General features: G+C 44.0%; 4 protein-coding genes across 4 annotated transcripts in view; 2 read left to right on the top strand and 2 right to left on the bottom strand.

Moving 5' to 3' along the window:
- RPL9 (ribosomal protein L9) overlaps positions 1-2,143 on the top strand; it is a 2,217-nt gene extending 74 nt beyond the window's left edge. The window contains exons 1-6 of the mRNA XM_078590029.1: positions 1-118; positions 210-337; positions 424-469; positions 1,122-1,219; positions 1,306-1,353; positions 1,811-2,143. The exon at positions 1-118 is cut by the window's left edge and continues 74 nt beyond it. Of these exons, the coding sequence (XP_078446155.1) occupies positions 1-118; positions 210-337; positions 424-469; positions 1,122-1,219; positions 1,306-1,353; positions 1,811-1,931 (559 nt within the window). The 3' untranslated portion in view covers positions 1,932-2,143. The remainder of the gene's footprint in view (positions 119-209; positions 338-423; positions 470-1,121; positions 1,220-1,305; positions 1,354-1,810) is intronic.
- A 13,002-nt stretch (positions 2,144-15,145) lies between these two features.
- Positions 15,146-17,163, bottom strand: LOC144715128 (pentatricopeptide repeat-containing protein At5g39350-like). Its single transcript, XM_078590024.1, has one exon. It carries the CDS (start codon positions 17,082-17,084, stop codon positions 15,165-15,167), a length of 1,920 nt encoding a protein of 639 aa, XP_078446150.1. The 5' UTR covers positions 17,085-17,163; the 3' UTR covers positions 15,146-15,164.
- Positions 17,164-29,554: 12,391 nt separating this feature from the next.
- LOC144714899 (voltage-dependent chloride channel 1, chloroplastic-like) lies at positions 29,555-41,216 on the top strand. Its single transcript, XM_078589702.1, has 4 exons — positions 29,555-30,368; positions 30,810-30,977; positions 40,202-40,408; positions 40,888-41,216. Exons 1-4 carry the CDS (start codon positions 29,691-29,693, stop codon positions 41,080-41,082), a joined length of 1,248 nt encoding a protein of 415 aa, XP_078445828.1. The 5' UTR covers positions 29,555-29,690; the 3' UTR covers positions 41,083-41,216.
- A 5,689-nt stretch (positions 41,217-46,905) lies between these two features.
- LOC144715023 (lactate/malate dehydrogenase family protein) lies at positions 46,906-57,762 on the bottom strand. The gene is made up of 14 exons (XM_078589865.1): positions 57,554-57,762; positions 57,362-57,458; positions 56,949-57,035; positions 56,683-56,767; positions 55,886-56,067; positions 55,628-55,698; positions 55,459-55,549; positions 49,792-49,866; positions 48,903-49,004; positions 48,611-48,733; positions 48,334-48,402; positions 48,191-48,259; positions 48,056-48,109; positions 46,906-47,142 (listed from the first exon to the last, which is right to left on the bottom strand). The coding sequence occupies exons 1-14, from the start codon at positions 57,703-57,705 to the stop codon at positions 47,089-47,091; spliced, it is 1,311 nt and encodes a 436-aa protein (XP_078445991.1). The 5' UTR covers positions 57,706-57,762; the 3' UTR covers positions 46,906-47,088.
- Between the last annotated feature and the right edge of the window lie 13,549 nt (positions 57,763-71,311).

Below are 71,311 nucleotides of genomic sequence, written 5' to 3'. Positions count from 1 at the left end.
GCGTTCTTCCGGGGCCTGGGCTCGCGTTCCATCGGCGGAGCTGCCAAAGCGCGGCGTCGCGGAGAAGTCATCCGTTCTCCTCGTCGTGGCACAGAAGAAGGCGAAGAAAGTGCGAAAGGTGAAATCTTTCGCCGAGTTTTTACTCCAATTTTGTGGAAATTCGTGGAATTTTTTTAGGGTTTGAGGTCTTTTATTCGTTCTCGTTGCAGATCATACTGAAGGAGGATGTGGAGATGGTGGGGAAGCAAGGGGACATGCTCGATGTTAAGGCCGGGTTTTACCGCAATTACCTGCTGCCTCTGGGGAAGGCTCAGATTGTCACTCCCCTCCTCCTCAAGTGCGGTTTAACTCTTGTTTATTCCAATGCCCATTGCTCAGATCTTAGTGGTCGAATTTATCGCCCTTGTGGAAATGATTTTTCAGGGAGATGAAGATTGAAGATGAGCGAATTGAGGCCGAGAAGAAGCGGGTAAGTGACTTTCTCTGTTTATCTTTTAACTCTCTCGCTCCTTTGAAATTTTCAGATAATACTTAACTTTCTAACGACGCTGCCCGAACAATGAGAAGTGCAACCAACCGTTGTTGTCCTTGACTTTTTTTATTTACTCAATTTGCTAATAATTGGATGTTCAAGATTAATCTTGGCCTTATTAGCCCCTTTTAATCCTGATTCTCGTTGGGTTATTGATATGTGTCGGGAATGCCTCTTTCCTAGTTCCTAGTTCCTAGTTCCTGCATTGATATTTGCCTACGTAATTCGCAGAACTCTCTATCATGATGGTCAAAATACGGATTTTCATCATTGTCTTTTTCCATGATGGTCAAACTGCTTCCATGTATTTCTTATCAAAGTCTTTTTCGTTCCACTTCTTCAGACCTTCAATTTGTATCTGCAAATCTTTTACTTGTTACTATTCAATATCCTTATGAAAAATCAATCACCTCAGAGTCTTTCCACGGTCGAATACATTTCGAATTCGATTAATGTATCTCTTGTAAAGCATGTGTTCGTTTATGTCCTTAAATCTACCTGCTGTAGTTGTAGATTGGAAACAGATATTATAGTATTGAAAACAATTGCTTAATTATAGTATTGATTTGGGCATGCATTTCTCGACCAGGTGAAAGAAGAAGCCCAGCAGCTAGCGCAGATATTCCAGACTGTCGGTTCATTCAAGGTCAAGCGCAAGGGTGGGAAGGGCAAACAAATATTCGGAACGTAAGTATCTTTCACAATATTTTTCACACATAAATAGTCGGATAGAGAGAGGCCACATCTCTGATTTTCCTTTGACTATTTTCCAGCGTGACTGCCCAAGATCTTGCTGACATCATCAAGGCCCAACTCCAAAGGTAGCCCAACATTCTATAATCTCCAAACATTATTGAAAATTCATTTACATAAAATTAGTGGAGCTCAAAGAATTCATAATGGCACTCGTGTTTGGCACTAATCAGCATCATAGTCAATGTCATCGATCCTTGCTGACATTGACGATAATGTTGGCTAATTTTATGGTGGTGAACAATAACAGGGTATCACAGGTAACTGGTGCTCTCCATCACCATCAGCCATCAACTTAGTAAAATTCTAGTTAAAAAAGTCATCACCCATGTCGATGTCTTCGTTGACATCAACCCGCCTAGTTGACGACGATGGCTTATGAAAACTTTCCTAAACTACAGATGGTTAACGATGACGTTGACGTCCATTGATGTCGACGACGTAATCGGCCAGTCGTCTTCCAATGTCACACGTCAGTGTCATCAGGCGTGACGATTCCTAATTGTTGGTGACTCTGTGTTGCAGAGATGTGGACAAGAGGATCATCGAGCTGCCGGAGATCCGAGAGACGGGGGAGTACATTGCAGAGCTCAAGCTTCATCCAGAGGTCACAGCCCAGGTGAAGGTTAACGTTTATGCTAACTGAAGTGGCGGTTTTCAAGGCAGCTGCCCAAGACAGAGAGGAGGCACGACTTGCATACCTCTCTTGTTCTTTGCCTCGTTGAGTATAGGTTTTAGAGAGTCTTCTCTTCTTCACCTTTGCGCCTCTGGCATCAATTCTGCTCTTCTCCTCTGTTCACTATTATTTTGCATCTCAATTGTTTGTACAAACATTTTCTGGTTCCAAACTTTTGTCTATGAGAGAGAGAGAGATAGAGAGAGATAGAGAGGGAGAGGGAGGGAGAGAGGGAGATAGAGAAATATAGAGGGAGAGGGAGGGAGAGAGAGAGATAGAGAGGAGTAGACATACACGAAGGAGAAAGAGAGCTATATATGGAAATAGAGATAGTAAGAGAGATTGGTAGAGAGAGAGACGGAGAGAGGGAGAGAGAGATGAAGAGAGGGAGAGAGAGAAGTATACAGACATGAAGGAGAAAGAGGTAGAGAGAGATGGACAGAGGGAGAAAGAGGAGGAGAGAGGTAGAGAGAGACAGAGAGAGGTAGTGTGAGAGAGAAACGGAGAAGGGGAGAGAGAGGTAGTGAGAGAGACGGAGAGACAGAGCGAGGGAGAGAGAGAGAAACGGAGAGGGGAGAGAGAGGTAGTGAGAGAGACGGAGAGAGGGAAAGAGATAGAGGAAGAGAGAGAGAGTGAAACGGAGAGGGGGAGAGAGAGGTAGTGAGAGAGACGGAGAGAGGGAAAGAGATAGAGAAAGAGAGAGAGAGAAACGGAGAGGGGGAGAGAGAGGTAGTGAGAGAGACAGAGAGAGGGAAAGAGATAGACGAAGAGAGAGAGAGAGAGAAACGGAGAGGGGGAGAGAGAATCGGAGAGGGAGAGAGAGAGGTAGTGAGAGAGACGGAGAGAGGGAAAGAGATAGAGGAAGAGAGAGAGAGAGAGAGAGAGAGAGAGAGAGAGAGAGAGATGAAGAGAGAGGGAGAGAGAAAAGTAGACAGACATGAGGGAGAAAGAGAACTAGAAATATAAATAGAGATAGTAAGAGAGAGTGGTAGAGAGACATGAGCAAGGGAGATCTAGAGACATAAATAGATATAGTAAGAGAGGAAGAGAAGTGGAGAGACATAAGGTAGAAAAAGATGTAGAGATCTCTATAAAGGTAGTAATTGAGAGGAAGAGAGAGATAAGGAGTCTTCGATCCCTTTATTTTTTTACCATAATTGAGTTGTGGGTGGATTGATGGAACACAGAAAAAAGCAAGGAAAGAAGAGTGGAACTTGGTTAGAGAGCTGTTAACCGTTATAGTTGTTGAGGGGAGGTGTCCAAGCTGGCAACACATTGTTCTAGGCCAATATAGCCATCAGGTTTAAGTTGGAACTCAGTCATATAAATATGTGTGTGTCTGTATCACCCAATATGTAAGAGAATTATGCTGGATCTCAATTTGGGCTTACACACAATGTACTGTATATCCATGGTTATTATCGAATATATTATCCCACTTGATGTGGTTTTAAAATGATGGGATTAAGGCATCATTCAAATGGCTATGGCTGCAAATTTGTGTAGAAACCGGGTCAGTTACACAATCGTAATGGGTGGTCTTGTAAACTGATATGCCCATGAAGGCCTATAAAAGAATGATTGTGGTCCCTGGATCATGTATGGACGTGAGACCCTCCAGCCCCCAATTTGCAGAAGAGGATTCAGTCTCCACTACATTGATCCAGAAGATTCTCTCCAAGTCATCCAAGAAGATAGACTCCGGTACACTTACATTGAAGTTATTTTCTATAAAATTAAGCATTGTATGATCCACTTGATGAGTATCCTCTCTACATTTTTACTTGCTTGACATGGTATCAGACCTTACAAATGGAGCTCAGTTGTACTTGGAGGTGTCCAAGCTGGCCACACAACTTGGAGCTTAGCTGTACTTAAACTTCTTTGCTGCTGCAGAATACTCCATTTCGCCTATACTTTGAGCTCCAGGTGTGATTGTTCCATATCTTCTTACTGCAACAAAAACTCGCTCTTGGTTTCCATTTCATCATCTGCGTATAACTATGGCCATGGAGGACAACATACTCGGTAGGGATACAAGTTCCTCATTTTCCCAGTCTAGGGATAAATGGTATACTCATTTACCTCACATAGCTCCTACGAATCTCTTTACTAGAGTAAATATGTCCAAATTATTCTACGTCCATGATGTCAAGCCTACCATCTGAACACTGATCCTCCCATTGGTGAGGATAAGAACTATACCAAGTCAAGTTGTGAAGTGTTTGAAATAGAGATGCAACGAAGAGAAAAGACATAGGGAGACGAGAACAAGTATTCGCCAAGAAGTTTTTAGTGTATCAAACATAAGAATACACTTAGTATTTATAAGGATGCATGTCCCTTAGTTTATGAGATAGGAATAATAGATTCAAATGAAGTCCGTTGAAATGATGCCATGGCCATCATCACGGTGCATGATAGCTTGGTAATGTTTATGACACTTGGTATCAGGCGGTGATGGCATCGGTGGGAGGTGAGTCAAGGTTGTCAATGATGGCGGTTGAGGAACATCCTCGATCTTTTCATAGAGGCTCGTGTCTTTAACACGAAGAAGGCATTCTTTCAATACTTGGATATTACATTACATGATTCCTGACTTAGGTCGCAACTACATGAACTATGAGAACATTAAGGAAATATGAGATGACATTCATACACGCAACTCAAAGAGAGATGATGAATCTACCATAGCAGCCTTAGAGGATTGATCTATTTGCATTCTCCAGGAAAATCAAACTGCGTTGGAGTTTGAGAACGAACATCAAGCCTTATGGAAGGAGATTGGTTTCTATCGACCACCAAGTGCACACTCCATTGACCGTGAATATGTTCTTCATGACCATGTTTACTTCTATCTTAGTGCTCTGTGACCCAAATTTGAGAATGTGTGGCGCCTGCTATTTTTCACCAAAAATATAAACTTGGTTTTGAAGACATAATCATGTGGAAACATAAAAAGGAAAATACCTATGTAGTCCGAATGAGACCAATGTGGAAACTTCTACTTGCTTAATCAAGCCTATAAGGGGGGAAGGGAAATCTCCCCAAGCAAATGTCTTAAAATCCTGACCCTGAGTTTGAAATTCAAGTTACAAAAGGCGCTATCAAGTCTAAGGCTATGCAAAATGAAGACAAGGACCAACACTGGGAAATCACTACAAATTTCCTTGTCATACTAATGACTCCAGGTGGAAGATGGTCATCCTGCATCGGCATTCAACTATTTTACTAAAAGCAACACTGTGACTCACATATATGAAGTTCAGGATCAGGGCTCCCAATCTGATTCACGAAATCCTCCAAGTAAAATGGAAAAAGTCAAAGAAGAAGGACAACAGCTGTGCCACTTAGTGAAAAATACGAATATTATCGGGTCCATATCCCTTGTTTTGGCAGGTACTACTTCTTTCTTCTCTAGTGCTAGCAAATCTCATTCCTATTCCGATTTATGGATCCTATATTCCAGTGCTCGTGATCATATGACACATTTAGAAACCTTATTTAAAACATATGAACCATTTTGAAGCACTAAGAGAGTCCAAACCACTGATGGTACTTTATTAATTGCCACAAGAATTGGTAGTATTGAAGTTGACCCAATCCGACTACTTACCCAGGTATTGTCCCCAACTTATGTGTGAGCTTGATCTTTGTTCAAAGATTAGCTATAATTGCCTCTTATAAGCTGATATTTGATGGGGTTTATGCCTTTAATGTGATAAGCTTGTAGGCGTGAAGCATAGGCCAGCTAGGATCTGGGATGGCCTCGATTATTTGACTACTCCAACTCTTCTGCCTACTCACTCTCATATGGACTCTACTGCTGTGTTGTTTGGGGAGCAGCGTCTCTGGTTGGTTCATCAACATCTCGATCATCCATCATTTCATGCTTTAAAAACAATGTTTTTGGACTCGTGTCAGGGAATAAAATTAGATTCTCTTATCTTACATGTTTTTAATATTGTGAAACATAGGCGTATTATTTACCCTTCCACACAATCAAGTTTTAAGAAAAGATTTGAAATTATACAGTTCTATGTATGGGTTCCAAGCCCATTTCCAAATGCCCATGGCTTTAGAGGATTTCTTATGCTCATTGATGATGTTAGTCGCTTGAGCCGGATTCATCTCATGAAGACTCAATTTGAGTATCTTACTACCATTCATGATTTGATTCACATGATGCCATCGTCAATGTGAATCATCAACTTTCAATCTACATCCATGTTTAAGGATCTAAGGATTATTCATGAACCGTTGAGCTCTTATACACCGACAACATAATGGTGTTGCGAAGCGTAAATTAGGGCATATTCTAGAAAAGAACAAGAGTTCTTTTACAATTCAGAGTAATGCTCCACCAAATGTTGTTTTTTTTTGGGTGGGGCTACCCTTGTTATTAGTTCACCTCATTAACATATAAGCCACTCTATCCCTTGGTGAACAAACTCCTTTATGCCTTCTTTAGACTTCCTACCCCCAATCTACACTTCATAATCCCTTACTGCATCGCACCTCAGGATGAGAGTGTCATGTTCACTTATGTCCACATTAGACCAACCAATTAGGCCCTCATGCACTGATATGTGTATTTTTGGGCACTTTAACAATATATATAAGTGCTATCATCCTCCGATGCGGAAAACTATTATGTCCAAAGACACCCCCATAAATGGATATTGTTTTTATTATGATGTTCTCCCCATTGAAGCCAATGTGATAACTACTATGTCTCGTAACTATCTGCTCCTGCACATATCCTTGCCTATAGACTCACCCTCCGAACCCAATTTGAATCCTCTAATTTTTCCTCTGATTCTAAAAACTAGCGCATGAGGACAATAGAATGCAAGGGGAACCTAAGAGGTCCAGATTATGGATCTGAGTTATCCCCGTAAAAAAAGACTTCTCCCTCTGCATCCTAAACACTTCGTTCAAACCCAAGTCTGATCTTCCTCAGCATTCAATCCTCTCCAGCTCCTCCTACCCTGATACTTCATCCTTCTCTAATTTAGGATGGGTGCACTATGTGCTTGCACTACTTAACCTATGGGTGGTATTTAACTTATCGGAAGGTCTCGACAAAACGTATGGCTTTTATTATGAATCTTCATGAGGTCACCATCCCATCCATGTTTGGTAGGCTCTTAGCCCCCCAAAGTGGAAATAGGTTATCAACATTGAAATTTTTGATCTTCATATTAATCACACTTGGGATACAGTGTCTTTGCCCTCATGAAGAAGCCGATTGGCTATCAAGGCATCTAAATTGTTAAGTATACAACCAATGGTAAACTGGAACATAATAAAGCCTAACTGGTTTCCCAAGGATACACCCATATATAGACTGTCGTCCTTGAGACAAAATGAACACAATTCAAATTCTCATCTTTGTGGAAACTAATCATTAGTGGTATCTTTATCAGTTTGATGTAAAAAAGTCATTCTTACATTGTGATTTAAATGAGGAAGTCTACATGAACCACCTCCTGGATATGAGATACTAACCGACCAAGTGTGCTGTATGAGAAATGTAGTGTGTGGTCTAAACCTATTGCCTCAAGCTTGTGATGGATATTAGTGATCATTGGAATACATGCAATTCATAATACAGTGATCACTAGTCTTTAAACATGTATTCCAAATATTCTTGTTCGATGGATAGGCGAGACTGACATCGTATTATCCAGATAGAATAGCACCAGCTGATTTTACTGATCAACTAATCTTACTGATCTTACTTACGTATTATGACAAGTGTAAATGATCCTATGGCTATTAGTGTGGCCACACTAAGGACAAATAGTGGGTACTCTTTGGATAAAGAGTTCACATAATTGATCCGTACGAATCCCTGAATGGTATTATACCTAAATGCTAGTCAGGTTGATTCATGTCACGGTTGTATAAGTGATCCACTGACCTGAGACACCAAGGACATCTCGTAAATGGAAGACTACATTTTGACTACGACTTACGAGCCTCTAATCATGGGATTCAAAACAAGTCATAGCTTGGATGTAGTAAGAAGCTTACAGAGATGATTGAGTGGTCAAGACGAGAGCATCCGCCCTTATATAAGAGATCGGCTCAAGGAAGACGATGTAAAAAAATCCCTGGCCAAGGTAGTGAGGATATTGGAGAAAGCATTCTCCAATGATCCCCATTACTCATCAGTACTAATCAAATGATGGATTAGGGTTTGACGATAAACCATACCCTAAGTCGTTCGAGAGTCTCGCGCGGATGATGGATTATACATATATGAGAATGATAATGGTAAAGGTTCCATGAGGGGTTCAACACTACTCGGTATCTTCTAGTGCACAAGGTGTAGCTTGGCACACTACGGGCCGGAAATTTAACCTATCGATTGGGTTAAATAGATCCTTAATTTAATTAATCTATATGTGGATAAAGTTAATTAATGAGGGTAGTCAATAATTGTTATTTGGCCAATAAAGTTATTAACCAGAACGATACATGGGCCTAGAGGGTCACACACATAGGGTCGTAAGGGCATTGGTGGATATTTTATTTTTTAGGGTTTTAAGAAAAAGTTTAAGTGAAATATAAAGAGGGAGAGGGCTCTCATTTCATGCACCAATGCAAGCCATATTTGAGAGCCCCTCCATTTGTTCATTCTCTACTCCACTCATCCATGGAGAGTGTCTTTATGGTGAGAAGATCTTCTAGATTTTCAAGAAGAGTTGAAGAAGAAGACGTGGAGATCGAAGTGCCGAGTGATTGTGTGGATACATCTAGAGGCCGGACGTGGGAATGGCTCCAGAATGATCTCAGAGCGACAAAGTCAAGGGTGGAACGAGGTCCCCAAAAGGTACATTCAATGTGGATTTTAAAGATCGATTATGAATCGATCGACAGGCTTCCGCATCCATGCAATTATGTTTTCCATGGACGAACCAAGGCAACGAACCCGACAGCCTGGTTTGAGAAATTTACTCAAGCCATGCAAACTCTTAACTATCCATAATGTAATGGTGATCATACTATCTTCTGTAGTCACACCTCACTTGGACATGAGGTTATTCATATTATCTATGTTGATGAAATTATAATCATAGGGAATGACTTCTTTGGGATCACCAATCTGGGTGAACAGCTTCATTCTTAGTTCAATACTAAAAGCTTTGTCCCCTTGAAATATTTTTTGGGTATCAAAGTGTCTCACTCATCCAGCAGCATCACTCTCTTTCAAAAAAATCTATCTATGACCTACAAGATGAAACATGTCATCTTCAACGCCAACATTTGTATACCCCTCTAGAGGTAAATAATAAACTTAACAATGGTCCCTCAAATCCAGATACTGATTCACTATCTTATCAATGTCTGGTCGGGAAACTTATCTACCTTGCTCATCTACACCCAGAATATCCTACTATGATAATCTCCTTAGCTAATTTATGCGTCAACCTAAAATATCTTACTTGCAACCTGCACATTGCGGGCTTTGGCCTGACATTCCAGTAGGGTAAATTATTGACTCTTGAAATTTACTAGGGCCCTGAGTATGCTGGATAACAAGTCGATTGTAGATCCACTAAAGGATATTTTTCCCTTCTATGTGGGAAGATTGTTACTTGGCACACCAAGAAGCAAAATGTCATCTTGCGATGTAGTACGAAGGCTGAATTCACGGCCTTGCGCAAGGAAAATGTGAACTCCTCTGGAATTGTGATATCCTATAGGAGTTACACATCCCCTTCACGGAACCTAGAAAACTCAGTTTTGATAATAACTTGGCAATCAGCCTTGCCCATGATCCCATTCAACATTACCAGACCAAACATGTCGAGATTAAACTCCATTTCATTAAAGCAAAGTTTGAGAAGAAGATCATTTACTGACACCCTGACCAAAGGCCTTCCTAGAGTTCAGCATACTATTTTATTTTCCATGCTGGGCATGACAAATTTTCATTCCCCAGCTTGAGGGGAGGAGTTATTGGTTATAACCGTTGAGGAGAGGTGTCTAATCTGGCAACACATTGTTCTAGGCCAATATAGTTGTTAAGGCTTACTGCTGTAATTCTGATGTATATGTGTTACTTGATCGTTTCTATTCGTTAGGCAAAAGTCAACCCACTCAACTATCAGGAAATTATGAAAAAAAAAATCAAAATAAATGTTTTTGCTGCTTGGGTTTTGCATGAAATACCATTGAAATAATCACCTTAATGATTTTGATGAATTATAGATTGCTTTTATATTTGTTCCTAATGTTGACCTTCTGGCATTGAAAACCACATTTTCTCGCTTCGTTATCTCAAAGATGTTATTTGGTCTTTAAGCCATGGCTGGAGTATTTGGACCATGCATAAATCACTCTCTTGAGCCACTAATAACTCCAAACTTGAAGTACATTTAATGAATTTGCTATGCTGTCTATTATTAATAGAGAATGCTCAAGAATGTATAAACCTCTACCTCAATAAATGTCTATCTAGATTAAAAGTTCTAGAGAGAGAAAGAAAGAAACATTCATGTACAGGAGAGAGACCAATAGAGACCAGGAGAGAGAGAGAGAGAGACCAAGAGAGACAAAGAGAGATAGGGAGAGAAAAAGACCAGGAGAGAGAGACTAGGAAAGAGAGAGATAAAGAGAGACCGAGAGAGAGATAGGGAGAGAGAAAGACCAAGAGAGAGAGAGACCAAGAGAGAGAGCTAGAGAGCGAGTTTTGCCGTGGAATTTTCAGCCCTAAAAAAATTTCGACCTGCGTTGTTTAAAACACATTAAAAAATCATGAAAAATTTTTCGTCTAGGTCGAGGGTTGGGATGATTTTTTTATCGGACGGGACGATTCATGGAGGCTCAGGACGCAAACAAAATATTCCTTCATCAGACGAGTCCCTGGACGGGACGAGTCGGATGAAGCTCAAAATTTTGGGACGTCTGACGGGACGATCTTTGTCCTAGCCTGTCCATTGTCCACGTCCCGAACAATCCAGAAGTTTAACCAAGAGAGACCAGGGGAGAGAGAAAGACCAAGAGAGAGAGAGACCAGGTGAGAGAGAGAGATAGGGAGAGAGAAAGACCAAGAGAGAGAGACCAGGTGACAGAGAGAGATAGGGAGAGAGAATGACCAAGAGAGAGAGACCAGGTGAGAGAGAGAGATAGGGAGAGAGAAACACCAAGAGAGAGAGACCAGGTGAGAGAGAGACCAAGAGAGACCGAGAGAGATAGGGAGAGAGAAAGACCAAGAGAGAGAGACCAGGTGAGAGAGAGAGATAGGGAGAGAGAAACACCAAGAGAGAGAGACCAAGAGAGACCAAGAGAGACCGAGAGAGATAGGGAGAGAGAAAGACCAAGAGAGAGAGACCAGGTCAGAGAGAGAGATAGGGAAAGAGAAAGACCAAGAGAGAGAGACCAGGTGACAGAGAGAGATAGAGAGAGAGAAAGACAGGTGAGAGAGAGACCAAGAGAGACCGAGAGAGACCGAGAGAGACCGAGAGAGACCGAGAGAGACCGAGAGAGAAAGACCAAGAGAGAGATGATAAGCCGAAAAATCACGTAAAATTACGTGGTCGTTGCGCTTTTTAGACTTATGCAATAAATTTATAATTCCCTTAATTACTAAATAAGAATATAGAGCAAGCAAGGGGTCGATCCGCAAGGAGGCAACAATTCAGAATTTTCAAACAATTTTTATGAATCAAGTCAAGTAATTTTGAATTTTGCAATATTTAATTCAATTAATATTAAATAATATTCTTAAAATAATCAAAATTAAGTAAAACTTAATTTTGATTTCGGTCAGATAATTCCAGATAAGATTATTATTATTATTTTAAGCTCATAAAATATAAATTATTAATTTCCCAATTTAATAAAATTTATAATAATTTTCAGAATTAAAATTGGGAAATTAATAATCAAGAAAGTGATTTTTGAATTGGAGTTCAAAATGGATGAATTTTCGGTTCAAATTTTATTTTTGGGTTTTTTATATATTAAATTAAATTCCTAAACAATAAAAACAGAAATCTAGAGAGAGAAACAAATCAAATTAACCTAGAGAGAGCAAGTGAATAAATTGGGGAAAGCCCCAATTTCGACCCTAAATTAAAAATGTAATGAAGCAGAAATGTCCTAAAATGATTAAGAATTAATTATCAAAAGTCAGATCTCGAATCCAAATCAAAAAGAAGTGCTGATGCATTCAAAACATGAATCTAGGGCATGTACATTTCGCCCATGCCAAGGCGTTTTCGAATCGTTCTAGAAGATGATCAAATACAATTCAGAAACTTACAAATTTGATAAAGAGATCCAGATCTGACGACTTCTAGAATGCCTCCTGTGTCCTTCCTGGCCAATTGCTTGGGGAGAGCCTCCAAAAGTGAATTTCGCCTTTTTTTCTGACCTCTATTTAAAGATCCAACCGTCCAGATTGTAGAGGAGGAAAAGACGAACCTGCCCTCAAAATTTCAGCCCAATCGGAGTTGTAGATCTCAAGATATCGCAGTTTTAGTGAGATCAAATGTGGGTCGTTAGATCTCTTTTATTTTCTCCAAAAAATCGGAATTTCCTATTGGCTGGGCTTGATTTTCTCGCTTTCCGTGTTTCGAGACACGTGCACCCTCGTTGTCCGCGTCGGCCGCACTTTTTCGCTGCTTTTTAAGAAAACAGAAAAGGACAAAATAGTGCTTTTTTTCGCTTGGTTAGAAGAGAGAGAGAGAAAAAGAAAAAAATCATTGTTTTAAATAAACGCCAATGATCGGCGTCGATTTCTGCGTACGCGGAAAATCGACGCCATTTGGCATCTTTGAATTTAACAAAATACGTCGGTGGCCGCGTGCAATAATTGCACGCAGCCCACCGACCAAATATGCATCTCTCTTTGTTTTATTTTATTCTCTTTCTCTTCCGTTTTTTTTTTAATCTCTCTCCTCCTAGCCGCTTTTACTGACTTTTCAAATCTCTCTCCTCCTATTAAATATCTTTTCTTCTCTCTCCTCTCTAGCTGCTCTACTCTCTTTCCTCTCTCTTCCGCTTTTCTCTCTCTCTTTTAATCACTCTATTTGACTTTTCCTCTCTCTCTCCTCTCTTCTCTCCTTTCTTATTTAATTAATATATCCCTTCATTCGCCCGAATTTTGGGCGAATGACGTGGATATTCATTTTAAATGCATTTAAAATGCAAAATAAATAATCAATATATTATTTAATTAAATAAAAATCATTTCTTGCCTAAATAATGGTCAGAAAAATTCATAAAAATTCATAAAAATATGGGAAAAATTCAGAAAAATCAGGAGATGATTTACTGACCTTAAACCAAGCAAATAAAATCATGTAAAAATATTTCTTCACTGAAACAATGTCAAATTCCATGTAAAAAATGATACAAAATATGAAATAATAGAAAAACGACATGTTAACTGATTTCAATGTATTTTAACATGATAACATGCAAATATGACCATTAAAACACATAAATAGAATGTATAATTCAGTAATTAAGTATATTAATTTTCATGTTATCAAGAGACCAGGTGAGAGAGAGAGATAGGGAGAGAGAAAGACCAAGAGAGAGAGACCAGGTGAGAGAGAGACCAAGAGAGACCAAGAGAGGCCGAGAGAGATAGGGAGAGAGAAAGACCAAGAGAGAGAGAGAGACCAGGAAAGAGAAACCAGGTGAGAAAGAGACCACAGGAGACCGAGAGAGAGATAGGGAGAGAGAAAGACCAAGAGAGAGAGACCAGGAGAGAGAGACCAAGAGAGATAGAGAAAGAGATAGGGAGAGAGAAAGACCAAGTGAGAGAGAGACCAGGAGAGAGGGATGCCAGGAGAGAGAGAGACACCAGGAAAGAGAGCAAGGAGAGAGAAAAACTAGGAGAGATAGAGAGATACACCAGGAAAGAGAGACCAGGTGAGAAAGAGACCACGGGAGACCGAGAGAGAGATAGGGAGAGAGAAAGACCAAGAGAGAGAGACCAGGAGAGAGAGACCAAGACAGACAGAGAAAGAGATAGGGAGAGAGAAAGACCAGGAGAGAGGGATGCCAGGAGAGAAAGACACCAGGAAAGAGAGCAAGGGGAGAGACCAGGAGAGAGAAAAGACTAAGGAGAGAGAGAGAGACACCAGGAAAGAGAGCAAGGGGAGAGACCAGGAGAGAGAAAAGACTAAGGAGAGAGAGAGACACCAGGAAAGAGAGCAAGGGGAGAGACCAGGAGAGAGAAAAGACTAAGGAGAGAGAGAGAGACACCAGGAAAGAGAGCAAGGGGAGAGACCAGGAGAGAGAAAAAACTAGGAGAGAGAGAGACACCAGGAAAGAGAGCAAGGGGAGATTCAAACGAACAAAAGCCGATTCGACCGATCTGTTTGAATCTTTCGATCGAACAGACCCTTTGTGCGTGTTCGATTGAAAGTTTCGAACGAACAATTTGGTTCGTTCATGTTCGATTGCCATTTGTTCAACCTTGTTCGAACAAGTTCGGACAATTTCAAGCAAATGGCCAGTGCCGCCAGCGACTCTCTCTGGTGGCCGCTGGCACTGCTGGTGGTCGCTGGCGGCCGCTGGCCAGCGCAGGCGGCTGCTGGCCGGAGCTGGCGGCGGCTGGATGGTCACTGGCTGGTGCTGGGCGGCGCTAGCGGCCGCTGGTCAGCGATGGCGGCCGCTGGTCGGCGCTGCCGGCCGCTGGATGGTCGCTGGCTGGTACTGGGTGGCCGCTGGGCGGCGCTGGCCGCTGCTGGCGGCCGCTGGCACCACCGGATTTGAACATTTGATTCGATCCGATTCGAACAACGTGTTCGAATCGGATCTTATTCGAACATTCGATCCGAACAGCCACCTTGTTCCAACATTCCGATCCAAACAGATGCTCAGATCGGGTTCGGATCGGATTTGAACGAGGCAGATTGGTGTTCGGATTCGATCATTCGAACGATCTGTCCGAATCCCCGAAGCCTAAGAGAGAGAGATCAGGACAGAGAGAGAGAGAGATAGAGAGAGAGAGGGAGAGGGAGAGGGAGAGGGAGAGGGAGAGAGAGAGAGAGATAGAGAGAGAGAGGGGGGGAGGGAGAGGGAGATGGAGAGAGAGAGAGAGAGAGAGAGAGAGAGAGAGAGAGAGAGGGAGGGAGGGAGGGAGGGAGAGGGAGAGAGAGAGAGAGAGAGAGAGAGAGAGAGAGAGAGAGAGAGAGAGAGAGAGAGAGAGAGAGAGAGAGAGAGAGAGATTCACGAGGGAGTGTAGCTACAGCCAGGGAGTTTCTTGAGCCCCCTGGTCTTCACCATCCTCCTCACCCTCTCCGCCTCCTCCCACCTTCCCACGGCGGCGTACAAATTCCCCAGCAGCACATAATTCCCCGCGTTCTCCGGCTCCGCCTCCATCGCCCGCCGCGCCGCCTCCTCCCCCACCTCCGCGCTCCCGTGCACAACGCACGCCCCCAGCAGCGCCCCCCACGCCGCCCCCTCCGCCCCTGCCGGCGCCGCCCCCGCCAGCCTCCTCGCCTCCTCCAACCTCCCCGCCCTCCCCAGCAAGTCCACCCCCCCCGCGCAGCACCGCCCCCACCCCGCCCCCCTCCTCACCACCGCCATCCCATCCTCCACCAGCCCCGCCCGCCCGCACGACACCACCGCCGCGCACAGCGCCACCTCCCCCGGCTCCTCCCCCGCCGCCGCCATCTCCTCCACCATCGCCGCCGCCTCCCTCCCAAACCCATGCGCCGCGTACCCGTTTATCACCGCCCCCCACGCCACCCCGTCTCTCTCCGGCATTTCCTCGAACACCCGCCGCGCCGCCCCCCGGCTCCCCGCCTTCGCGTACATGCCCACCAGCCCCGTGCCCACGGCCTGAACCCGCCCCAGCCCCCCCCGCACCACCTGCCCGTGCAGCCCCCGCGCCTGCCGCAGGTCCGCCGCGTCCGCGCACGCCGGCAGCAGCGCCGCCCACGTCGCCGCGTCCGCCGCCGCCCCCGCCCGCCGCATCTCCACGTACAGCGCCGCCGCCTCCCGTGGAAAGCTCGCCATCGCCGCGTTCCACGTGGCCGTGCTTCTCGAACCCCCCCTCAGCACCGACCGCGCCGCCCGAGCCAGCCCGCAGGCCGCGTACATGGCGATTAGCGCGGTCTCCGCGGCCACCTCGCCGACCAGCCCGCGCCGCAGGCCGGACCCGTGCAGCGCCCGGCCGAGCCCACGCTCGCCGCACCCCGCCAGGAGCCCCACCAGGGTCACCGAATTGGGCCGCTCCCCGGCCCAAACCATCTCCGAGAACAGCCCAATAGCCTCCTCCCCCTCCCCGTTCAGCACGCACCCGCCAATCATCGCCGTCCACGTCACCACATCGCGCGGGCCGGGCTCCTCGAACACGCGGCGCGCCTCGGCGAGGCTCCCGGCCTTGGCGTACATGTCCACGAGCGCGTTCCGGACCGTGAGCTGGCTCGAGAAGCCGAGCCGGCGGGCGAGCCGGTGCAGCCGCCGGCCCCGGGCCAGGTCCCCGAGGGCGGCGCAGGCCGGGAGCACCGCCGTGGCGGTGGCGCTGTCCGGCGGCGCCGCCATTTCGTCGAACAGCGCCGCCGCCCTGGCCGGGTCCCCCCCGCGGGCCAGCCCCGCTATCATCGTGTTCCAGGAGACTGTGCTCCGGCGGGGCATTTCGTCGAACAGGGCGGCGGCGTGGACGGCTGCGCCGCCGGCGAGGTACATGGCGAGGAGGGAGTTCTGGACGAAGCCGTCGGCGGCGAGCCCGCCGGCCACGGCGGCGGCGTGGAGCTGAGCGCCGCCGCGGAGGAGGGCGAGGTCGGCGCAGGCTTTGATCGCGAAGGTGAAGGTGAAGTTGTCGGGGCGGGAGCTAAGGGAAGGGCTGGCTGCCATAAGCTCGAACAGGTGGAGGGCGTGGAGAGGGAGGCCGTGGCGGAGGTGGGCGCGGATGAGGAGGTTGAAGAGGAAGGAGGTGCGCTGGTCGTCGGGGAGATCGTCGAAGAGGCGGCGGGCCGGCGGCGCCGCCCCGGAGATGGCGTAGGCGGCGGTGATTCTGGGGAGGAACTGGCGGCGCCGCCGGCCCTCTGCGAGAAGCCCGGCGGTCATCAGCCGGCCGTGGAGGAGCTCCGCCTTGGCCGGCTCTCTCGTTCGGGCCAGCGCCCGGAGCAACGCCCCGTTCATTGTTATTAATTCCTTTCCAGGGATGGAGATTTTGCTAACATAAAAGCCCAGGGCATTTGTGTCATTTCTTCTTACAGTCAAGAATTAATTAATTCATTTGTGTCATTCCTTTTTGTAGCTAGTAGTCAAGAATCAACATGCAGAGGTATAGTTCTGGATCGCCCGAGACGTGGACGATGGACTGGACAGGGCGAAATTCGTCCCGTCCGACGTCCGCATATTTTCAGATTCGTCCGAGCCGTCCATTCCAGGAATTTCGTCGGCGGATGAAATAGTTCGTCCGCGTCCCGGGTCTGCCAGATTCATCCCGTCCGAAAAAAATCGTCCCATCCACATGGCAAGATGTCAAGAAATTGTTTTTGAGATGCCACATGGCAAGATCTCAACCGTGAGAATCGAATCCGACGTATTTTTCCCCTTCCCTTATCGTCCATCGTCCAAGACCTCAGGACGGGACAGTTTTTTCGTCCGATGATAGGAAAACTGTCTCGTTCATTCATCCCGGGACAAATTTCCGTCTCGGTGATCGTCCAGTCTCGTGGATGGTACAATTTTTTTGTCCTGGGACGAAAAAACTGTCCCGTCCGCGTCCCTGCACTATATGCAGAGATAAACATTTAAGCTTAAGTGTTTGATGATGGGGATGACATATAGGGTTTTATGTGTTAGGGGATGAATAATGGTATTAGGTTTAGTAACATTGAACACCCTCTTACAGTAAATGGCTAGTCATCAAGAATCAACATGCAGAGGCCAATTATTTAAACTTCTTCAGTGATTGAAAATGGGGGATGTTAAATTGGGTTTTATATTCTAGGTGACCAATCATGGTATTACGTTTAGTAACAGCAAACACCCTCTTACAATCAATAGCTAGCGGTCAAGAATCAACATGCAGAGGTCAGTCATTTAAGCTTATTAAGTGATTGATAATGGGGATGATATGTAGGGTTTTATGTATTCAGTCATCAATGATGGTGTTTACATAGAGCACCCATTTATAGTCGATAGCTGGTGGTCAAGAATCAACATGCAGAGGTTAGTCATTTAAGCTTCTTAAATAATTGAAAATGGGGGATGGTATATAGGGTTTTATGTATTAGATGATGAATGATGGTAAAAGGTTTAATAACATAGAACACCCTCTCAAGGTCAATATCTAATCGTCAAGAATCAACATGCAGAGGTCAATCATTCAACTTTGTAAAGTGATTGAAAATGGGGGATGATATGTAGGGTTTGGTGTATTAGGTTATCAATGATGGTATTAGGTTTAGTAACATAGAACACCCTCTTACAGTCGATAATTGTGGCCAAGAATCAATAGAGATCAATCATTTAAGCTTCTTAAATTATTCAATATATCATTCTAAAAAAAATTAATCATTTTAGGCTTGGTAACACACATATAAGTAATTTAATGAAAATAAATATGTAATTATGGTCATATTAATCTACTAAAAATCTGTGTTATCACTCTTAAGGGAAATAGTTCATTGATTTGTTTCATATGAAACCCAGAACGGTATTATACCTAATTACCAATTAGCTTAAGTGATATCATGGTTGTGCAATTGGACCTTTGATCTGAGACATCATAGATACTTTGGGGATGGACCATCTTGTTTTGACTGTCTTATGAGTCTCTAATCACATGATTCAATAAGCATGAGATGGCTATCTGAGATACAAGGGAATTGTAGCTTCTAGAGTCCTTTGTATCTTTTAGAGAGAGAGGTGTAACTTGGCATCCCAAGGCCTGGCAACTTGATAACACCCTAATTTCTGTCTTTATTTCATGTTATTAGCATGATTTTATGCATTTAAAGAGCTTAAAATGGGGTTGTTATCACATATTTACATGAAAATAGTGTTTTCTAGTGATTTCTGATTTTTCCCTAATTTTCTGTTAATTCTATGAATTTTAAAGGATTTATTGAAGCTATAAATAATTATTTTTGAATGAAAATGGCATATTTAATATTTTATTTTGACATTTATCAGCATGGGAATGAATCAGTGAATTTTCTAGAATTTTTTACGAATTTTTAGGATTTTTCTGAGATTTATTTGAAGAGGAAATGTATTTATTTCAAGGAAAAAAAGTATATTTATAATAGAAAAAGAAGTATTGTTATTATTTTTGAACTTTCAAGGGCCTTTTTGTGAACTTTCGTTGCAAAAAGACCTTGAAAACAGCTCTCGGTCGCCACTGCAGGCGTAAAGATCCAATTTAAAATTCTACAGGGTTTTATTGAAATTACACCTTTTATTGTTTTAATGGTTTAGAAAAAAGTGCAAGAGAGAGTGTGCGCAAAGGGTACATGTACAATTATTTCTGGGCGGCGTCTATCTGCAATTGCGTGATTTGTAATGGGCTTCGCTGAAAAAATTGCTTGAGGGCTTCCCGCTTGTCGACGTGGCGAAAGCGTGGCCGTTGGATAAAAATCCAACGGCGATCGCGCATACGCTAGTGGCAGGAGGTAAGTTCACCGCCCGCGCAGCGCATACAATGCGCGTGCACGGGCGGTGTCGTGGCGCCCATTGATTAGCCGGCGCTTATAAAGAGGCACTCCTACTTGTGAGCTATATGTATACGACCAGCTTTTTACTTTTCCATCTTTTGATTTTTCTTTTTTTTCGCCAGGGGTACGTGGCAGCAGGAGGACGTGCCCGCCGGGAGAATTTGAAACGTCGCCGCCAATGAGGCGGCGACACGTCAGCGCGCGGAGGAAAAAAAATAAATTAAATAATAAATGAATAAATCCAATGGTTAACATTTTTTTTTTTTAGCAAAAATCACGGTGCCGGGTACGGCCAACCCTAGGGTTGTGCCCGTAGTCCGATCCAGCCGTGCCCTGGATGCCACCCAGGGAGATTTTATTTATAAAGTGTAGTGTTTTTCAATGTTTGTGGGCGTGGATCGAGTATATATATCCCAATTACATGCGGATCCCACTCGTCCACGCCCATAGTTAGGGAAAAGAAAAGATACATAGGTGGTACCTCACGGACGCTCGGGGAAGAGTGTACATCGGCGTCTCTCTAGGGCGGCTGCACGAGGTCGTTGTAGCGCTTGGCGGCGCTCTAGTGGGGGTGGGTCTTTGCCGTCGTCATGTGTGCTGGAAGTAGTGCGCAGTGACGCTCTAGTCGGGGCAGGCGCGGTCCATGCCTCGTACGCCAGCGCTCCAGGCAATCCTCCAATCTCGCGGGCCTGTCCTCACGCAGAGGCGGCGTGTGCGGAGGGAGGGCAGGCCAAGACGATCGAGCCGATGGCATCCTCGGGCCATGGGTGGAAGCTCCTGCCAAGAATAGAAAAGTGAAGTGGGGGTGCAAGCTTGTACCGCATGGTTGGCGAGGGCATCAGCTGTTTGGTTGCCCTCTCTCAGCTGATGACGAAAGCACGCGATACGCGAGCGGCACCGCGTGATGTCTCTCCACGCTCGATGTAGTCGCCACTGAGAGCATGTGCCTGTACGAAACATATCAACTAATAGCTGTGAGTCCGATTCCACGACGATATTATGAAGGTTCCGCTCCTCACAGAGGAGGAGACTGTCACGTATCGCCATAGCCTCGGCTACCGTATTAGTTTGTATACCATAAAAGGAAGAGAAGGCAAAAAGGAAACTCCCTGTGTGATCTCGGAGGATGCCTTCGCCTCCGGCGGGCCCCGGGTTCCCTTTCGCCGCACCATCTACATTTAGTTTGAGGTAGCCTATGGACGGTGGACGCCAATGGATAACTCGATACTGGATGCGGGTCACAGCGGGGGTCACCGAGATCCCAATGGAGCGGAGGAGCCTACACGCGAACTCTGATCGGCCGACTCGGGGGGGCAAAAGAGGATGAATCTGCCGAAGCCACAACTGAACTCGTCTCATGATGTCCGCTGCACGCATGGGTGTACCTGCAAAACGAGAGGAATTTCGCCCTTTCCAAATCTCCCATAGCAGGTAAGCTATGGTGATGGGGAGGATGGGGCTCCGTACAGAGCGAGTTGGCGAGAGGATAAACTTGCCAAAATACTCAGACGGGGTAAGAGGTCGAAGGAGATCGGTAATGAGACGCCAACATGCCACTACTGTCTCACTGTGGAAGAAGAGGTGGTCAACCGTCTCCGCGACAATTGTTAACATTGGTTTAACTTCATTTATTAATAACTTTCGATCCAGAAGTCCGATTGTGATGATTTTTTCATGGATTTGTTCGTCTTGATCCCCTATTTCTATCTGTATGGTAAAATGGTCATTTGCTCCATTTTACGTAGGTATAAAAGCCGAATTTCGAGAGGAGGGGGATCATTCTTGATGGTTCTCTATCACAGATGCAAGACAGAGAAGAGTCCCACCCTGGATCAAGTTATCTGGTACTTTTTCCTTGATTGTATTTGGATTTGTGCATTTTGAATGAGATTAGTTCAATTTCTTGTTTCTTCTTCTTGGTTTTGATCTGAAATTCTAAATCGCTTGGCTTGAGCGGCATGTACAAGCCCTGATTAGGATTGAGAGGAGAATTTGAGGGATTCAACTAAGCATTCAACTGCATTCCAAAGAAAAACTCTGAAAAAATTAGTTTTAATTCTTAGGAGATTTAATTACCCCCATTTCAGTTCTGAATTATCAAAGTTGCAAAAACAAACCAAACTCAAATTAAAAATTCCCTTTTAACCTCTCTAATTGACCTCTTGGATCCTTTTATTAGGATCAAAGAAGCCAATTTAGAGCTCCATATTTCTTCTATTCATCTCAACTCTTCTACCCCCCTTTCTAAATTCTCATCTTATTAGGGTGACTTGATCCTCATTGAAGATCAAATTCAGTTTAATCAGAGTGAAATGCCTAATACAATCACCAAATCGAATTCCTTACTAGCTTTCCTTGGACGACACTCGTACTTATCACTATACGTCTTAAGTGGAGTTATTATAAATTTTATTGCATAAGCCAAAATCCACAACGACAAGGGCTAAAAATTGCATAGTTTTTACCCCTATTTTCTGCTTATCACAACTCAATATATCAATTGGGTTAATTATAACATTAAATAATTATTATATATATATATCATTAAATAAAAATGTAGACCAATAAAAGTAGTTGGATCATTATTTAGAGAATTTCACAAAAAATCTTACAAAGTATAAATAGGAGAGGGTGATGTATATTATATGGCACTCAAGATTATCACAATTTTATGTCTCATTTAATTTTATTTGAATAAATGTATGTTCATTATATTTCTATTTTGATATTATATAATGGAGCCCAAAAAAATATGCAATGACCATAAGCATTATGTTTCGGTCATAATATAATGATAACTCTTCTTTAAACAAGTGTTCCAAATATTCCTATTCAAAGGATAATAAGAATTGAAATTAAAATGTCTAATATAGAAAAAAATGTTTAATCCAACTCATATGATTGATGGAAATATATGTGGCAATATCATAACGCATTCTTATCCTTTTCATGTTCATGAATACAATACATTCATTATAATGCACATGTGATGCTTATAATGAATTCCATAAATATGATGACATCATAATAAAGAGATCACTATACTTAAGCATGCGCTCTAAATTTTCCTATACAAAGGATATCAAAATATACACATATGGACAAACACTATCTTGTCCCACTCATATGGTGAGTATGATCGATCATGTATCCATTAATGTGAAGACACTACAGATAGATAGTGGGTGGTCTTTAGCAGAAAGAATTCACCAAATTTATCCGTACGAGTCCCTAAATGGTATTACACCAAACTATCAATTAGGTTGATTCACATCATGATTAGGGTTTGACATTTTGGACCGGGGACCGGTCAGACCGGACCGAACCGGGACAGAAAAAAGACCAGACCGGAAGTGGACCAAACTTTAGGTGAGGTTTAGGTTCATGCCAAAAAACCGGACCGGACCGGACCCTATCCCACATACTACCCATTCCCCTCCCCATCTCCTTTTCCATGAGCTGCCCCAAAGCTCATTGACGCTGCTTTGCATGCACAACACCTCTGTCCCCCCCCCCCTTCCCCGCACCTCCGCCACCTTCGGTACCGAACCGAACCGGGACCGAACAAGACCGGACCGGAACCGGACCGAACTTCAGGTACGGTTTAGGTCCATGTCATAAACCGGACCGGACCGGGACCGTCAAACCCTAATCATGATTGTGTAATTGGTCCTTAGGCATCAGATCCCAAAGACGTCTATGGATAAACAATTGTACTTGGACAACGACCAACAAGTTTCTAGTCATGGAATTGTAAGCAGTCTTGGTTCACAAAGATGATTGAGTGGTCAAGATAGGATAAACCTTAAGGAAGATGATGTGATGAAGTCCTTGGCCAAGGTAGTCGAGTATCAGAGAAGAGTTTTCTAATGATTTTTGAACGCATCAGCACTACCTTGGATCGCCGATTAAGATTTCATAGTTGATCATACCTATAAGTTGTCCTAAGAGCATTAAGAAGATGAGGGACTATACATGAGTGAATCACTACACTCCTTTGTATCTTTAAGAGTACGAGTTGTAACTTGTCACACAAAAAATGTATTTTAGATGTCAGAAGATAAGCTGAAAGTTTATGGTTCTTATAAAAAATTCCCACTTAGTATAGATAAGGGAAGGTCCTGAATGTAATCAAACCAAGCCATAAATTTTCAGGGTGCTACCACTCGTCTCCCTTTTCCACTTTGCTCCTCTCCACTCATGATGTGATTGGGATATTATAAAGACAATGGAGCGAGAATGGGGCTTGCCAAGAGGGAGGAATAGATCCGATGTTCTAGAGATTGTATAGACATGTCTAGAGGTTGCACACTTGAGTGGCTCAACACGTCTCACTAAAGGATTTGAGAAATCAAATATTTGATCTATGCACAAGTGATTAATAGGTTTTGAATGCTGTAATGATTTCATTCATAATATGACTGATCTCATAGCCATTGGTGTTGAGATAATAAGGTTAGATGGTGGGTGATTTTTTGGAAAATACTTCACTAAATTTATCTAATATGAATTCTTGAGTATTATTATGCCTAAATGGAAATCAGGTTGTCTAATATCCCTCTCCAAAACCTCTTCCTTTCCAGAGTATTATTATGCCTAATTGGGTGGCGAGAAAATTTGTAAGACTTTAAGATATCTATTAGAGAATCAAGAGGAAAAAAAATTAAATAAATAATGTGGTTACATCTAGAGATTAGATACATGAACATCTTGAAGAAAATCATGCAAGAAAATGAGTTGTAGTGAAATATTTTCCACAAAAGGTGATGTGATCATCAATGGTAATATAGTTTCAATAAAATGGGGTTTAAAATTTTTTATCCAACCATAATTATCTAAAATATTCAAGACCTTATACACATTTTTGTGGAGTTTGAGTTTTAATGTTCTAAGAGATACCTGAACGACTGAAAGAGACTTGTCTAAGGAACCTAGTGATAGCAGAACATGTTTAGTGAAAGGTAACATCATCATCTAGTGGTTTAGTTTTTATCTATAGCAATTCATTTAATTTCTGCTCTTTGAAGCATTTTAGATTGTCAACTAGCCTAAAAAACCAGACTGTAACAATATATCAATGTCGTATACTCATTTTTTGTGGTTTGTATCTTTTTTCTATAAGTGAGCACTTTATTAAGACAAATAGGACCAAAATATTTTACATGTGTATTACTGTCCATGCTTCAGAAAGAAATAATTTGTTAAATCCATGATCTTGAACATTTTATCCCTTGTGATGTTACCTTATTTTATAAATATCATTCTATAGGAAGATTTAAACACAACTGGTTAATATTTCATTTAATTCAGAAAGAAATTAGTGTTTTGAAATGCCTCATAATGTCTGAATCCTATATCATAAAACCTTTGGATATGGTACCCAATGATTTTTTTCATGCCCTTCCTCTAAAGCTACTAAAATCCCATTCTTGTTACACTAATTGAAATTTTATTATTCATGTTAATATGAAATGTTATCATAACATTAGGTCTATCAAATTTTTCTTATCAAATTAATAATATCAATTTATCAATTCCTCATTGTAAAGAGTGTGGATTACCCATCCTTCCTCTTAGAAACGTAGTTCACATAATAAAATGTCTCGTTTTGTGACAATAAATTATGTATTAGCTATTAAAATTTAATAACTAATATTTCAACTTGTAATGTCCCACAAAATATTATCTCACAACAAGTCTATTGGAGGTATGGAGCCCTAGATCATGATTTTTTGCCATTTGACGTAGATATTAGTCCAAAAAACATTATGTGTATTTATTCTTCATTTTCATTATTGGAAATATAAGTGGCCTGAAAGCCATTGAGACCTTTCCTGTCTCATTTTATATTCATTGATACAATATATATTCAAATGGTGCATGTTTGATGTGCTTATTATTGAAGTCTGTGAATACATGAAATGCATAAGTGAATTATGATGATATCATTATATATATTGAGTAGTCTTAAAAAATGAGCTCAAAACATTCATATTGAAATGATATTAAAGAAGGACATCGAAATATCCGAAAAAAATGACACTATCTAGTCCCACTCATATGATCATAATGGTTGATCTCATAGTCAGTAGTGTGGATATATTAAGGATATATAATGGATCCTATGTGGGGAAATAGTTCACTGAATTAATCCATATGAATCCATGAATGATATTATACCTATCGTCAATCAGGTTAATTCATATCATGGTTGTGTAAGCGCTCCTTTGACCTGAGATGCCAAAGACACCTTGTGGATGAACGATTGTCTTTTAACTATGACCTATAATTATCTAATTAGGGGGCTTCTAAATCATCCTATCTTGAAGGGTAGCAAAAAATCCAATACGGTGATTTTGAGGTAAAGATGGGATTATCCAACCTCGATATTAGAGGAGATTGACTCAAGAAATATGATGCAATTAAATCCCTTACTAGGGTAGTGATAATATTGGAGAAGGTGTTCTCCAATGATCCCCATTACACATCAATACTAACTTAATGACTTATTAAGGTTTGATGATTAACCATACTCTAACATCATTCAAGAGTCTCACGCAAGCAAAGGATATATATATACATATATAATTTAATTATAGGTGCCTGATAATCTCAATTTTAGGGTTAAAATATGTCGTTGGTGATTGAGATTATTCGATAAAAATATGTTTAACCGTACTTGAAAATACTTAGTTAGTGATGAGTATGGATCGTCTCCACAGGGAATGATAATTAAGGAATTACTTTCTTAAACTAGTGATGATCAATGAGAGGATCGACAAAAACACGATTCAAGGAAATGAGCTAGTGATATCGATTAAGAAGTACTTAATTTATATGTTATTTTAACTAAAATAAAGAGTATGCGATTGTGATGGACACGATGATGAACGAAAGTATGAACGAGGATAGTGGTTGTATGTGGAGTGGTACGATGGCAAGGATAGATAGACGAGAGAATGGGGACGTAAGTAAGTGGAGTGATAAATGAAACGTTGATGAAAAACTATAACTATGTTAAAGATGATGTTGGGAGAGAAACAACGTAAAGCGAAGACACTTATATTTGATCCTTACGTTTCGCCATGATCACGACGATTTGCAAGTGCCGGTAAGCTTCCCCTCTTCTCTTTTGTCTCTTCCCACACACCCAAGACACCAAGAACACTCTTGATGGATCTCAAAACTCACTCTCTTTCAATCAGCCCACAAAAGTGGGAAGCAAGTTCAAGATGATTTTTACAATGATCCAGGCCTCTATTTATAGATTAGAGGGTATGGATAGAAAGAGGAGGGGAAGATCAAAAGTTATAGCCGTTGGAAGTTGAAGCAATCCTAGCCTTTGATTTCTTCTCTCTCCTCATCAATGTCATCAGTTTCGTGCCTGTTAAGAAGTCAAAGCACTTGGTATTCTGTGTCTTTTCATATTCCGCGGCTTTTCGTATTCCGTGCCACATGTACATGTCAAAAGGACAAAAAACAAAGAAAAAAATCTCTTTCTTGATGCTGACGTGGCGGCGCATCGGCACGCCACGTCACCCTATGCCATTAAAAAACCAAAATACTTAAAATTTCATATTAAATCAAATAAAAGCCCAAAAAAAATAAAAACTATAACTATGAAAAATTTATATGTATGTACGTATAAATACATGTATATATTGACTCAAAAAAATCATATCTTTCCAAATATAATATCCAAAAATTCTAGAAAAATCATATTCTGTCTCAAAAGTTATATTCCTTTAGAATATACTGTTAGAAAAATCCTTAAAAATACAAAAAATCAAAAATTTATTCTAAAAATAGATTTAATCATTTTAAGCTTGATAACATGCAAATATGAGTAATTTAATGCATAAAGACACATAAATATAATAATATAAGGCACTAGAAATGCATGTTATCAGTGCCGTGAGAGAGTTGACATACTCCTTTGTATCTTCTATGGAACAAGATATAGTTTGTCATCCCAATTTATTAGGTTTAATCGATTCTTGATTAACTAATATCTATTTGGTATAGATAATTAATAAGGTCGGCCCCATAAAACTAGTTGCGGCATTGAAGTTATTAACTAGACTGATACATGAGCCTAAAGGGCTACATAGTCGATGTTTTTGAACGACGATGGTTACACTCTAAGTTGGGGGACTTTTATTAAATGTTCCCGATGATTGGGAGTTTAAAAATTTTCCTTGATAATTTTATGAAAATTTCCAAATAAAAGGGGGCACCCTCATTTGATGCCTATGGGAGTCAGTTTGAGGGGCCCCTCTTTCTTCTCTTCGTCATCCCTAAGTGTTGCTTCTTGTGGAAACTAGATGGAGATAAAATTGGATTTCCACGTTTGCAGGATGAAGAGGAGATCCGACACTCAAATATTGCATGGATAGGTCTAGAGGCTAGATATTTGAATGACTTGAAGATGCTGACTCGAGGAGCCAAGAAATCTCAAATTTGATCTATGTAAATGTGGGGTTTTTGGTTTTCATGTTTGTCTTTGATTCGATATTACGGTGGACAATTGAGTTTAGATCATGTCGATCAAAAGCCTGCATGTCCCAACAGTCCTTGGACTTCCATGCGAAAACTGTATCATTTTGATCAAATAAAAAAACTTAAAACACATCTATTAGTTAATGACCTTTCACACCTATATGTGGAATACTTTACCGAGACATTCACTAAAATGACTAAAATGTTAAAATTTTGAGAAATTTTTTTATAATTGGTAGCACATAATTAGTATCATTTTATTCAAATGGAAATTAAAAAAATTATTTCTCTGTCCGAATTTATATTATGAAATATAAATAAATCATCACAAGACTTCATTTCTAGAGTGAATCTCATCTGCTTGTTTTCTATCCCACTTTTTTTTTGAAATTTTCGCTGACACTAAATTTAATCATCATAGCATTAAAATATTTCTTATTTATATTATTCATGCTTTTGATGTACTTATTTAATTGGACTCTCTAGATACACATGAATTTAATGATTTCAATCTTAGGCATTTGCCACTTCGGACATTGGATGACTTCCCATTCATTAATGTTTTATTCTCTGGAATAGGTACCATTATCAAGTGATGGAAATATGTTTTCATTTTATATTAACAATATTGATGTAAGTTTCAAAATCTATCAGGAGATGCCTATGAATTTTAATACTAAATGTCATTTGTTTACATGACCACCTTGAAAATTCATATCACTGTAGAAATTGTGTGCTAGAAAAATGAACTTTCTCACCTTTACCCGACGTTCTACTACTATGCAAGTAGTGTGATACATCAATGATTCAAATTTCATGATAAGAGCTAATATAGATAATACTCAACCACTTAGTAAAATCCTGAAGGGCATTGACTTGTTTTGTGACAAAAAACCTATCTAAACACAACATATATTTCATGAAAATTTGGCAATTTTATGATACTGATAAATGATCAATCAATATCTTTTGGTGGAAACCTATCTTATTTATAAGAAAGACACAAATCAATGGTTTCCCTCTTTGAAACCAAATTCAGAACATCACACTACCTCATATGCCACAAGTGAATGTACTTGACTTAAACACCTCAAGAGTTTCACTCTATGACATAACCAACTCTACAAAATTAAACTCTGAACCCCCATATCTTATAAAAGGATGAAGCACATTGAAATAAGACAAATATGGAAAAATTAAAACCATAAATGATTACTTCAATGAAAACCAACACACAAAATCAACAACCAAGACTGACAAATGTGCTCAAACATGAGAAGAGCATGTTGAAAACACTCTCACCCCTCTTCTTACACACATTTGTATCATGATAGAGGGAGGAGAAGAGCGAAAGATTATTTGGCTTCACAAGTTTAGACAATAAAAAAAACATGATAAAAAACTTGAGGATATTTATTGTGTAGAACTAGCATGAACCAAAACCCCTTAATATTCTCAGTCACAAGTGCTACTGTTATCCTACTCCTCTCGTCTTCCTCCTCTCCCTCGTCTTCTCTGCTCCATCGCTACCAGATGCAGAGCGGAAGATCCTCTTAAACCCACGTCTCCAATTCCAAGGCCAATGCCAAAACCTTCAAGCAATAGCGCCAGCGCTCCTACCCATCTCTCAACCTCCTTCATCGGCCGAAATCCGAAGCTATCGGCGAAATTCCTTCACAAATCTCGCTCTTCTCCACTCCGCCCGCTTCTCTACCGAGTAGTATGCTCAAAAGAGCCCGACCCATCTCCCCTAATCTCTTATTTGCGCAAAATCCCCGACTGGGCAGATGCCATCAAGGAGAGAGGGATGCGGAGACGCCGCTCTCTCTACAATCACGATCTCTGGGTCGAGCACCGGAGCTCTCTCCGCCATGTCCGCCACCTCCTCTCCAGTCTATCTTCCCGGGTGATTCTGTCTTTGATTCCTCCTGTGTTCTCTCTGACGGCGGTCGCGGCAACTCTGGCGACGTACAATTGGGCGGTCACGGCGGGATTGTTGCCTGAGTTCTTCCCTGTTCTTAGGGCTTCTCCGCTTCCTTACCAGCTTACTGCTCCGGCTCTTGCCCTTTTGCTGGTGTTTAGAACGGAGGCTTCCTATTCGAGATTTCAGGAAGGAAGGCATACTTGGATCAAGGTTATGGCCGGGACCAGCGAGCTGGCTGGCATGGTGATGTCTTCTGGCGGGTGCGAGCTCTCTGCCGATGCCGATACAAGGAAGGCTCTTCTCAGCTATATCATGGCGTTTCCTGTTGCCCTCAAGGTTCGGGTTACTGGGTTTTCTTCTTACATGATTTGTGTCCCCATTAGATCATTTCTTCTTGGGAAAGATTTTTTCTTTCGATTCAGGTTTCCCCTTTTTTCCTGAAGGAATTTTATAGCTAATCTAGATAGAGCGTATTTGATTTGTGTCCCCATCAGATCATTTCATCTTGCGAAAGATTTTATCTTTGGATTCAGGTTTCCCATTTTTCCTGGGGGAATTTTAAAGCTAAGCTAGATAGAGCGTATTTGATTTGTGTCCCCATCAGATCATTTCATCTTGCGAAAGATTTTATCTTTCGATTCAGGTTTCCCCGTTTTCCTGGGGGAATTTTATGGCTAAGCTAGATAGAGCGTATTTGAGGTTCTAAGATTGCTTTTATAAGTTGTTAAAATTGATGGGGTTTTTAAGATTGTTTACTGTGTTGTATTTTTAATGCAGTGCCATGTAAGTTTTGACTCAGATATTGCGGCTGACCTGCAAAATCTTCTCGACGAGGAGGATTTAGCTGTTGTGATGAGATCCAAGCATCGCCCCCGCTGCATAATTGAGTTTATTTCCGGGAGCATTCAGCTTCTGCAAACAGAAGAGGCCAAGAGGTGTGTCATGGTAAACACGACACTAGATATCTCAAGTGAGCTAGTTTTTCTCGGATTATTCTTCATCCTTTATTTGCCTTCAAATATTTTTTAACCTTTCTGAAGGAGGAGCGACGATGTTTTTAAACTTGATCGAATACAAATTAATCTTCTCTTTGTGTTTCAGTTTCTTTTCTAGTTTATTTTTCTTTATCATCAGAGTGATTCATTCAAAACTTTAGTCATAGTGATGTTTTTGGTCTACCGTTAATCTTTTCTTGTCGGGTCACGTTGGGAAACTAATATATTTAATGCATTAGAATGAGTATGCTTCTTAAACGTGATTGATATCATATTGTATCCATTGGTTAATCAGATTTATTTTTTGTTTTCCAGGAGTCTAATGTGTTTATTCCTGATCAAATGAAATAAATCTTCTACTTGCTTTTCACTGTCTTTCTGATACAATTCTCATCCCCTTTCAAGGGTATCTCTTTCTTTCCTATTTTCCTTATATTGTACGTTAAAAAAGACCGAAGAATCAAGTAGCTGTGTCTGGATCTCTCATATTCCCCTGGTCTCTGTGTTAGAATAGCATCACAAGAGAGAGAGAAAGAGTAGAGGAAGACTGAGAGGTCCCACTAGGGCTGGAGGAGGTTGAAGGTGCTCCAGCCCAGGGGGCGGCGCCTGAAAGGGAAGAATGAAGGAGAAAAAAAATGATTCCGATTTCCGACGGCTAGGGTTTGGGGCCCTTTTAAGGGCCCCTACATGTGTCTCCCACGTGGGAGTCACTTAAAGGCCCCTCCCACGTGTAACCCTTTACTAAGGGATTCCACGTGGGAGGAGGTCAAATAGCCTCCGATATTAATTAAGTCCCCTCTGTGGGCCACTTATATGAAGGTGGCCCACTTACAATAGGGCAGAAAGAGAGAGAGAGAGAGATAGAGAGAGGGATATAGACATCAGCTCCAGTTCAACACCCTCCCGCAAGCTAGGTGTGGATGTTACCCATGCCGAGCTTGATCACCAAGGACTGGAAGCGTGATGTCGGAAGGGCCTTCGTGAAGATGTCCGCTTTCTGGTTGATGGATGGCACAAAGATAGGTTGAATGTTCCCGCTGCGGATGTTCTCTGCAAGATAGTGCCGGTTCAAAGCCATGTGTTTCGTCCTGTCATGTTGAACAGGATTCTTGACAATAGCCAGAGCCGACTGGTTGTCACAGTAGAGTTGTATTCCCTGATCTCCATACAGGGACAGGTCTTCCAGTAGGTGCTTCAACCACCGACATTCGGAAACACCCCTTTTTAATGCCCGAAGTTCTGCTTCTGCACTAGATAATGACACCTCCTTTTGCTTCTTGCTCCGCCATGTCACAAGACTCCCACCGAGGAATGTGCAGTAACCCGAAGTGGACCTTCGGTCAACCACAGACCCTGCCCAGTCTGAATCGGTGTAAGCCTCGAGGGTGAGCCCGCCCTCCCGTGAAAACAGAAGTCCCTGTCCAACGGTGTACTTCAGGTACGCTAAAATCCGGTAGGCCGCTCGTAGGTGTACTTCATGGGGCGCACTCATGAATTGGCTGAGTAGGCTCACGGCAAAGGAGATGTCCGGTCGCGTGTGATTCAAGTAGATCAGTTTCCCGATCAACCTCTGATAGGAGCTCTTATCCACTGCAGCACTGTCTTCCCCCGTTCCAATCTGCACGTTGGGATCAAGTGGAGTTGCCGCGGGTTTGCACCCTAGCTGCCCGGTCTCTTTCAGAAGATCTAAGGTGTACTTATGCTGGCTTAATGAAATGCCAGCCTTTGAGTGGGCCACTTCGATGCCCAAAAAATACCTCAGTCGGCCCAAGCTTTTCAAGTCAAACTCTCTTGAGAGTGCCTTACTCAACTGCTGAATGCCTACAACATCGCTGCCTGTGATGAGGATATCGTCCACATAGACAATCAGGAGACAAATTTTTTGGTTGCTTCCATGTCTGATGAACAAAGTGTGGTCACCCCTTGCTTGGTGATAGCCCAATCTCAACATCGTCTTCGTAAACCTCCCGAACCACGCCCTGGGAGACTGTTTGAGCCCGTAGAGAGCCTTCTTTAACTTGCATACCAATTGTCCGGCACCCACCGGTTCATAGCCTGGCGGAAATTGCATATAGACGTCTTCCTCCAACTCTCCATGGAGAAACGCATTTTTGACATCAAACTGGGAGATTTCCCAGTCACACTTGGCAGCAATGGCAATTAAAATACGGACTGTGTTGAACTTTGCAACTGGAGCAAATGTTTCATCGTAGTCAATTCCCTGGATTTGAGTGTATCCCTTTGCCACCAGACGAGCCTTCAACCGGTCGAGTACACCATTGCAGTGGAACTTTGGGGTGAATACCCACTTACATCCCACTATCCGTTTCCCCTTTGGAGGAGAGACGACATCCCAAGTACCGTTTTTCTCAAGCGCAGACATTTCTTCATCCATGGCCGATTTCCATCCCGGGTGTTGGAGAGCTTCTTCAACTCGAGTGGGAACAATAATATTCCCCAGTTCCGTCAGAAAGCTTGCATAATTCGCTCCAAGTTTCTCATACTTCACATACTGGCCAATGGGGTATTTTGGTGTGGATCGGCAGGACCGCACACCCTTCCGTAACGCAATCGGCCATCCCAGGTCACTTGGAGCTAGTTCTGGCTGTTCATTTGATTCAACTGGTTCGGGCAGAAGAGAGACTGCTACACTGTCGTCTTCTAACGGAACGGGGGGCTGAGTTTCATCTTCATCCTGTTCCTCCACTTCCTGTTCTTCACTGTCTTGTGCAGTGCCCTCTGCACTATCCACACATGGACTTGGAGTTTCAAGCAACTGTTTATCACTAGGAGGTTCCTCTTGATATCTGACTGCCGGGATGGACAGGAACTCGATTCCACTTGGAGTCACGTCTGCTACGGTCTTTGAAGGCTCTGCCGATCCATAGAAAAATTCAGATTCGCGGAAGGTAACGTCTGCAGAAACATAGAACTTCCGGGATGAGGGATGGTAGCACCGATATCCTTTCTGAGTTCCCGAGTACCCGACGAAGATGCACTTTAGTGCCCGTGGGTCGAGCTTGCTGCCATTGTGGTGAACATACACACAGCACCCAAAGATACGAGCCGGCAATCCAGAGAACAACTTCAGTCGCGGGAAGGAGGAACTAAGCAGGCTTAACGGTGACTGATATCCCAGAATTTTCATTGGTGTCCGGTTCACCAGATAAGTAGAGGTTAAGACGGCTTCACCCCAATAGTGTTTCGGCAAATTCGCTTGGAACAGCAATGCACGGGACATGGCCAGAGTGTATCCCAGACGACGTTCCGCCAGACCGTTCTGCTGAGGAGTGTTGACACATGACGATTCGTGTACAATGCCGCGGCTTGAAAGGTAGGAGTTTACGGTTTCGTTGAAAAATTCAGAACCATTATCCGTTCTGAATTTCTTCACAGTCCTCCCGAACTGCGTGGAGATCAACTCGCAGAACTTCATCAAAACTTCTGAAACTTCCGCCTTCGACTTCAGTAGGTATGTCCACATCGCCCTTGTACAGTCGTCTATAAACACAACAAAATACCGACATCCTGTAAGGCTGGTCACAGGACAGGGTCCCCATACGTCGCTGTGAATACATTCAAAAGGTGAGAGACATCGATCATCAATCAACTTAAAACTTGTTCGGCGATGTTTCGCCAAGTGACATGCTTCACAAAACAACTCATCGTCCAGAACCCCAAAAAAAAGACGAGGATAACAAGTTTTCATCAAGTCAAAAGGTGGGTGTCCCATTTGTCGATGTAGGCGCATCACCCGTTCCTCCCGGTCCGACTTAGCTGCGTCACCAAGCATTGTTGCAGAGGACGATCGAGGAGGAGGAGTCCGTCTTCGTCTAAAGGCGAAATCATCTTCCGGAGACCTTGTCACAGAGAAAGCAGCTGTCACTGTCAAGTATAAAACGCCATCCGTAATCATCTACTAATTTCTGTATGGAAATCAGATTTGCCCGTAGATCTTGGACATGTAATACCCTCCTGAGGGTTCCGATAGAGTCGACCAATATATCCCCCACTCCCTTGACTGACAAGGAACCTCCTCCCGCAGTTTGGACTTTGTGAGGACCACCAGCTCGGACATAAGTTTGAAACATTGATCCTTCAGGGGACATGTGATCCGTTGCCCCGGTATCGCCCACCCATACAGGGGAAGATGAATTACCTGATTTAGCGAGGGCAGTCGAACTCAGGCGCTCCTGGATTTCCTCGACTTGAACATTCGTGACTGCAGCAGTTGAGCTGCTGGGTTCGAGCGCCACGAGCTTTCTTCCCGGATGAAGATTGCTGGTTCTTCCAAGCAAGCTTCCAGCAGTTCTCCTTGGTGTGACGGCGCTTTTTGCAGTAGTTGCAAAATAGCGAGTCACGATTGTCTTCACCGTCACCACCTACTGCTGGATTTGGTGGTGCTGGCCTTGTTGTCCATCCTCCGGGAGGACCGCCTCGACCCTCAGGTTTCTTGGTTAGTAACGCAGAGGAATTCTGCCCCTGGGAGTCGGGTGTGACCCCAAATCTGCTCTCGGCCTGCAGAGTGGCGCTGATAGCTTCCTCGAGTGGGCAGTTTTTCTCGGTGGAGAAGTTGACTCCTAACAGCTTCAAATACCTGATTCAATCCCATCAGAAAGGTGAATATCCTCTGCTTAAGGATATACTGGCGCTCCACAGACAGCGGATTCTGTGTGGGCCAAAGATGATCAGTCTCCCTCCAAATGGCTTTCAGGCGTGAAGAATACTGGCGGATGTTTTCAGTCCCTTGACGGGCCTGTGATTCCAGCACTCTTAGTTCATAAATCCTCCAGTCATGGGACTGCTCTGCTGTGTAGCGCTGTATCTCATCCCACAGTTCTTTAACAGTGTTGCAGTAGAGGAAGTCCCGGCGCATCTCCGGTGTCATCGACCGCAACATCCAACTTAGTATGAGTGACTCTTCTGCCTTCCATTTTTTAAACTCTGGATCTGCAACAGCTTTGGGCAGATCTGTGAGATGATCTCCCAACAGACAGCCATAGACTGTCAGAGTCACCATCTTGGACCATTCAAACATGTTTCCCCCATCAAACTTTACTTCTGAGGGGGGAAACACTACAGCAGGCCTTCCCAGCTCCTGCAGGTGCAAGACTGAACTGTTCTGGCCTGAGTTTCCAGAGTCAGGCCCACTATCTTCATCAACTTGGCTTGCCATGGCTTCAAGTGGCTCCTCACACGTTCCAATCCGCCAACAGGTACTCTGAAATCGTTGCCCTGAACCCTAGCAGGGATTCGAGAACAAAAGAAAGCTTGGAGGGATGTTCTGAAGCAAAATCGGGGCCTCCAGGGATCTCCTAGAGCTCTGATACCATGTTAGAATAGCATCACAAGAGAGAGAGAAAGAGTAGAGGAAGACTGAGAGGTCCCACTAGGGCTGGAGGAGGTTGAAGGTGCTCCAGCCCAGGGGGCGGCGCCTGAAAGGGAAGAATGAAGGAGAAAAAAAATGATTCCCATTTCTGACGGCTAGGGTTTGGGGCCCTTTTAAGGGCCCCTACATGTGTCTCCCACGTGGGAGTCACTTAAAGGCCCCTCCCACGTGTAACCCTTTACTAAGGGATTCCACGTGGGAGGAGGTCAAATAGCCTCCGATATTAATTAAGTCCCCTCTGTGGGCCACTTATATGAAGGTGGCCCACTTACAATAGGGCAGAAAGAGAGAGAGAGAGAGATAGAGAGAGGGATATAGACATCAGCTCCAGTTCAACACTCTGATACATTCTTGATGAAAAAAAGTCAATTTATTCCCCTTCTTTGGTGATGCACGAATGCAGTCAAACCTTCCTCGCAATATCACTGTACAATCAAGCAAATAGATAGAGAGATTCACACCTACTTGTCCCAGGGTACCCCCGGCATTGTCGTGAAATGCAGCTCCTATCCTCTATCTCTCCTTCGCCAGTCGCTGCCAACTTCCCAATATACTTGCCTCTCCCCTCCCAGTGGGATGAAGCTTATTTATGCTAGTCTTGACCGAGAGTGATCATAACGACCTCCCACCTTTCCGAGGAATTATTCACGGGACACATGTGGTACTCACGTGTTCCCGGACATATTTACTTCTGGTCGGGACGTTCTTTCGTTGTGTTTTTGCTTATATGTGACTGAAGGGACTGTATCAGTATCCTCAGCTGGATCTTCAGCTGGTTTCCTCATGAAAAAAGCTCTCCTCTCTTGATCGATATTCTTATGTCTCCAGTTCCCTCTCCTTTCCTAGATTCTCCAAGAATCTTTTTCCTCCATCTCTGCAATCAAGCCAACCCTCGTGCTAGTCAGCGCGCAAGTTTTTCGGGTACCAGGTTCCTTCCTCAAGGAAAAAGAAGTCCATGTCTTGGGCCCAGGCCTGGTGCCCTCCTGCTTACATATGAGTCCCAGACCTACTATGTAGCTTGTTATTGCTCAGACATTTTTGGGCAGGACTATGGGTCTGTTGGAGGTGAACATGGCTGTCGTGGGCGGAGCCTATCGAGGCCCTTTCAGGATGCTTCCCATTGGGCCCCCAATATGTCCATCCAGGGACAGGACACGGGCTGGCGCAGCTCAGAAAGGGCACAGCAGCCCAGTTTTCCCATCAACTATCTAGATGGCCAACAATGACCTGCCCAAACTGGGGACCCTCCTCTAGTCACCCCTCCAAACCTGTGACGACCACCTGAGGCAAGGCAACACCAGTTTTCATGCCACCCAGGGAAATTGGTGACTTATAGATACCCAGAAGCCCAAACAGCCTTTTTCAACCCCATCTTCCCAGAGACTCTCATCCCAATCATGCTCCACATCACAATGCTCAATTAGGTGGAGCAAGCTGGGACAGAGTGTGCCAGCTTCCCCAAGTGCCTTCTCCGATGTGATCACGAAATTATTGATAAAAGGTGTGTTGTTGGAGAGGATGAGCTGTCAGATGACTCCATCTACCCTCCCCTTAGCGGCAGGGAGTTAGGGAATGACAAAGAGCCAGAATTGGGACAGCCGTGTCACTTCCACCACACTGCTGTCATTTATCCTTTCTCAGGTGCGGACCCAGATCTCTTGATTAGGAGCATTGAACTATATTCCAGATGCCTCCCGCAGATGATCTGGAGCATCTTCGCATGGTGTAGCCCTACTTAGAGGGAAAGACCTAGTTCCTCAACCATCATTTCAGCCTCAAGCCAAGAGAAGCATATCTTCATCTCTTCAATATGCCACAAGCTATCCCTGTGGTAGGGTTTGGTGTCCTTGATGATGATGATAAGAGGACGATGACAAGTCATCATACTCCTCATCACTCATATGTACCAGGATGACAATGCTGAAGACGAAGTTATCATCGTCATTTGTCTATAACTCGGATGACCATGAAAAAGAATCATTATCGTTTTGCCATTCTAATGGGGATGATGATGACAACGGACTCCTGTCACCTCCTCACATGCCATCACTGACCTTGGTCTTCTCTGTAGGCCTTGGCTTTGCCATGTCCACCTCTCTGTAGTGTCACACGGTCAAATCCCGAGCTAGGTCTCTTGCTCGAATTTGGCGTGTGCCGGCCTCAATGTTCAGGGCAAAACACTGAGCAGCCTTGATTTCTTGCAGCGGAAGCTTTGCAGATTGCTTAAGATCGCATAGAAGGGGTTAGAGTAGATGGTGGTGCTCAGCACTGTCAGGAAATAGGGTCATTGCATTTATATCATAAAGAGCTCATCATCATTGGGGATAATTACATGGGGGAAGACGAGGGGTGATACAACGAACGAGACGAGGCGCTTTGCGCCGAGGTAATGTTGCCACACCGCCTCAGGGCCGCCGCTCCGCGCGCGCGTGCCCGCTCTACCGCTACACAAGTGTGCCGAGCCAGGCGCCGCGCGCCCGCGGGCCTGGCGATCACACACGCCAACCCTGCCTTGACGGTCACACACGCCACCAGCACCCGTATCAACACTTTAGCACGCAGTCTGCGCGACGCCGCCGCATTCAGCGCCCCCGTGCTGGGCGTTGTGCGCCCAGCACTACCCGCAGGAGCGCTACGCGCCCGCTGTGCCGTCTCGGCGCTCTCTGTGCGCCACATGCCTTAGTCTCCTGGCGGAATGTCTCCGGGCCCCGCGCCCCGCACACGCAACGCGCGCGCTGCCCGCGCGGCCGCTGCGTGGCACCCTGCACAACTCCACGGGCTGCAACCGCGGCACGCCGCCCGGCTTGCGCGTCCCGCACCCGCGCGCAGCGCTTCCTGCTCCCGCGCACAGTGCTCGACGCTGGCGGGTAGCGTTGGCGCCCGTGTGTGGAGCTTGGCGTTGGCGCTCGGCGTTTGGGGGGCGCGCGCACACACCGTTTAGCCCGCGTGCCCTGCACGCGCGGACTGTACCTGATCCGTCCCGCCTTGGGCGCGGACGGGCACGTGCACAGTCTGCCGTGAATCACCACTGACAGTGGCAATGGCCTGAAAGATCAGGTATTTGGGCATCGCTACCCATAATGACTCAGTCCTTTAATGTCGTGAGCCGAATTACAACGGCCACGGCCTCCCAATAAGCACGCCGGCCTCTGGGCAGGGAATGCCGCCTAGTTAGGAGCCTATCAGTAGCCATACAAAGATTTTTACCCGTCCATGGCCGGCATGGATGCAGCCGCCAGCCTTCTAGCCATTCCCTACAACTCTAAGAGCAATATTATTTTCCTTGTGGACTATATGAAAATTGTCTTGTTCGTAAAATGGCTAATGTAGGGTATTTCTGTCTTTCCAATCTTCCTTGTATTTTCTGTTAAATACCATAGCTCTTCCCTTCGGTTGGGGGGGGACAGAAGAATTGAGTTGTGTAAAATTTCTCCTATTCCCTTGGTTTCCTCCTTCAGTAGGATCTTCATCTGACCTCAAATCCCTACGCCCTTTTCATCAATATCCTTATCTCTTTGGTTCCTTCTTGATTCATGTCTCTTTTCCCTCTTTTCTCAGTAGCACCCAAGGGTTGCTGTCATTCTATCCGTAAAGAGTGATTAAAACATTAACATGTATTCAGAATTTAAATTCATGGTGATGTTTCTGTTTTATAATCAATCACTTCCTCAAGGGCAAGATTAGAATAGTTGCTTGGTTAATTCATAACATTACGTATGCTTCCTGAGCATGGTTAACTACAAAATCCATTCTATCGGTTTGAACTAGATGTCTTTATTTTCCAGGAGACAAAGGTGTTCAGCTTCCACGAGGGCATCTGCGCCTGTGAGCAGCTGATGGGCATCCCCATCCCTCTTTCTTACACGCGATTGACGTCGAGGCTGTTGGTTCTTTGGCACCTCACGCTACCTGTAATTCTCTGGGATGACTGCAACTGGATTGTGGTTCCTGCCACTTTCATCAGCGCCGCCTGTCTCTTCTGCATCGAAGAAGTGAGCCCACGTTTCCCTTTTACTTATCTTTTATTTTTACGCTTGGGTTTGACAAGATTCCTTCAGTTGCATTTCCGTTGACTTTATGGTTTGACAAGATTCCTTCTAATGCTTTTGGTTTTTCGTGGGTTTCTTGTGTGAGTTATTTTTTTGGGTGTTCTCTCCTCTGCATTGAGGAAGTATATCCTCTTTTCCTTGTTTTTTTTCTTTCTGACTTGTGTTTGACAATATTCATCCTTTTGCATTTCCGTGGACTTTCAAGTATAAATGGCACTGGGTCTTCCAGGGTATTTTCTCTTTCAGTTTACTCTTTTGGGTCCCTGCAGCAGGTGGGTGTTCTCTTCTCTGCATAGCGGAATTTTACCCTCTTTTCCTTTTTTTTTTTTTTTTTTGAATTTTATGTTTGAGAAGATACATCCTTTTGCATTCTATTCACTTTTGATGTATTTGAGTTGACTTTGATTATGGCTATGGACCAGGTGGGTGTTCTAATAGAGGAGCCCTTTCCCATGCTCGCTTTGGATGAGCAGTGTGAGCAAGTTCTGGGCACCATCCGTGACACCATGGCCATCCGTAGCTCGGTCAATGAGCGTGTCCTCTCCAAGAGGAAGAAGACCCACTTGGAAGAACCCTGCCCTAATGGGCGCCCGCCCCCCTTCCTAGAGAGAGAGTGATAGATTCTCGTAATTTGTATATATATAGGATTGGAAAAATCCCATATCTTCCGAGTCGGCATGAATGTAGAGCTACCTGACTTTTTTCTCTCCATTTCATGATATCTCTGATCACTGATCACAATTGAAAGGCATGGGATGCAGATACACATTTACCCACCACCGTCACCGCAGCCTCTGGACCGAGGGTATGGTTTTTAAAATAGTCTATGAAATATTTTTAAGAAGTGTCATCTTCCAATTAGAACTCGATGACAGGTCCAAAAAATGCATCAATTGTAGGAGAGAAAGAAACAAGATTTGAGTGAAATGTGGAGGATAGGAAGCAGCATTTTGAAAGCAAAGCTTTGCATGGGAGTGTAGCAACATATAACCCAAAGAGGATAAGTTAAATATGGCCTCTAATAAGAAGGCTATGTTACAACACAGAGCAAAAGGCAGAATTAATTTCAGAGATAAATACACAATAAAAAAATCAATGTTTCCTAAATCCAAGTCCAAATGGAAATTCTCTCTTTACAGCAGACTTGATAGCCATCAGCCTAACCTTAGAAGGATTGTACCCAACAAAAAGAAAAAGGAACCCTTTATATAAATGGCAAAACCAGTAAAAAACTGACCAATTGTGGGACAAAATACATTCGTTTGGAAGAGAGAGAGAGAGAGAGAGAGAGAGAGAGAGAGAGAGAGAGATTAAGTGGGCTTACACATCTTACTATATGTCTATGCTTATTATTATTTTTTTTAATCCCATCTAAGGTTATTTAATAAAGCTTAAATTAATACATTCTTCATTATACTATGTTTAAAAATGTGTAGAAGCCGAGTCATTTACATAACTGTGATTGGTAGATATGTAATGTGACATGCCCATGTGGGCCTATAAGAGGATGGTTGTGATCCTTAAACAAGGCAGTATTTGAGACCCTCCAGCCCTTCTCTGCATCAGAGGAATTAGTCTCCACTGCTGTTATCCAGAAGACCCACTCCTATCCATCAAACAAAGATAGTATCTGATACGCTTCCATTGCAAAGTATTTCTATCAAGAGGTAGAGGGAGAGGAACACAGATAGAGAGAACCTTCACATTAGTATCTCTTTGATTGGTGGAGGAAGAGTGATGGGAAATGCTTAGCATTTGCATCTCATATCTTCTCTCCCTTCTCTTTTTTTCTCTATCTCTCATGTTCTTTTTCTCTCTCCTCACTCAGCCCCTTTCCTTGACTTTCTCCTCTATCTTTCACATTCCTTTTCTCTCTCTCCTCATTCTGCTCCTTTCTTTGACTTTTCTTCTCCACCTGTTCTCTTTCTTTCTATCTGCTCTCTCATCCTCTTAACCGCCCACTATTATCGACTATTCCACCATTCTCTTCCCTATCAAATTTTTCTTTCTTTTCTCATAACCTCTCTCCCTCACTTTTCCCCCACGACTTTCTCCACGTGAACCACCAATCTCTCTAGCACTTTCTCTTAAAATGTCGGTTTATTTTATTCGCAAATGCATGTTTTATTTTCCTTTAAAAGAGTTATGAGAATGTTTTTATGGACACTTTTGTTTGAGAATTAATGTGAAGTTGTTTGTGAGAAAAGCGTGATTCTCTGGTGATAACATCAACATAACGGCTACAGTGACTTCTCATCTTCAACATCAATAAACTCCTCTTGGGTTCCTCCTTCCCTTTCTCCATACTTAAATCATCTCCATCATTTTCCTACCATCTAACCCTTGACCTCATTGAATACATCCCTTCATCTTACCCCCATCATCTCAATCTAGTTTCTCATTCTCTCCCTTCTTCTTATCTTTGTCAATTCTCATGCCTTATCTCATCCACCATGTAAGTTCATTTTCCACACTTCGTCTCCACCCCTCTCGCATTACATGCCAACATCTTCTCCTGCCGAAAAAATCTTACACTCCCATTTTATCCACTTCCCACACCTTCTCCTCTCTTTATTCACAGTTGCTCGTGGACCTGCAGATCAACGTCAATCAAGGCCATTCAACATCAGAACAATCAAGCTATTGGCTTCCGTTCCACTAGAAATATTCTTGTTATTGCTTCGACTCATATTCCCCAAAAAGTGGATCCCGCTCTAATAGCTCCGAATAAATCAAATACATGCATTAAGATACGAAGGCTTCTTATTCCACAACAACAAAAGCACTTTTTCATTCTTTCATATACTAGGGGATTTCACTTGGAAAAGAAAATGTTCCATTAACTTTGAGATAATTGTTGGTTCATGATAATTGTTGATTTGATCTGAGTGGTTTTTTACCTTAGAAATCTATGTGCTAAACTTTGATTGATCATTTTGAATCTCCTACTTCCATTAAGTTAGAGATATCATAGGTATTCCCTGATTCTCATTGTTAAATCCCTTCTCATCGACTTGGTCCCTTCTACAGGATAAACCGAATTTGGATCACGCTCAAAGAATACTTAATTAATATTACTTTGGTGTTAATTTATCAATTTTTATGACTTCTATTTTTGTGTCCCACATCAGAGAGATTTCGAGTTGGTCGCAGGGAAAGGTGGAAGAGGATATGCCAGGAAAGAGATAAGGGTGCCTATCAAATAGATACTTGAACATAAAATTTTTGAGATAAGGAAAGCGATAAAAGTGATTTCTTAAACTTTAAATTTTTTTATGGCAAGACACACTAGCTACATGCCCAATGTCTTTGTGCCTGAGAAAATAGGTTTGAATATATTTGGCTTCAGGGACAAAAACAATAGCTCACTTTATGAATGCTGAGCTCCCTTTTGGCTTTCCCTGTCACCTCCTGCTTGGTTTTCCCTCTAAGGTACTCAGACCCCACTTGTCTTTCTATCTTGGGTTTTCAGTTCTCTCTAGGCTCCCACTCGGCTTTCCCTCTTGGCTCCCGCTCGGCTGCCTCTTGGGTCCCATAGGACAAAAAACCATCCCATATGGCATCCAATGTCCCAGACAGGGTGGCTTTTTTATTGTGTGACAAAAACTGTCCCATTCAAGGACCGGCTATGTGTGGTTCTTCGTCTGATCTCTGGAACAATACACTTTTTTTGTTCTTGGATGAAATAATTGTCCTGATAGCAACCACACACTATATCTGCAATAGCTAGATGGGAAATTAGAAATGGAGTGAGAGATGGACATCAGTCATTTTATGCACTCAGAGGAGTGAACTGATGTGATCAATCTCAATTTGATATCATTTTTTTATGTTACCATATTCTATATTGTCTATCATACTGATAGTCACATCAAGGATTATGGGGATTGATTCTATCTCCAACTCACCCAGCACAGAAATCCAATAGCAGATGAAGAGACCCTACAAAGTGTGACCTTGAGAGTGATGCAGCCAAACGACATGACTGCATGAGGGAAGAGGTCGCTGGATCAATACTGCCTTCAATGGAACCAGCATTGCTTTATCAGTCCAATTCTGGTAGCGATTCCAGATTTTTTGTACCACAAGCCTATGTATGGGCATATCCATATGGATCGAGAACAGGGAAAGGCCTGCTCCACTTGGAAGATAGGAGCCAATACAAATTCAGATGCCAACTGTTTTATCAGTGGATAAGATGACTTGGTCTTTGAGGCAACCAAAATCCTAAATAGTGAATTCCACTTCATACTTTCACTTACCGTTTTAATTTTATATACGACTTTGAGTCTATAATGATCTCTTTCACTTGGGAAATCAGAATAAAAAAAGCTTAATGTTGAAGGATAACTTTTATTCTTAAAGAGAATCCCTGAGAGCATGGAGCCATTTAGATGTTGGAGAGATTACTATTTATAAATTTTCATTTTCTAGATTGATCATAAACTTACGTACAACTCCAATATTATGTAAATCATAGCAGATATAACTTAGTCAAAAACTCTAACATTATGATTTTGCTTGATTTCATCCATGTTGTGCTCAGATTTTAGGCTTTCATATTTAGAAAGTTTGAATAATGTAATGAGGACTACTCGTCACTTTATCATAAGCCATGCCAAAGATATCAAGGATCTTCTAAACATGGCTCGTCTCAGGTAACTTCAGGTAACCTTTCTCCCTCTCTCCTGATGCTTGTGTATCTCCATAAAAATGTTTAAAGCTCAGAGATCCTTCATTTAAATTCCTTACCTGATAGTGCTTTAAACTTGTAATTTAGTTCTTAGAATGAATGAGCCTACCATCAAAATAGACTTCCAAAATTATGCATCATATATCGTTAAAGTGCTTCCAATAAACCTACTCAAATTAATACTTGGTGTAGCTGATCCACATCATACAAGAGTTGAATTGTTTTTCATTTCGTAAAGTAGCCTTTCAACTTGAAGACAAGATTTTCAGACCCTGATACAATGTATCCCTCAGGCTTCTGCAAGTAAATTCTATTGTCAGAATATTTTTAGATAAACGTCCTGTTTACATCAAAATACTCAAGCTCCACGAGTCTTCTTGGAACCGGTCAATTCCTGAGATTCTTCTCGTGAGACTCTTGAATGACGTAGGGTATGGTAAACTGTCAAACCCTAATTTCTCATTCAATTGCTGTCGATGCATAACAAAGATCATGGGAGAATGCCTTCTCTAATATCCTAACTACCTTGGCCAATGACTAATGCATTTGATTCCTCTAGTTAATCTTCTCTGATATCGATCTTGGGCCATCCCATGTTGACCACTCAATTACTTTTCCCCAAAACATAGTCATCTATCTACTATATGTCTTTGGTGTCTTAGGTATATTAACCAATTTTATGACCGTGAGATGAATCAACACTATTAATGTTGAAGCATAATACTGTTCAAGGATTAATAAATATCAATTGGAGGAATGATTACCCAAATAGCACCCAAGTTTATCCTTAGTGTCTCTACACTAATGGCCATGGGATCAGATAATGCTACTCTTAAATATCCATGGAATAATATTAGTTATAACATATGTTTAGGATAAGTGTCCATTGTATTATGATACAGTAATTCACTAATCGCTGCATATATTCGAGGAGTTTATTATAAACATCATACGAGAATAATAATGACCAAATATCTATTTGAGTGAACCTAAATATGATATGTAAGTGTAATTTTCTAGCGTTTTAAATAACGGTAAGGTCGTAGTTATATCCTTAGGTGTTATTTGTCACATACTTTTTGTATGTTACACTCACTTTATCAAGATAAATTCATTGATGTTATTTTTTATTGTCTTATTTTTTATATGATATTTAATCAGACCTTTTAAGTGTAACCTCCTTTAGTTAGTTAATAGTATTAGAAAATTTTAATTCAAGTCTGAAACCCCTAGATTGTTAATTTATGGATGAACTTTAGTATGCTTCAAGTTATAAAGTGAGATTTGCTGATTTATCTATTGTGATGCATCTGATTAAATGAAAGAGAAGTCCATAATATTCTGAAATCACAAACAGCTCCATTAGTGGTTTGTGAGAAGTCAATCATCTTAGTGGTATTGGCAACCATGGGCTCTCTATCTGGAGCAGGGCAAAGGATTGAACTTCGGAGTCTGATTTCTAACTGACTATTATCAAATTTTGAATCTGATCACCCTGAACCAATGATCAGAATGATATTCTGATCTGGATCATATTTCAAAGGCATCTAATCAAATAAAATATCTGACCAGAATCACATTCTGATTGGATATTGCTTAAATTTGTATTTTTGGGTCTACTGCTGTCCAATATTGATGTACATCTTCATATTTAGGAGAAGAAAGAGGTAAAGATTTATGCAATAAGGATCAGTTCTGGATACAATACAACATAGCGCCGGCAGAATGATTAGTTGTGAAGTAAAGATGCAGGGAAAAACAGATCTAGGCTTATTTTCAAGATTTAAGCTCAATTGGGATCAGTTCTGGATACAATACAACATAGTGCCGGCGGATCACCGCACTCGGCACAAATAATGAATCAAGAAGTTATTTTTAACGCCATGAGGCATAATTATTAATTATTACATCATCCGGCTGGCATGTGACATCACTGTTCTCCAGGAAGCATCGTGTCCTCTGGGAGATCGCAGAAGGCGTTGCCCTGTAAACCAAGATCAAGACAAATATAACAAGTAAGATTAAGAAGCGGATCTAGGGCTATAGTTAGATTAATCGTCAAGATTAAGATTTAGATCTCGATTTATGTTGAGAACTTTGTAGGATTGAGATTCCCCATAGTATTTAGATCGTGATTAAAACACTATTAAGATTCAGATTCTGATAAGCATTGAAATTTTGATTAAGATTAAGATTCAGGTGGCATTGTGTCCTCAGGGAGATCACAGAAGACGTTGCCCTGTAAACCAAGATAAAGATGAGGATAATAAATATGATTAAGATAAAGTTTTAGGGCTAAAATTTTGGATTAGACTTAGATCGAGATTAAGGTTAATAACATAATTAATATTAAGATGAAGAACGAGAAAAGGGAAGAACTGCTCACCTCACAGGGAAGGTAAAGCGTTAAAGATTTGGAGTAAGTTTTAGGAGTAAAGTTTAATCAAAATCAAGAAGAAGATTGAGATTTATAAAGAAATTAATGTTAAAAAAATAGTTTAGATTAATATTCAGATTAAGAAGTTTGGAGGAATGGGGAAGAGCCGCTCAAGGACGGCCAAAATTCAAAGAAAGAAGGAAAGATTAAGAACGAGACTTAGATAAAGAACGGAAGTAATATTAATATAAAAATTAAGATCAAGATGAAGAACGAGGAAGAAAGAGGTAAGAGCTGCTCGCTTCACAGGGAGGCAAGAAGCTTAAGATTTACCTTGAGGTTTAGGACATAAGTTATGTAAATAATACATTTAGATGAAGCTTTAAAATTCTGATTCAGAGAAGGATTAAAATCAGGATCTAGAGATTCTTATCGAAATTTAGATCAGATCAAGATTCCAATTATGATTAAGATCAAGATTAAGATGAGAATGATGGAGGAAAGGACAAGAACTGCTGACCTCGCCGGTGAGGTGAGCGACACATCTCTTCTCTGCGAGCAGCTCAGCCTCCGTCTATAGAGGAAATTGGGAGATCTCTGAATAGGATTGTAAGACAAATAGGATCCAACGAAAAGGAGGAAGAAACGGGAGTACCTTCTGTAGACGAGCTCGAAGAAAGTCATCAATTTGGAGGTTGTCTACCAACTCATAGTTGCCGTCTCCCTGGTCACAAGAGGGGATATGATCAAAACACTTGCCTGGAGGAATAAATGAGGCATTTCGCAGGAATATCAGACCCGTGATCTGCACGGCATGCTGAACACGATGTCATCTGCTATCCCATACGGATTCCCATTTGTGTAAACCTGAAAAATAATAATTATGATGATAATGATGATATCAATGACAATGAAAAAGAGGGTGATGCTAATTATGATGAGGGTGATACTAATGATGATGAGGGTGATGACAATGACAATGATGATGAGGTGATGACGATGACAATGATGAGGGTGATGATGAGAATGGCATGGTATGGATTGAAGAGGGAGTTTCAGCTGTAACTCAACATACCCCTGTAGAGAACCAGTCTCCTTCTGGTGTGGGGGTGACGAGGGACCTGATCGCGTCGACGATGGAAACGGCAGTGGAGGCAGCCGATGACCTCCCCCATTTCTGGATGAGGACTCCACCCCGCTGAAAGCATTTGTTTAAATTAAGATTGATCGTCCTCTCTCTCTCTCTCTTTGACATCTCACTCTCTGGTCACTCTCTCTCTCTCTTTGACATCTCACTCTCTGGTCACTCTCTCTCTCTCACTCACTCTTATGTCACTCTTTGGTCTCTCTATAAACATTCATATTACCTTTTGAACCCGCTCAGTGAACTCTTCTTCCAACCATTTGGTGTCCTTAATGACCTCCTTCACAGGACGGCCATTGATTCTTGCGTTCAGGAAATCAGGAACCTGTTATTTTGTATTTTCGTTCAACCAAAAAAAGCATGTAACTAAACCTGGCAGCAGTTCAGATATAAAAAAATTATCTCGCCTAACGCAATAAAAAAAATTCTGTTTCACAATCCATAAAAAGATTTTAGAGGACAAGGAAGAGGCAGCAAAGCATCAAAATTTTGAAGTAACTGAAAGTCATCAGTGCATATATGGTAGATAATGATGCGATACGTAGGCGCATCTATGAAAGTCGCCCCCGGCCCAAACACGGAGCGAGCAGCCCGGCCCATGACAGGCCAGGCCCCAGCAGTTCTTAAAGTCTCTCCAATGCCAAAGGAATGTAGTTTTGGTTCCAGATGATCACTCCTGCACGCAAGGAGTGAAGGTTCCCTCCCTCGGTGTCGTCTACTCCACCGGCTACCTCTTATCTCTCTCTTCTCTCTCTCTCTCTCTTTTGATCCCACCCCATTCTCCTTCCTACGGAGAGTGCACTCAGACATCGAATTAGTCTTTATCCTTAATCGTTGCAAGGGCAAATGGTTTCTACCAGATAACTAGAAAGATGAGGTAATGCGGGTGAATAAGAGAAATAATTTATGGCGAATATTATACATTGAATAATGCAGAGTTAACAACACTTTTTCTTTCAGACAACACAAGGATGTCAAAGTTGTCATTATGATTAGAAAGGGAGGCCATTTAGCCTTTCTTGTCAAATCTTACTTAAGTTTCATGCTACTTAGTCTTACTGAAGACAATGTTTGACAAACGAATATACTTTTAGCCAAAAGAATATAAAAACCTGCGTGGTCGAGTGGTTTCCCCAAATGGTCACGTTGGAAACCTTGTCATAGAACACCCCTGCCTTAAGAGCAAGCTGCAAAAAGCAAGATATGATCATGAACAACAAAACCAATATAATGTGCCTAAAGTAAGCGGATGATGACGAATTTTCCATTGTCTTGGTCATCCACACAGAAGGTTATCACCATCATCATCCTACCGGCAGACAATGATGATGATGATGTAGACTCGTCATTGTCTTCTAGACATCTGATAGAGTGGAGATAGAGATATTGCTGTTAGTGATAGACTATCCCTCATGGGCTAATGGGCCCTATTCTATAAGCCCATTAGCCCTATTATCCTCTCTCCCTCTTAGGGTACATATACCCTCACATGTACTCTGCTCAAGTTATGTCATTATCTTCTCCTTCTCTTCCCCAACATGGTATCAGAGCTCTAGAGCTCCTTCCCTAGGGTTTGACATCGCCCACCTACAGCCGCCGCGCACGCACAGCAGCCGCAGCCCGCAGCCGCCGCGCACGCACAGCAGCCGCAGCCCGCAGCCGCAGCGCACGCACAGCAGCCGCAGCCCGCAGCCGCCGCGCACGCACAGCAGCCGCAGCCCGCAGCCACCGCGCACGCACAGCAGCCGCAGCCTGCAGCCGCCGCGCACGCACAGCAGCCGCAGCCCGCAGCCGCGCGCGCGCGCACAGCAGCCGCAGCCCGCAGCCGCCGCGCGCGACGCACAGCAGCAGCCCGCAGCCGCAGCGCACGCACAGCAGCAGCCGCACTACCGTAGCAGCGCCGTAACAGCACCATGCCGTTCACCGAGACCGACTTCCTGGAGAAGCCACTGTCCTACAAGGTGGCTCATCCGCTTCCGTTGGTCCCCGAGACGACACTCTTACGGGGCCCGAATCTACTCCCGTGGATGCGCTTCGTCGAGACCACCTTGAAGGCGCGCCAGCTCTTCAAGCATTGCACTGAAGACCCCCTTACCATCGACCACCCACATTATGCAGCGTGGGACGTTGATGACCAGTTCATCCTCGGCTGAATGTATGCGTACACCCTGGCTCCAGATTTCTGCGACCGTCTTCCGCATCAGAAAATGGTGAAAGGTTTCTGGGATCAGGTGCGCTCTTTCTGTGGCCGGGAAAGCGACTGGTGGCGTCTTTATTCCATTGCAAGTCAGGCCAGCAATCTCCGTCAGGGGTCGTTGACGATCTCTGAATATGCACTTGCCCACAAGAAGATGTGGGATGAAGTGGATTACTACCTACCGCCCGACGATCCGACGTCCAAGACGTTCCAGAATGTGCTTCTTCTGTGGATCATGGGCTTCCTCAATGGCCTGAACCGCGAGTATGATGACATACGTCGTCGTGCCTTGCACCGCAAGGAAGGTCCTCCTGCCCTTGAGGAGTTGGTGAAGGAGCTTCAAGAAGAGGAAAGCCACTTCCTCCTCCATGGGACTCCCTCCTCCGGCCCCCCGGGTGAGTCGACCGCACTACTTTCTGCACTCCCTTCAAGCGGCAAGACACAGTCGATCCTCCCTACGCCCACCTCCGCCGCTCCTCCAGCTGGGACGACGATTTGCTCGTATTGCGGCAAACCGGGCCACGGGAAGAACAAGTGCAAGAAGCGCCTGAATGACTGGCGAAAGAAGAAAGAGGCCACAGAAGGCAAGGCCATGGTGGCCCATTCTGATTCCTCCTCCGCCAGCCCCTCCGCAGTGACTATGGACCAGCTTCAGGCAGATTTGGCCCGCCTCCGTGACCAGATGGCTGCCCTGCAGAATCCGCCCACGGCCTACTTCGGCGGCTTTGGTGCGTCTTCCCTTCTTTCATCTTCAGATGCATGGTACTGTGGCCATACGGCCTTCCACTCACCTGTCGTCTCCGATACGACGTGGGTCCTTGATTCGGGGGCTACCGAACACATGACCCCGAGCAATGCCCGGTTTGTATCATATGAGCGGCATCGTGGTGGCCGCACTGTCCTCACGGCCGGGGGTGGACGTCTCCGTGTGGCCGGAATCGGGGCAGTCTATGGACGGCCTCGGTGTGGTCCACAACGTTCTCCATGTCCCTGACCTGCGGGCCGTGCTTATGTCTCCGTAGCGCTTAGTTGATGCTATCTCCTGCTCCTTCCACCTACAACCTGACGGCATGTTTCTGTCTGACAAGGTGGGCCGGACTACACCGATTAGGCGGGAGAACGGACTGCTGATGCTGGACGATGGAGGCCGCTCCCAGTGCTTCATGGTGCACCGGACTCTTCTCTCGGTGGCTGAGCAGCGTCGGGGACGCCTTCTGATGGAGCATCAGCGACTTGGACACCCACCTTTCTCCACTTTACAGCGTCTTTTTCCCGCGTTGTGTTCGGGCGTGGACCTTAAGACTATGCTTTGTGAACCTTGTCAGTTAGCCAAGCACCACAGATCCTCCTTTACTTCATCCTCGTCTCACACATCGACCCCGCTGTTCCGAGTCCACAGTGATGTTTGGGGGCCGGCACCGCAGATCAGTCTGAAAGGGCACCGCTACTTTCTACTCTTTGTGGACGAAGCTACCCGCTATACGTGGGTCTACCTCCTGACTGCGAAGTCGGAGGTTGCGCAGAATGTTCGACACTTTTGCGCCATGGTGCAGACACAGTTTGGTCGAGGCATCCAGCGTTTTCGTTCCGACAATGCTCGGGACTTCTTCAACGCTGACCTCGCCTCCTTCTTTGCCGACCGGGGCATCCTCCACGAGTCCTCTTGTGTGGCCATGCCCGAGCAGAATGGCATGGCTGAACGTCGCATCGACTATGTTACCTTGATGGCGCGTACATTGCTCTTGGACTCCAAGGCGCCGGGGCATTATTGGGGAGAGGCGGTTTTGACGAGTACTCACCTTGTTAACCGTATCGCCACCCCACTCCTGGAGTTCTCCAGCCCCTTGGACCGGATGACTGTGGCATTCCCGAATGCTTCTTTGCGGACGGGACTCTTGCCTCGTATCTTCGGCTGCACCACCTACGTCCATGATACTTCTCCCACACGCACGAAGTTTGATGCACGCGCACTCCGGTGTGTGTTTGTGGGTTACTCTTCCCTCCAAAAAGGGTACCGGTGCTATCATCCGCCTTCTCGGCGGTTCTTCATCTCGGCAAACGTCACCTTTGCCGAGCATGAACCCTATTTTGGGGACTACTCTACCTCATCACGCCTTCCGCTGGATGAGGCTCCCTCGGCCCCCCCCTTGGGGCCCAGTCCGATCGTGGAGTCCACCACTCCCACTCCACCCTCCTCACTTTCGGATCTTTCTCCCCTTGATTCCTCTTCCTCACTTCCTCCTGCGGGGTCCTTGGACGTGTCCTCTACCTCTTCTTCGTTACCTGCCCTTCCCCTTTCGGCAGCTCTCCCTCTCCCATTGGTCTCCGTTCCTCCTTCCGGCCCCCCATCCTTGTCAAACCCCGGTGCGTCACCCTCCTCCTCTCTCGGTGACCAACCCTCGTCACCCCCCCCTCCCGGTCTACCCTCGCCCTCCGGTGAGTCTCCTACGACTCCCAGTATGTCGTCTACTGCCCCTACCGGGGAGTCCCCCATTGCTTCCGCTCCTTCTCCTGTCGATGGTGACGATCAGTTGGGGTGGCCTATTGCTCTACGGAAAGGGGTCCGTCAGTGCACTAAGGCCCCCCTCTACCCTCTCTCTCATTACCTCTCCTTTGACCGGCTGAGTCCTCCCTACCGGTTGTTCCTCACCCGCATCGAGTCGGATCCCGTTCCTCGACGCTTAGCCGATGCTATCGCTTCTCCCCATTGGAAAGCGGCGATGGACGAGGAGATGCAGTCTCTCCTCAAGAACCACACGTGGGATGTCGTTCCACTACCTCCGGGCAAGAGGGTAGTGGACTGCCAGTGGATTCATGCCAAGAAGCATCATGCGGACGGTACTCTCGAACGCCTCAAGTCTCGGCTTGTGGCTCGGGGGTTCACTCAGTCCTATGGCGTGGACTACTTGAGCGTTCTCTCCGTGGCGAAGATGGAGACTGTCCGGCTTCTTCTGGCGCTTGCAGCGCACTTCCACTGGGCCATCCGCCAGTTCGACGTCAAGAACGCCTTCTTGCACGGCGACTTGACGGAGGAGGTGTACATGCAGCAACCCCCGGGCTACTCACTCGGCCCCCCTGGTCACGTGTGCCGACTGCGGAAGTCCCTCTATGGACTCAAGCAGTCCCCGCGCATGTGGTTTGGGAGGTTCTCCTCTGTTCTGAAGACCGAAGGGTACACTCAGAGCAATGGAGATGCCTCTCTCTTCTTCCGTCACCACCCGAACGGTGTCTCCATTCTTGCCGTGTACGTCGACGACATCCTTATCACGGGATCTGATGCTGCCGAAGCTGTCCGCCTCAGCACTGCCTTGGCTAAGGAGTTTGAGATCAAGGCCCTCGGCCTTCTTCGCTACTTCCTTGGTCTTGAGGTAGCCTACTCCCCCTGTGGGATCTTCGTCTCGCAGCAGAAATACGCCGTCGACTTACTGGCACTGACAGGGATGACAGATTGTGCGCCGGTGAGTACTCCCATTGATCCCAACGTGAAGTTGGGCAAAGGGGAGGATTCGCCGCTGACGAATTCCCACCGGTATCAGCAGCTGGTGGGGAAGCTCCTCTACTTGACGCACACTCGGCCCGACATCGCCTTCGCCGTCAACCTGCTCAGTCAGTTTATGCACTCCCCATGGGAGATTCACCATCAGGCCGCCCACCGGGTCCTTGCGTACCTGAAGGGCTGCCCCGGAAAGGGCCTGCTCTTCCCTCGCAGCACTGACCAGACAGTGAAAGTCTACACTGATGCTGACTTTGCCGGCTCCGTTGTGGATCATCGGTCTACCACAGGCTACTGCACGTTTGTTTTTGGCAGTCTCGTCAGCTAGAAAAGTAGCAAGCAGGACAAAGTCTCCCGCTCTAGCGCCGAAGCTGAGTACCGCGCACTCGCCGATGGGGCCTCTGAGGGCCAGTGGATTTACGGCATCCTTCACGATCTTCGCGTGGAGTATGCTGGCCCGATTCACTTCTTCTGCGACAACAAGTCGGCGATCGCGTTGGCCAAGAACCCTGGACAACAGGGCGCATCAAGCACATGGAGCGCAACCGCTACTTCTTCAAGGAGCGAGTTGGCGAAGGATCTTTGACCTGGACTTTGTTGCATCCATGACCAGGCAGCGGACGTCCTTACCAAGGGACTCTCTCGCCCTCTTCTTCAACGTGCCGTCTCCAAGCTCGGTATGGAAGATATCCATACTTCGCTTGCGGGGGGGTGTTAGTGATAGACTATCCCTCATGGGCTAATGGGCCCTATTCTATAAGCCCATTAGCCCTATTATCCTCTCTCCCTCTTAGGGTACATATACCCTCACATGTACTCTGCTCAAGTTATGTCATTATCTTCTCCTTCTCTTCCCCAACAATTGCATTTTATTATTATTATTTTAAAATAAAATAATAGATTTAGATTATAAATTATATTTTTCCCGCTGGCTGCAGAACCCTAAATATAAAATTCCTAATATAATCTATTTTAAAACCATTATACTTCAATAATTTATCAATAATTAATATTTAACTCATGAATAAATAATACTCTCAAGGAAAGACTTCCCTCCAAAAAAATCATCAGAAAAGAGAAAGGCCAAACCTGGCATTTGGCGCGGTTTTCATCCAACCTCGTCAGTGCATGGAAGTTCTTTGCAGGAATATTTGGTGCATTCTTCAGGCAAATAAGAGCACTAAAGAACGAAAAATAGAACGTTTAAGGACGATGATAAAGCATAATACACATGTAGCGTTAGTGGAAGTCGGCTCACTTCGTGTTGCAAGGATTTCCCACTACCATCACCTTTACATTTTGCGATGCCACGGCATTCAGTGCTTTTCCCTTCAAATAGTTTATCATAAAAATTTATTGTCTTGAAGAAAAAATCATAAAATTTTATAGTCAAAAATTGTTTTTGAAGACTGTGACCTTAGTCTGTTTGACAAAAGACCAAAATACCCATAGCTGATCAAATGACAGAAATTTCCCTCACAAATAGGAAGTATAGATAACCGTAAGGAACGCTCACCTGTTCAGCATAGATCTGACCATTGATGTCTAACAGGGCTGCACGTTCCATTCCAGGCCCTCGAGGTTTGGCTCCGATGAGGAGAGCCCATTCTACATCTTGGTAAATTTCATACGGATCGATGCCAATACTTACTTCTCTAAGCAAGGGATAAAGAGAATCTTCCAACTCCATCGCCACGCCTAACCGTATCAATATCCAAATTTTCATTAAAAAATAGAAAGGACACAAGTTTTGGGAGCATGAAATAAAAACGCGCGATAGAGATATCCAAACATACAAACTGAACAGAGGGTTGAGCTTATCGTTCAGTTTTTTTCTTACCGTTGGCAAAATAATTGAGTTTTTGACCTTCATTCAACAATAGTGTCGAAATGAGGAAAGCCATGACTTCATCTATCTTTTGGGCCAGTGCCATAAACATTTCCAAATAATAGGATCAGAATAAAATCTGAGTCGCTTTAAACGATAAGAATAATGCTCAATTGATCTGCCATTTGTTAATACGACCATTGTGCTCATCCAGGTCAACCCAATACATGGCCTCTTTAAGGTAACTGTACTTAGTCCATATCGATAAACTAATCCAGAAGCAGTCCCACAGCTGATTGATTAAAATTAAAGTAAGTTTAGCGAAGAAATGCTAGGAATAATTATACACTTCGACTAAGAGTATTTTGGTGTCATCTGAGAGTGAATTCCTCTCTTATGTGCCACGTAGTGAGGGTTCTTGATTTTTTTATTTTTGAAATAAAGATATCCAACAAACCAAAAATAAAAGCCCAAAAAACGCTTACCTTCAAGAGCTTGACGTGACCTCTCAGAACCTAAAAGCCTCAGGGCAATGGGTTGATCCATTCCAAAAACCTCGCCTGATGCAAGCTAAAAAACAAAGGTAGTATAATTACTTCGCAAGCAGGAGAAAATCCTGAATAAATAAATAAGCTGAAACAAACTAACGAAAATAATTTCCGAGAAACAGGGAGAATACATATGTTTCATTTGTAATTAGAATATGAGATTATCCTTGAAAAATATAGTCAGGCAAGATGAACTCAAATACCTTGAAAAGGAGATGGTTGGATATCATCCCGGCGGCTCCTGACACAGCGATGCTGATTATGCTTTTCCATGACTTGGTTTCTTCCTCCTGCGTAAAATAAATAGAGAAGGGATGAAGGAATAAGATGAAATATTCAAGGATAAGATAAAATTCAGATTAAATTCATACAATGAAGATTACGACCGATAAAATACTGAGTTTTCCATGAACGGACGACGATAAAATTCAGTGATATGAAGTACATGACATCTCATTTCAGTTGCGCGAATAATTCTCAAGAAACATGATGGTCCAGTGAAGGGAACTTCAGTCTCTTCATCCTTCCCTCCCCCCTTCCCGAGATCCATTCCAATTAAAAAGCATAGAGAAAACATCAAACTTCAAGAATCAAGACTTCGAAGAAAGCGCGTTACCGCTCTGAGGTCGTAAGTCGTGCAGAAAACGCCGTAGCATTCCGTCTTCTTCGGGGAATCAAGCACAGGTGTCCGCACAGCGGAAGACTCCACTTGGCTGCCATGAATCGAATTGCTCAAAAAAAAACTCAAGAAGATGAATCGAGAACTACGTTCAACAACGAACAGTTCAAGATTAGCAAGTAATCTTACTTTGGAGCAACTGAGCAGTGAACTCCGAGCGGTTTCCTCTGGCGAATGATCTGCAGGCGCGAGATCCGGACTGTGTTAGCTTCGATCAACGAAGACTTCTGCCGGAGCGGCGGAAGCTCCGCCGGCGACAGGCTGAGCTTCGCCGTCGCCATTGCAAAGCTCCGCCAAAGAGAGAGAAAGAGAGAGTGTGTAAGAGAGAGAGAGAGAGAAGATGGGGTTGATCAGTCTAAAAAGAAAGGAATCTTCCCGGTTAGATCCTAGGCGTTGAATTGACGGCGGATAAGTGGACACGTGGCATTTTAAAAATGTTTTGTGATAAAATAAGAGCAATGTTTGTAAAGGAAAATTAAAAAAATGGGGAAAAGACGAAGGCCAGCGAGCTCCAACTACTTGGGGTAGGTGGGGCCCCCACTTATATAGTCGGTAACTGGAATATCCGATTTGCTGCTCCAAAAATCTTGTAATGGGTTTACTGAGCTTACACGACATCGTCCGGATCTTTATTAGTATTATTAAATTATGTTTAGTTTATGATTTTAAAGTCTTCGAGGTGTTCTGTTGGTATAGTATAATTTCTCCGAATTGACTGTTTATAAATATTTAAGGATTTGCTAGATACGGGTGAATATTGTATAAAGATTTGGTAGATATTAAAGAACTCGGGAGAGGAGAGAGAGATTTGAGAAGAGAAACGAGAGAGTTAGAGACAATAGAGATGTGAGAGGTGAGAGAGAGAGAGACATACAGAGACAGTGGCAAAGATGGATATAAGAGCAATAAGAGAGGAGAAACGAGAGAGAGAGAGAGAGAGAGAGAGAGTAGAGCAACGAGGGAGAGATATAAGATATTAGAGAGAGACCAGAAAGGGGAGTGATAAGAGAGAGATGAGAAATAAGTGAAAAATTAGAGAAAGAGAGAGAGCAAAAAGAGAGATAAGACAGAGAGAAGAACAAGAGTGATATAGACAGAGACGATTAACTTGAGTTAGAAAGAGATATGAATAACTAGAGACAGAGTTATATAAGAAACGACATAGATAGATAGGGAGATGAGATAAAGATGAAAACAAGAAAGAGAGAGAGAGAAAAAATAAGAGAGAGGCGAGAGAGAAGCAAAGGAGAGATGAAAGAGAAATGAGAGGATGGGGTAGCTGCTAATTTTTTATTCTTAAAAAAACACAAATATTGATATCATATACGAAAATCAAATTGTTGGATTCTTCCCGTAAATACTCATTATTTTGGAAGTTCATCAAACTCATTGCCCAAGTGCTTACACATTTTTAATAGTTTAAAGCAAATTGGACGGCAAAAAGGAGCTAAGATCATCTTCAATGGAAGGTTTTCTATGGTGCAGAAGGCCATAACTTGCCTCCCTATCTTCCACTCCTGCCATGGATGCAAGCTATGAGCATGTTCAGGAAGCTGACTGATGAAATTTTATGACATTTGATAAAGCAAGATTATGGATATATATATATATATATATATATATATATATCATTACATTTAATCTTGGTTCTATAAAATAATATTTATAAACTTCAACTTACTCCATCATATAGTGGTGAGTAAGATCATCTCCAGAAGGAATGAAGAGATAAATCTAATTTCAAAATTAGAAATTGATGATAATAGAATAATAAGATGGTAAAAAAAAAGGAATAATAAGATGGTAGCAGGAAATATAATAGCTTTATAGCCACAAATATAATTACCCCATTTCTAATATTAAATGAATCAGTGCATCCATGTGTGTTCATTTAATTTTTACTTACATAAATGCTAGCCTACTAGAGAATGCCAAAGGAAATTGAATCATATCATGCAAGAAGTAGTAAAGATATATTGAAAATGTTAGAGACTGGATTTATTCATTCAATTTATGATAATCCTTCGGTTGCTCGTGTGCATGTAAATACTAAAACAAATAGGAATAATTGTAACAAAAAGTGATGGAGCAGATTCAAAATAGACTACCAACCAATTAGAGAATATGCATTGATTATAAGAAACTTAAAGTGATCACTGAAAAAGACATTATTCCATACATTTTGATGATCAAATTTGGGGAACAATAGCAAGTAAAAATTAATTTTGTTTTCTGCATGGATATTTAGGGTATAATCATATAGATATTCACCTTTAAGATCATGAAAACACTCTATTTACTTGTCCATTTGGAACTTTTTTATTTAGGAGGGTGTCATTTTGATTGTGTAATGATCAAGCTGAAGTTTAAAGATTCATGGCTGTCTTTTTCTCAAAATGAGAAGGAGATTATTTAGAAATTTTATGGACAGTTTTTTCTGTTTTGGGATAGATTTTTTATGAATGCTTTGCTTATTTTTAAAGGGTTTTATAGATATGCATGGAGAAAAGACCGATGCTTAGTTGGGAAATGTCTTATTTTATCATTCTAGAGGGAGTAGTTTTGGGGTACCTAGTCAGCACGGAAGTGATCTAGAACCTTCCACCACTTCCCACCTACAACGTACAACTTAGAGGGTTTCTCAGCCACATCAGATTCTATAGATGATTTATAAAAGGTTGTGCAAATTGTCTAAACCATTGACCAATTTATTAGCTAATGATGTTAATTGAGATTAGTGATGCAGGTAAGCAAGATTTTATTCCTAATAAGGAGGCTTTTATGAAACTACTAGTTTTACAAGCTGAAAACTAGAGTCTTCGCTTCAAACTTATGAGTGATGTGACTAACTATGATGTGAGCGTACTATTTGGTCAACGGATTGAAAATAAGATGGTGGCCATCTTGATGAGATTATGTGGACATAAATATAATTGCATGTTCCATATCTTTTCCTATATTCATTAATGAAATATATTTATGATGCAGGATGACTAAAGGAAACGGGATGGGATAACGACAGGTGTAGGATGTTGGGCGACTAAGGAATGGATAGGATAAAACCAGACCACAAAATCACACGATCGCTTTTGAGAATTAAATCTGATGAAATAGTGGTGGTGCACCCTTTCCTCGTCGAGGGCGGGAGTACTGTTTTCAACCACCGCGATGATGCTAAGCACCAAAATCAATAAATTCAAAGGATCGTCCATTTGAAGATTCAAAAACCGATTCAACTAATCGCTTGAAAATCTTAAATCCAAAGCAACCCGACGGCGATGGATGAACTCTCGAGGAATACTAGATGAATAACACATGACACCAGAGAGTTTAGGAGTACCTCAGCACCAAATAGTGCGTGGCGAGGTTGCGGGAAATTTTCGAAGTCTCGTTGGTGGGACGATCGATGTGCGCTTTGATGGGGTGTTGTGGATCCAACTGTGCGGTCAGTTGGCGGGGGGTCAAGGGGGGATTTTCCCCCTTTCGGGGTGCGGGGCAACGTCTCAACACCTAAATGGTGATGGCGCAGCACCGCCGGTCGTCATCGAGCCAGAGCGCAAGGAGCCACCATCGTCATCAAGCCCGCAACCGACACATACCCAGTCGCCAGGACGAGCCGCCGCAGCAACGCGCGACCCTGAATTCCGATATTCGGCATGATGACACGCCGCCACCACCTCCGGATCGCTCACCGTCTCGCCCACGTTTTTCATCTTATCGCCGCATCTTTCTTTTTTTTCATCTTATCTTTGTAAGGGGGAAAGAACCCATATGAGGATTCCTTTCCCCCCCCTAGCACTTTAGCTGGCCTTAACAGGCCTTCTGTTTTCTTTCCCTTTCTTTTTTCCTTTTTCTGTTTTGTTGGTTATTGGGGGCCCATATCATCCATCCTATATAAGGAGGAGGGGCGCCCCAAGAACAGTACTCTTGAATTTTAAGTTATAAAGTTATGAGAATTTGAAGAGTCACGACCGCGCGAGCAGGAAGAAGAAAGGAAGAAGGAAGAAGAAGAAGAGGAAGGAGAGGAAGAAGGAGAAGAAGGGAAAGAAGAGAGAAGGAGAAGAAGAGCCACCGCCCGCCGCCCGACCGTCGTCGACCGCCGCCCGGCCGTCGCCGCCCGCCGCCCAGCCGCCACCCGCGGTTATACCGCCGCCGGCGCCGCCTCCCCCGTTTCCGCCGCCGACCACGCCGTCCCCGCCCCTCCCGCCGTCGCCGCGCCCTCCCTCTCCTCCTCCGTCACCGCCCACGCGCTCCCCGTCACCCCTGCCGCCAACCTCTCCCCACCCCGTTCTTTTCCCGCTCTGCCGCTGCACGTTCTCGGCCCCGCCCTTTCACCTCCCTCCGCCGTCCGCGCCGTCCTCTCCACCCCGGTCGACGCCCACACCACCTCCCTAACCCGCTCGTCGCCGCCCACGCTACCCCCGCACGTCCCGCCTCCACTTCTCCCGCCTCCGCCCATGCTATCTCCCTACCCCTATTCCCCATCGCACCCTCTCTCGCCCCACCTCCGCTTACATCGCGCAGCCGGTTTCTTTTCCGGTCGCGCGTAGCCCTCTACCGCCGAGCAACCTGCGCCCACACCCTCCTTCTCCGCGCCCGCTGCCCGATTACGTCCACTTTTCACCCCCCTCTCACCTCGCCATTCGACCCAACCTACCCGCCCGGGACACCTTATCCCACTACCATTCACTCACCACCCGCGGGCGATTCTACCCCACTGGTAGTCGTCCTGCGTGTACGGCCCCCGGGAGCAAGTCCTTGGCTCCAGCGGTCCGCACTGCATCGACATCACCCCCCTTGTCAACAACCGATCTGCCGCCGTCGACGTCTAGTCCCGCGCCCACATTCTCGCCTGCATCTTCCCGTCGCTCAGGACTCCCGCGTCTCTACGGATCTCCGGTTACGCATATCTGTCGCCAGCGCGACAACGGTACCCCTCACTCACTCTCCTTTACCTCCTTTACTTTCTTCAGTGCACTTTCGATTTGCCTCTTCCGCGCTCGGGTTAGATAGGTGAGCGAGAGACAGGTTGAGAAAACGACGAAAATTCAACGAGAGTCTTACCTGCCCGATACGAGTCGGGTTCTCCCGACGCGTGTGAGCACTATAGCAGGGCTTCCCCGTTCGGCGACGTACTCACCCTCGACCTTCTCGGGTGAGGTTCAGGAGGTCCGTCTGACCTTACTTAGAGCAATCCCGTCAATTCTCTGGAACGGCACCCACCGCTCGTCGGCGCACGCACATACTACACATAGGACTTTCGCATTGCACGTCATCACCCCTATCTGTCATTAGCATCCGTCGGACGACGTCGGACGACGTCGGCCGACGTAGTCCGATTAGTCCCCGATATGACACCGAGCCCGTACCCTCGGTGACGACCGGACGACGTTTTGACGACGTCCGGCATCAAACGGTATGCGCAGCGACCAGTGGCCGCGAGGGCGTCCGGGCGCACGACGAGAGCGCGCTGGCAGCAGGGGACTTTGGGGGCATAGGCAGACGGACAAGCGGTGGCGGGCGCGGGCAGCCTGCGTGGGCGGCCAGTGTGGGCAGCTCGCTAGGGTGGCCGGCGTGGGTGGGATGCGCAAGCGGCCAGCGTGGGCAGCCCGCTAGGGTGGCTGGCGCGGGCAGCCTGTGTGGGCAGCGTACGTGGGTGGCCTGAGCGGGCAGGGCTTGCGCGGGCAGCCGGCGCGGGCAGCCCGCTAGGGTGGCCTGCGCAGGTGGCCTGTGTGGGTGGCCTGCGCAGGTGGCCTGTGTGGGTGGCCTGCGTGAGCAGGGTTTGCGGGGGCGGCCGGCGTGGGCAGCCCGCTAAGGTGGCTGGCGCGGGCGGCCTGTGTGGGCAGCCTACGTTGGTAGGGCCTGCATGGGCAGCCTACGCGGGCAGGGCTTGCGCGGGCTTGCTAGGCGGATGACCGGTGGTGGTGGCGGCGATAACAGCCGCGATCCGAGAGGGAGAGAGGGCTAGGGCAAATCCTCCAAGAAGAAAGAAACTTCAATTCTTGAAATAAATTTGCCAAGTGTTCTTTTTGCAACATTGGCCTACATACAGGCCTTGGAGGAAATAGAAAATACGAGAAATGACATAAAATAAAAGTGGACGACGTGTTATTGTGTCACGTCAAAGGGTAGTTCTAGATCTGGTGTTGACGATGTGTCATGATGCGTGACGTGACGTGTGTAGGTGGAGACGTGACTGATTCTGGTGCGTTGACTTGGTCGTTTTAGGCTGGTTTTGTAGTTGATGCTAGCGACGAGTCATGATGCGGGACGTCTCGAGAGGCGGTGGCGGCGTGTCCCCAGAAAGGCGTGTTGACATCGTCGCCACCAATTTATCATAATGTACATATGATGCTTATGATGAAGTCCATGAATACCAGATCCGAATTACAAAATTATAATGAGAACATAACACAAATATCACTAGTTTTTTAACCATTTTTTACTAATATTTCTATTCAAAGGATAATGGATAAGTACATCAAATATCTAGATAACATAGATCTATCTAGTTTCAATTATAGCCATTAGTTTGGAGACGCTAAGGATAGATAGTGGTTGGTTTTCAGAAAAAGTAGGTCACTGAATTGATCTGTATAAATCCCTAAACGATACTATACCTAACTTAGAGAATCCATTCAACCCATGTCCTAGCAACAAGATTATGGATGTTAGGCTCCTGTGGCGGACTGAGCACATCTCTTAATGTTATGAGAGTAGGTCTAGACTCATTTGGTTATCTCCTAAGTGGCTAGGATATATGGTAGGGTGAGGAGTATACATGGTCGTTCTGTTCGCTTTGTGCAAATTTGAGCGATTTGTGCATTTTGTTCGGTTTTCTGAATGGAACAAAGTAAAAAATGAACAGAACTTCTCACAGACCCTTGTGTGATTCGCATTGTGCGAATTGTGAGAATTTTTTTTTCTAGAAAAAAAAAATGTAAGAATAGCGATGAGTTACCCTATTCGAGTCGTCGGCCGTCGCTCTCCCGGTCTCCCGTCATCACTAGTTCTCTACTCTCCTATCCCCCTTCTCGCTCTGTGTCTCGTCCGTCGACGCTCTCCCAGCCCTCCCTGCTTGGCTGCTCCCTTCGTCCCTCGTCGGCCATCGTTCTCCCCATCTCCCTTCTCGGCTGCTCCCTCCATTCCTCGTCGGCTGTCGCTCTCCTAGTCCCCCCGCGCTCGTTGCTCCGGTTGTCGGATCACCATCTGCGAGGTACGAACTCTCCCGTTCTCTCCCTCTCCCTCTCCCTCTTCTTCTCTCTTTCACTGACTCTTCCTCTCGCTCTCCCTATTCTCCTCCATTTTTTCATCTCTCACATTCCCTCTTCCTCTCGCTCTCGTCCCTCCTCCTCTCCTTATTCTTCTTTCTTCACACACGTCCACTCACTCTCTCCCTCTTCTTCTCCAATGCTCTGTCTCCCCCTCTCTCAATCATTCTTCCTCTCCCTCTCCCTCTCCCTCTCCATTTCTATGTCTCTCCCTCTCACGGTCTCTCTTCTTCTCCAATTCTCTGTCTCCCCCTCTCTCAATCATTCTTCCTCTCCCTCTCCCTCTCCATTTCTATGTCTCCCCCCCGCACGGTCTCTCTTCTTCTCCAATTCTCTGTCTCCCCCTTCTCAATCATTCTTCCTCTTCCTCTCCTCTCCATTTCTATGTCTCCCCCCCGCACGGTCTCTCTTCTTCTCCAATTCTCTGTCTCCCCCTCTCTCAATCATTCTTCCTCTTCCTCTCCCTCTCCATTTCTATGTCTCCCCCTCGCATGGTCTCTCTTCTTCTCCAATTCTCTGTCTCCCCCTCTCTCAATCACTCTTCCTCTCCCTCTCCCTCTCCATTTCTATGTCTACCACTCTCATGGTCTCTCTTCTTCTCCAATTCTCTGTCTCCCCTTCTCTCAATCACTCTCCCTCTCCCTCTCCCTCTCCCTCTCCATTTCTATGTCTCTCCCTCTCACGGTCTCTCCTCTTCTCCAATTCTATTTCTCCCCCTCTCTCAATCACTCTTCCTCTCCCACTCCCTCTCCCTCTCCATTTCTATGTCTCTCCCCCTCCCTCTCCCTCTTCTTCTCCATTTCTATGTCTCTCCTCCTCCCTCTCCCTCTTCTTCTCCAATGCTCTGTCTCCCCCTCTCCCAATCATTCTTCCTCTCCCTCCCCCTCTCCCTATGCTTCTTTCTTCACACACATCCTCTCCCTCTACCTCTCCCTCTCCCTCTTTTTCTCCAATGCTCTGTCTATACAGCTGGTCGTTTGGTTATCCAAACTCTCACTCTCTCTGTACCGTTTTCGTTGGCACCAGGCAGACTCACTGTTCTAGCGCAGATTTGGCTAAGGAGCATAGGGAGCATTTCTGAAGTCCTCCAGAATTCGGGTTGCTTAGTTTTTGGTAGATTTTCCTTCTTGAATTTGATTTCGGTTCGTGCTGATTTGGCTTGGTTTTTTAAAAAAATTTCCTCTTCTCTATGTCAATTTCACCATTTCTCTATGTCCGCATAAATTTTTGTTTGTATTGATCGTCGCTTAATAAGATATATTCAGCTGAAAAGGATATTCGGTCACAAAAAATGCTGGAAGTAAGTTATCTTTTCTTGATTCTACTTTACTGCTGTTTTGAAGCCATTTAGTATTGATGTCTTCGTCGAATTACGAAGGAATGGTTGGTTTACCCTTGATTAAAATTTTAAAACCATGGTATTTATGTTTGATCCATGAAAAAATGATCTCTTGGTTAAACTAATGTATTTGTGTTGTATTGCGTAAAATTAGATCAGATAATATTTGGAAATGTTTCTGCTAATTTCCCTCTATCTTTGTGTCCCAATTGATTTATTTATCTTTCTCGTAATTTAGGATGAACTTGTAATATAAGATGCCTAGAACACCTCGATTGCATACCTCTGCTTCCTCCGAGAGCTCTACATCGACCAAGGGGAGTGTTGGCCGGAGCCAAAAGAAGAGAAAGAGAAAGAACGAATGCAGTGCACGGATACACTTCACAGAGGTGGCGCCTAGGGTTTTCACATGCAATTTATGTGCGACTCGTACTAGGGTTGTGCAGTGATAGTAGAGCACAACAAGTATAGTTGCAGTATGGTCCTATGGCGATATTTGCTAAATGTGCACCGTAAAGAGTATAATGAATTGAAGGTTCAAGAAGGGAGCTCTTCTAACCAACCGTCAGTGGCGAACATCTTTGACCGACAAAGTACAAAAAAATTGTACTTCACTGGTCGCACGTCAGAGACGACAAAAGAAGAGCTCGTATGCTTCATTTGTCAGCCAGCCGCACCATGGAATAGTGTATGTAAAATATACTTCATACAACTACTGCGATACATCGCACAAGAGGAGATATCAATTCCATCGACACGGGGCTGTGAAGGAAAAAGCTTTCAAGCTTTACACTGAGTTAAAGATCGGTATTCGTGACCGATTGGAGAGTGTCGATAAAGTCGCCATTACTCTAAATTGTTGGACTTTTGTCAATCAAATCTCATTTATAGGACTCACCGTTCATTGAATAGATGCAGAATGGAAAATGTGTGGAAGTGTCCTCGCTATACATCAGTTGGAGGGCTCGCATAGTGGGGAGTGCTTCGAGTAATTCAACAATGATGTGTTGGAGGTTATGCAGGCTGGGCTGAAGGCGCTCGATGTCATCAACGATGGGCCCGAGGCAAGCTTCATTGATGAAGTAGACCTCACAAATCTTGACAAAGTGTTCGATGCAAAGGAGTCAGATCCTACTGCAATTTCCTTAGGGGACGTTGTTCGGCGCCTAAGAGAGGTGGTCGTCAATATACGAGGATCGTCGAAGAAAGAGGCGAAATATTTTTCCTATTGCCGATAGTTAAATATGTCAAACACGAGGAGGATCTCGATAGATTGCCTTACAAGGTGGAGCTCAACTTTCAAAATGCTACGTGGGTGCATTGAGAAGAAATTAGTTATCAATATGATGATGTCAAACATTCTACGCAAATGTTATTTACTTGACGTAGAATGGGACCTAATACAAAAAATTTATCGACTTACTCAAACCACTCCAGCACGGTCCCTTTGTCGTTATTTAGAGCAAGTCACCGACGTCAAATGAGGGTATAGTCATCATTAAGGGGCTGTTTAGGCACCTTGAGCATATTAGAGTGGGAGTAACGAACGCCTCCATGCTTCTTGTTGGACACGCTCTGTCTGCTAGGCAAAGGGAATGCCTTATCTACTTTATGTACTGCTATGCGGGCGAAGTTAGAAAAATATGTCTCCCTACTAACACGAAATGAGACTTTCACTATTGCCTCCCTACTCAACCCATCCATGAAGCTTCACTCGATTGATCCACAGGCTAAGAATGATGTTCTATCTACCGTTCGCAACATCATGGAGTCTCATTCAGTATCCAAGAATGTTGGGAGTCGACCCACCAAAGCATCTACTCTATCAACGATGAGTGATTTCATACAAATGGAGCTAGAAGAACTACTAGATCCGTATGAACTACCACAAAGAGTTGATCCTATTGAGGAGCTTGAAGTATATGTGACGCCCCCCCCAGCTTTCGGTACAGAGGTGTTGCATTGGTGGAAGACGATAGGTAGCGTGAAATTTGCATTTTCATATTCTTACTCTCTTGCGTTGGTTGCGAAGTAATTCCTAGCTGTGCAAGCGATGAGTGCGGTGTGTGAGCGTCTATTCTTTGAGGGTAACCGTGTCATCAACTACAGGCAATCGCAGCTCACGGCAGAGAGCGTTGAAGTCTTAATGATGTTGAAGTCATGGTACAGCAACGATGAATTGAGAGCAGATGAGGACGAAGATAGTGATGAAGATGATGGGCCATTTGACATTCATGTCAACGCACCCTAGAACTGCAACGTGAGTGTTTCTATTGTTGGATGACTATTGTTGTTCCAACTGAGAACCCATCTCTCACATTTGCTTCACTCATGTTGTTTCTGCTTTCTCTCTCTCTCGCTATATATTTCTTTGTTTCTACCTCCTCATTCATTAATCTTTTAAATGCTCCTTGACAGTTATGTTTGTCCACTAAGGTTTGGTCCTCTCTCTTTTTCTCTCCCCATTGGTTTTAAACACAAAGCTTTCTGAACATTTTTTGCGTGCCTTGGAACATCATTCATCACTGAAATATTATGACATCTCCCACAAAATGCAGGTACATCCACAGCCACGCGGAGGCAATGAAGGGTGTAGGAGCCAAAAATAGGTCCGCACCACAGAGGAGTGTGCGACTTCTCTGACAGTGACTGCAAAAGCAAACCAAGACTCGACTTCTACTGTCATCAGCTCAGACTCCAAACCAGACAATGACGACATCAATACACACGCAAACAATACAGATGTAGGCAACACAACGCAATTTTGCCCGGTTCAAGAAATATTTATTGGGATAAGTACCAAGCGCATCATTACAGAAATTCTTGCTATCCCGTTAAAAGACATCAGCCCTGCGACACATGGAGGAGAAGTCGTGAGTACTCAATGGGATGACAACACATTTTGGGAGCGTCACAATTTCACTCCAGCAATGATTTATGCTGTCCAGAAAAATGTCAGTCGTATCGCCTCCCAGCTCCTTGGATATTTATGAATCTAATTTGGCAGAACATCTTTTATGTTTCCAAAATGCACTTAGACTTTTTTCTATCTTTCAATGTTTGTAATAAGATTTACAGAATATTGAATTGTTAGGTATCTATGACTGTTTACGTACACATTACGTATAGATTTGTTCATCCATAGTTGAAGTCATAAAAACTTTACTCTCCATTTTTATGACTCGTTAGGTCTTTAGTACTAATTGTTGGTTGGCAGGGAGTCATTAATTTTGTCATTTAAATTTCTACTGAGTAATGCCAAGCTTAAAAGTGAACAACTTTAAGCTCAAAAATTAACACTTAAAAATGCCAAGTTTAATTTTGTCAATTAAACAACTGTGGTATATTTGAAATTTTGCACATACCAATGTAGTTTCAATAGTACTTCTCTGCACGACCAACTCTACATATAATCAAATTAGTATGGACATTTCTTTATCATTTTACTCATTTTCAATTAAAACTCTCAAATTATTTTTTTCATTAAATTATCTCTTATGTAAAAATTTATGATACCTTTACTACAAAAATTTCTATTCATCTTATAATAGTATTAATTCAAATTTCTCTTCACACTTGTTATCTTCTGGAATTTGCCAACATCTTAGTAAACTATTTCATCATGATAACAAACACAGCCTAATAAACTCTCCATTTAAATTATTATCCCCCCTTTTATATATCGGTATAATATATAATAACTTATAATGTTTTAGTTTATTATACCATGCTAAATGCAGAACAATTTTTTTCCAACTCTGGCGCAATTTAATGCAATTTATGAGCAATTGTACACAATGTTTCACTTTTTGTGCGAATTTTGTTCGTTTTGTGTGAATTTGTTCGTTTGTGCAAATTTGTTCGAATGTGCGAATTTGTTCAGTTTGTGCGAATTTGTGCGGTTTGTGCAAATTTTTTCAGTTTGTGCGAATTGTTTGGATTGTGCGAATTTGTGCGATTTGTGCGAATTTGTTCGAATTTGTGCGAATTGTGCAATTTTTCACCTTTTGTGCGAATTTTGTTTATTTTGTGAGAATTTGTTCGTTTGTGCGAATTTGTTCCGATGTGCAAATTTGTTCAGTTTGTGCGAATTTGTGCAGATTGTGCGAATTTGTGTGATTTGTGCGAATTTGTGTGAATTGTGCGAATTTGTGCGAATTGTTCGAACATTACTTCTAATTTTCGCACATAAAAAGAACAACACAACTAACAGACTGCTCTGGGGTTCTTTTGTGTGACTTTTTTGTTCGTTTAAAATGAACAGAACAGAACGACCATGTCTAGTGAGGAGCAAACATGAAAACTATTTTTCAATGTTGAATGATGAATGATCCACCAATTACAACACCTTTCACGAGCAAATCCTATTTACTATTTTGGATATCCATTAAGTAGAATGTCACCAGGGTTAGAGTGGTCATTTCTTCAAGTGTCAAGCCCAAATCAGCTAAAGCTTTTCTTCAAGACTTTACTTTGAGCCACCTAAATCTATCCCTGAAACACAAGCGTGTATCCTCTTCACCCACCTTCCTACCCTTATACCATTTCACCTATAGTTTCTTAAGAGCCCATCTGCCCCTATGATGGCGCACGCCATCAAAGATCGTCGACGATGTCATCCGCGCCGCCTGATACCGTCGTCGAAGGTTGGGTGAAATTGCTCGAATTATCACGTTTTGTTTTCTTCGTTCTTTTTCATGTTTTGTGTTTTTTTCATCTCGTCATTGTGTTTTCGTTGCGTTCGCAACACGTCCCATACTTCCTTCGTCATCGTCATCACGGGGAGGGATCCTTAGCCAATTTAGAACCCCTCCCTTGTGCCCAAGTATTCTCTGTTTTCTTTTCTCCTCTTTATTTCTTTATTTCACCTTTAAAGTTGTAAAGAGGGGGCCCAATATATAAGGGCCCCCTTAATGAACACCTTTTCCCTTCTCTTGACCCAATTGAGGGCTCAATGACCTCTCCCCTTTATAAGGGAAGAGGGGGGGCGCCCTAACGACGCAGACCCGGAAGAAGAAAAGTTCATCGTTATGTTTCACTCTGATGTAACACGGTAACGCCGGGATCGACGGCTCGTGTTACGTCACAAGGATGCAGTGATGCGTGCCAATAAAGCGGATGAATGCACGTTTTTTTTTTTTTAAAGTCTCCTCTTAGAGCGACGAGGACGGGCGACAGGGGCCGACGACCAGTAAACTCAAAGGGGACGACTAGATCCGAAAGACTCCAAGTGACCCGCTAGATCTCACGATCGTGCACGTCGAGAGAGGCCTGTAT

The sequence above is a fragment of the Wolffia australiana genome, chromosome 18, assembly GCF_029677425.1.
Source record: "Wolffia australiana isolate 7733 chromosome 18, ASM2967742v1".
NCBI lineage: Eukaryota > Viridiplantae > Streptophyta > Magnoliopsida > Alismatales > Araceae > Wolffia > Wolffia australiana.
This window is presented reverse-complemented; position numbering and strand designations above follow the sequence as displayed.

Excerpts from the sequence above, each read along its gene's own strand:
- LOC144715128 (XM_078590024.1), bottom strand. The coding sequence starts at position 17,084 with ATGAACGGGGCGTTGCTCCGGGCGCTGGCCCGAACGAGAGAGCCGGCC.
- LOC144714899 (XM_078589702.1), top strand. The coding sequence starts at position 29,691 with ATGCCAAAACCTTCAAGCAATAGCGCCAGCGCTCCTACCCATCTCTCA. Across the intron at positions 30,369-30,809 it reads CGTTTCCTGTTGCCCTCAAG|TGCCATGTAAGTTTTGACTC; the intron begins GTTCGGGTTACT and ends TTTTTAATGCAG. Across the intron at positions 40,409-40,887 it reads GTCTCTTCTGCATCGAAGAA|GTGGGTGTTCTAATAGAGGA; the intron begins GTGAGCCCACGT and ends GCTATGGACCAG.
- LOC144715023 (XM_078589865.1), bottom strand. The coding sequence starts at position 57,705 with ATGGCGACGGCGAAGCTCAGCCTGTCGCCGGCGGAGCTTCCGCCGCTC. Across the intron at positions 57,459-57,553 it reads CACTGCTCAGTTGCTCCAAA|CCAAGTGGAGTCTTCCGCTG; the intron begins GTAAGATTACTT and ends GATTCATGGCAG. Across the intron at positions 57,036-57,361 it reads CGACTTACGACCTCAGAGCG|GAGGAAGAAACCAAGTCATG; the intron begins GTAACGCGCTTT and ends TATTTTACGCAG.